Consider the following 72089-nt stretch of genomic DNA (forward strand, 5'->3'; position numbering starts at 1 on the left):
AGGCCCACAGCAGCAGGTGAGTGTTGGCACGACCAGTTTCTGTTGTGCTGGAGCAGGCTAACAGTCGTAAATCACTGGAACATGTTGCCCAGGGAGGTGGTAGATGCCCCATCCCTGGAAACATTTAAGGTCAGGCTGGACGGGGTTCTGAACAACCTGAACTAGACCTGAAGATTCCCTGCTTATTGCAGGGGGGTTGGACTAGATGACCTTTAAAGGTCCCTTCCAACCCAAACTATTCTACGATCTTGCTGCAGAAAGCAGCTCAAAGTCCTGTGCAGGAAATCTATTGCACCAGCTTTTCACAGTGATGTCTTTCAGTATTTGGAATTGCCAAAAAAATGCAACTTCTGATATTTATGCCTGCAGTGCCCCAGAATGCACTGATCTGGTATTATGGAACAGATTTCCTAGGCAGAAATCGATAGTTCTCAGACAGGTGCTTTTATTGCAGGTATTTTGGGCAATGGTGATACAGACCAGGTGCTTTGGATGTGCCTTGCATATAAGCTGATTGCTACTCTAGTCAACAGCTTTCTGATTGCTGTGCTCAGCTGGTGTGCCGTTGTGGTCTGCATGGTGCTGGTGGGACTGTCCAGCTTTAGTAGTAGTGTGGTACAGCAGGGCTGGCTTTGAGGGTCACTTGTATCTGAAAGTCTTTTGCTGGCTTGGTGTTACATAGACAATGTTTGTCTCTCTTCTTGGTGCAGGAAATAGCTTCTGAGCCATATTTACCTTGGTCAGGTTCAGAAAGTGCTGCAGTGGTTTGGGGAAGATTTTTTTTACTCTGATGATGTTATTCTGTGTATTAATATTCTTTTTCATTTGCGGCATGTGTAGTATTTCCAGAGCTGTCCGTTTCTAAGCGGAAATCTGGCTACACTGATGCCAGCCCTACTCTGTCAGTAACCCTCTGAATGTCTTCATGTGAGGGAATGTAATTGTGGATGTTTGTAACTGGGAGCGTGGGGATCTCTGTTAACTGGAGATGCCTTCATTGGGGTCAAAGTGTCACTTCTACCAATGAGGCAGATAAGGAGAACAGAGGTAGCAAGGTGCAAGAGGCCAAATTCAGGCCTTTGAGGAGCTAAAGATTGGTTGGGGTAAATAACTGAGGGGTTCAGATTTTTTACTTCGACATACAAAATCTATTTCTTGCCTTTTCTCACGTGATTTGCAATCCCATTGCCTGGTTTTGTATGGAGTCTGAGGAATTCCTTGCAGTCTCCTCTTTGTCTGGTGCCTTCCACAGTTATTGTTCCTGCTTCATGATTCCTCTCCTCTTTTTTCCCTCCAAATCTTTTTTTTTTTTTTTAATAGCCAAGAGGAGACAGTGAGTCACTTCTGATTGCTTTGTGGCACCTGTTAATTTTCTGCTGTTGCTTAATGGAGCACTTCACAGAAATATGCTCCATTTCATTCTTGCACCACTGTGAAATACTGCCAGGCTGTGTGAGATGATTAGGGCAAAGATGAGGAAAATATGATATCTCTTTCTCTAAGAAATTCATTGCAAAGTAGCAGAGATTCTGTATCTGCCATGAAGCAAAGGTTGTGTAGGGTACCTGGGGAGCACCCTGCTGTCTGATGTTGAGTGACTGCAAGAGCAATGTTTATCCTAGATTCACTGAGGAGGGATTGCCCTTAAACCTGGCAGCTTTGAAAGCAGAGCAAGTCTTCCAATGGCACTTCAAACCCTGTGGCTCCACAGGTTTCTGTAGGAAGTCACCTGCTGAGCCTTTAAAGAAATGTCTTAATATGATTGATTTGATCTGGGTAAGATTTGATTTAGAGAGCTATTCAGGAATTCAGGACATTTACGCACTGAGTAAGTATGGATTTAATAGCTTAATTTAAAGCATCCATGTTTTAAAATGTTAGACTTGGGGTTGTAATGTTTCATATGAATACTCAGAAGTGGTTAAAATCAATCAGGATCTGTCCCTTTGCTCTGCAGGCAGGATGGTAGCTGCTAGCTAGAACACAGCATTGTCCATATGCATGCAAATACTGCATATGGTATTCACCTGTAATCAGAATAGAAAGTAATAACGATAGCTGAGCTATGTCAGCAATGTAGTTCTGGCTGATGCTTTTGACAAGTACATTTCTATGTACAAATCATGGAGGCCTCTCTGAAATGCTTCTACCTCTGGGGAAACACAACTGCAGTTACATTCATGGCAAATGAGGTTGTAGAATCAAAAAATCTTCATCCTAATCTTCTCCACTTGACCAGCTTTATGCATTGTGATCACTATAAAAGAAAGCTTTTAGATGTATGCTTAACCAGATATCTTCAGTGAGTGCGCACTGGAGTTCCTTTCATCAACTCCGCAGTTCTCATAAAAGTGAAAGTATGTAGATATGTATTTGTATGCTTGAGTTTTGAAAGCAAGAGTCTATTATATTTTAATCCTACTTAAACTGTGAGCAGAAAAACCTCCAAGTGGCATGGCTACCCAAGCTCTTACTTGCACTTTTGATGCTTCAGTGACTGCAGATGTACTCAGACCTCCTTCTGTAGCATTTGCAATTGCATATATAAAGAATTTTGACTAATATAGAAACATATAATATATGTTAACTGGGACTTCCTGTGTAGTAGGCATAATATTTAAATGTTTTCAAGAGGAATTTTCACAAGTGACAGTGAATAATGGCCCTGCAGTGCTGTTATTGTGCCTTTCATAAACATGGCTAGGTAAAAATATAATCTCTCATTAAAATATATATATATATACACCCGGTTGGTATTCCTCTTAATTTTGCAGGATTTTATTTAAAGCATTTTAATATACTTTTTCTGCAATATAATGCCAGAACATGGTTAATAACAGTTACACTTAACTGAACCATTCTGAGAAACTAAAATACGCACATTTGCTTTTTGTTGGGCAGGTTTGGAATGATGTGGTTTTGTGAGGTGTTGACGGCTAGGGTTTCTCAAAAGAAGCAGCTATTCACAACAAATCATATTTGCTGTTGATCTCCCTGGGTTGTTTCATGACTGCATTAATAGGAGTTAGTTGTCATTGTTTCAAACATTAATTACCGCTCTTAAGCAAAACTTAAGCTTTACTTACACAGGCAATTTCTTTCAGAGGAAACCCTTCCTACATAAACCAGGCTTCTGTCAGATGACCAAAACTATCCATTAGGTTGTGATGAATCAAATAATTTGATCTAGAGAAATGACACAAAAAAATACCAAGTTTTTAACATTTGGAACTCTGTTTTGACTGTTTTGGAAATAAAACATTAAGTGCAGCTTCAGCAAGAATTGAAAGCTTTCAGTCCTTGGCAAAGCAGCCCAGTTCCTTGCAGGGCTGAGGCTGCAGGTGGTACCACTGTGAGAGCAGACTCAGAGGGGTCTGCAAGAAGCAGATTGCTTTTGTGCTAGCAGCAGAAACGAGTATGGCAGAGTGGTGGATGCTTGTGAGGCGTGTGGCTCTTTATAGCTCTCTCCCCTGTAGCTTTTCTGTTGTCTACTAAGTGCATGTGGTTAAACTCATACATATAGAGCTTCTTCCTCTTTGAGCACTGACTTGGGTCTCTCACCTCCCTCTGGAGCTGTTCCCAACAGCTGCAAGAAAAACTTATCTTTGAGATGTCCATCTTTCTGCCAAATGTAATTAAGTTGGATTAAAAAGTTCAGAAGTTTTGATGGAGGATTATTAGACAGAAACAAAGAGAACATGCCTCCAGTTTCTTTAGGAAAGCACAATATTCCTAACTAGAGAGAATTACTGCCTCTTAAAGCAATCTGGCTCAATAAACATATTGCTGAAATTTGCCTAAAAACTAAGCAATTCATAGAAAATGAGATTCTGCGTTGGCATATGCCAACATATTTCTGATGAGCTTGGCTAACTGACTACCCTTCTGGAGTTATTTATTTAGCCCTTCTCAAATTATTTAGATGTTTAATTAGAAGCTTGGTGGCATTGAGTTTTGGCAACTTGATAGCAGAAGTAACTACATCTTCTTTAAGGAAACAGCTTTCCAATTGACATAACCCTGTGTGAAATGGAGGGGGGAGGAGGTGGGAGCAGCCTTTCCCATAGTATCCCAGGAAGAAAACAACTTCATGGATTAGGAGCTTAATTAGGACTGAAATCCATAGCAATAAGTGGTGAACAAATATAGTTAATTTGATTAAGCCTCAGAGTGAATGAGTTGCACACTGCATTGATTACTTTAAAACAAATAACAAAGGCAAGGCTGTTTACTTTATGGTACTATTACTGCAAATGAAATCAGTATCAGACAGGTTGCTGGGGAGTGTAGCTAAGACAACCCCATAACCTCATCTGCTGATAAATGAATCTTTGGCTAATCAGTAGACTCAGCATGGAGGCTACTCCAGCAGACTGTCAGTGAGTCACAGCAAGGCAGGCACCCTCCTAAACAAGAAGGTTAAGAAATAAACAGGCCCTGGATGTGCAGTAAAGGTCAAGCAGTCTTTGTGTTTGAGAGAATTCTTCAGAAAAATACAAGTGCTATCTCAGGGAGGGCGAGAAGGAATGGTATTGATTATGCCCAATGCAAAACAGCAATTTGTAGGGCTTTTTCAGAGAATTTACTTCAACAAACAGGCACCAGAATAATCTACTTCAAACAAAATCCTAGGAGTTTTACTGCTGACATGAGAAGGGAGATGGTTTCATTGAACCAATGTGGAAGAACAGGAGTGAGCAATCTTTCTGAGGGTTCAACACAGTATCAGTTCTCTCCAACTCACTGTGGTCCTCTGTGGGGCTAGCTGGCTGGAGGTGTCTTGGAGTGCCCATACCTCTGCAGGTGGTGTTACCCAGAAGAGAAAGCAGGGCAGCTCTTCCTCTTCCCCCTCTGCTTCACGTTAATATACTGAGTCTGCACGTATTCAGCAACAGAGAAATCAGCATGCTCAATTGCTTAAAGTTTACATTGATCAAATGCTGTGCTGAGAGTAGTCTGTAGGAAGAGTGAAGGCAGCACTTCTCCTAAGCTCCTTTTGCTGGAGTGGGTACTTCAGTACAGAACGGTGGTCCTTAACACACTGTGTTGGCTTTTAATTAGCACAGAGCAGATCCTAACTGCACAGCATTCCCTGAGGAGGTTAAGTGCTCCCTGCAAAGTTTGTGGGTATGTGCATGTGAACAGTCCCCATAGAGCTTTCTGCACCTGGTATTAGCACAGGAGAAATAGCCGCCCTCCCACCCACTATAGATAATTGTATTGCTCCTGCATGTCTGAAAATATGATAGTTGACTGCTTGAAATTTGGAGACAGGAATTCTTCAAAAGCCCCTGCATCTGTTCTCAGTCCAAGCAAGCACTCTCAAGAGGCCAACTTCCCATAGGCCATCATGCATAATGTGGATGAAACCTCTTGAATTATTGATCTTGCAGAGGCATATAATTGTAGCTTACACAGTGTGTTTACTCTCAGTGCTTTGATTTATCAGATCTTATAATAATGTTCTCACTTTTGGCGCTCGTAAAATGCAACTGGCTTGCAGTTTAATAAATATTGACTTCTAGCCATTTGCTGCTTTGTGATTATTCCTCCTAAAGAACAAACTGATTGCTTCCTTCATTCAGCTCCACTGCAAATGGTGCAGGAATGGAACATTTTTAATATTGCGTTTTCCTACCAGAGGAAGACTGGGCTCAGCAGTACCCTTCCATGCTTCCAAGGTCAGGGTACTGTTTCTCTAACTGATGGGCACCTGAAGGTATTTGACTTCCCCCTAGGGGTCAGCAGGCATGTCTCCTCCCTAGAGAGCCCCTTTTCCCAGCCCTTTTCTTGTGCTGTTCATCACTTTTAACAAATCAAACTGTTCCCTGTTACTCTGATTAGAATGAGGAGAATCCCTGTGCTTTACTTGGTAGATCTTGTGTTCGATGTTCTCATCATCAAATTGTTGGTGTGTGCAGGACAGCGGGCTGGGACTGCCTGGGGAACTCCTGTCAGAGGGGAGGACAGTCTCAGTGGGTATTTGCTTTAAGCACAACCCATAATCCAGCCTTTTTCTGCTGTTGCCATACCAATGCTGGTGACATATCTTGAAGATCACTTTAAGTCATACCTTGTCTCTAACCTGAGCTGCTCATTTTCCAGTTTACATCTATGCAGTTTATCTCTGTTAGGTGTTATCACATAACCACGCTCCTTCTATGACTGACAATAATCATAACATTCAACTGATTACACGGTGGAAATATATAGCAATTGACAGTCATGACACCTTTCCAAGAATGCCAAATACTCAGGTTTTGGATGTAAAACCAAGAGGATAATGAATTTTTATCATTTGAGGGGTTCCTGCTGTCCTAGAGGCTTTTTCCTAGGTTGGAGGCTCTTGGTGTTGGGTGGAATAGAGACACAGTGGGAGCTTGTCAGTCACTCTGTTTGCAGCTCAATAAACTGGAGAACAGGAGTGGAAAAAAGACGCAGATGATATCCTAGGTTCACAGTTTGATTAAATGGCTTTCCCTTGGCTCTTGCAGCAGGTCCACGGCATATCCATACAATGAATCTACATTTCTTGGTTGTCAGTCCCATATTATGACCCACAAGCTCACCCAGTTACGCCTGTCAGCATGGGAGCTGGAATGAAGACTAACATTTTTAGCCAAGCCAGCAGAATCACAAAATGTTATGGGTTGCATTTGCCACGCTGCCAGCACTGAGTTCCCCTGGCCGTCTTCCTGTTAATTGACAGTAATACCAGAACAGTCAGTTCGAGGAAAAATTACTCATTCTGCCCTCTTCGTGGAGCATCCTCTATCTATTTTGTCAGTAGATGCTGCAAGACTGCTCTTTGGATTCGATTATATTTTGAAATTAGTTTTATTTAATTTAATTTATTTAATGAAGAGATATAAATTAGAAAAGATGAAAATAAAACATTAGCTATTTTTTTCTAATTGGATTTATTTTTGTGCTTAATCATGTATTTCCTTTCTCTTTGCCCACTGCTGAAAAGTAGATACATTCATCCCAGAAAATATCAAGCTAGATCCTCTCTTATTAGTGGAGTTTTCATTACACCGGGTCAGGATTTGGCCTATAACCACATAACCCACTTTGTGTTAGCAAATAGCAGCATGTTTCTGTGAGCCTTTAATTCTCATGAATGGTTTGCCAAGCTGTAGCTAGTGAGCACTGGTAGCTGAGTTCTGGTGAGGAAACGTTTCCCTGCAAGCTCTTCTGCCTCTTGCCCTGACAGTTCCCCAGCAGGCACTTGCAGGCAGGGTTGAAGCGCATGGGAGGGATACATGGCAGGAAAACCTAGTGTTACCTCAACCTGTCTTCCAGCTATCTGCTCCAGCTTCTGGCTACATGTGGAAAATGCCAAGGGTGGCCTAAACGCATTTACATTTTCTCTTGGTGTCCTGATTTCCCTTCCTGAGATCTCCTTCTCCTCTTGCTTCCCCCAGGTTAGTGGGAAGAGGATGCTGAGCAGGTGAGAGACAGCCCTAAGTGCTGTGCTCCTGGAGCACTGCCTAGCGCCAGTATGAGAACTGCTTCATTCATCTGGGTCTCCCTCGATGCCGATATACTCTGGGATGATGAAATTGTGACCAGTCCTGAGACTTTTCCCTCCTTTTGCATTCTGGCTGTAAACTTGCCATAATTTAGAACATAAGGTACAGAAGTAGACAGACCTTGAAAAGAGGGAAATGAATGTTTGACCATCACAATGTTTGGAAATCTCCTCTGGTAGCTGTGAAATTGGTGTCAGTTTCTGTTATTGGTATAACAGGGCCAATGTGTTCTCTCGGCAAATGTGGGATCTCCACATCTGCTTTATCCACTAGACGGATGACATAAAGCAGCTTGCTTTACAGTGAATACTTTATGCCATCTTTAATCTGAAGTGTATTTCTGTAGTCTGCCAAAACACTTCGGTGTGAATTTCTTGTTAGGTCAAATGTATGTTTGGAAGCCTTGATCAGTGCTGCAGAGAAAGATTTGTCTCCGCTAGGAAGATTGGTGCAGACAGACATTGATATAATTGTATTAGCAGTCTCATACTTCTCAGCACGTGTGCGCAATGTGTAACTACAGGACAGCTGAGAAACTCGATAGCATGAGGACTGGAGAGGGTAGTTGATTTTATTGTCTGTATCTGTATCTATCATCTGCCTGCCTGCCTGCAGTATTTCCAAGATGTGATATCCAGCCTCTGTAACTGAGACCTTTAGCATCGGCTAATGGATCTGAAAGCTTCCACCCCCAGCGACTTTAATGGGAATGGGGCACTGAGATCTTTTTTAGAATTGCTGCATTTTCCTCTGAGGATTCGCCTGACCGTGTCCATCCACATGGGTGCAATTTCCTTAAGCTGATGCAGTCTTGTAGTTTTATATTGTTAAACATTGCCTCAGGAGAGTCTCTGAAGGTTAGTTCTGTCATCTCTGGGTGAGTAACGTTTTGCAAATATACCATATCAAATTAGAGTAGTCTTTCCATGTGATGGTCCCTGTTCATCAGCAAAATAGTAACCTGGACTACAGTGTTTCTTCCTTCTTTCCTCTGGCTGCAGGGTAGTCACCGCCTTTTTTTTTTTTTCTTCTCTGCCTCGTACTTTTGTAAGAAATACCAGCTGCATATTAGCAGCAAATTCTTCTTCATTGATTTTGAACAGAGATGTCTGCAAGCTCAGAAAATTTTAGTAGCTTTTTGAAGAGTTAGGCAGGATTACATAGGTGACGTTATAAACATGAGCATACTAAGCCTTACGCATCCCTGGGAAGGGTAGGAGGTAGTCTCCTGATCTTATACAGAGGGAAACCGAGGAACAAAGATGTTCATCAGAAGTCATAAAGGATGCCAGTGGCTGGGCTGCCTGGACAGCTTCCTCTTGAATCCTTCCTTCCAACTAAAGCACAAAGACTGCATGCCCTCCCTTCTTTCCTCTGGAAAAAGACGTATAGTGTAGAAATTCATTTCACAGAATTGTATGTCCTTAATAAAATTCAGCTCTAGTTATGACCCTGTGAGATGATTAGTGAATTAGAGTTCTTAATTAGCATTTTGCATAATTCATGGCAATTACAACATTCTCATGGATATGATTGTCAAGGTGCAGATGTGCAAACGTGCAGCTATAATTTTCTCATCTAAATAACTCTTTTGGTGAAACCTCTAATCTTTTACAACTCTATTGTGTAAGGGCTATTATTCCTGTTGTTATTTTTAAGGCATTAGAAAATGGATGTGAATCTCACTTCAGCTTCAATCACTGCAACCAGCGGTTTTTCAGAAGCTTTAAAAACTGTCATAAAAGTTTGCTCCTAGGTGAGAATTAGGCATTTGAATTTTCCGAAGGACCTGTACTACCCAGTTTTTAGCATCCCACAGAGAGTTGTATTTCAGTTTTTCACTTACAATGGTAAAACAAAAGCTAAATCCAGTATGTGTACTAGCCAAGATTTATATGGCGGGACTGTTAATGGAATTGAGCTCCTACTCCTTCTTCAGCTGGAGATAGATTTCAAAGTCCTTTGTGCTATGAAGATCCTTTCCTTTTGCCAGAAATGTATAAAGTATTACGCATCTGAGGTTATTAGGACCAGCTTTTTGGATACAGGAAAATCTGGAGTTACATAGGATGCGTGGCAGCTAAATAGAGGAGGAAGAAGATAGTGGCAGAGTTAGGACCACCTAACTTTCTGTGGTGGTTTGACCTTGGCTAGATGCCAGGTGCCCACCAGGCTGCTTTATCACTCCCCTCCTCAACAGGACAAGGTGGAACAAAATAAGATGAAGAAAATCCTCATGGGTCAAGAGAAAGGCAGTGGAATAAAACAAAAGCAAAGATTGCATGCAGAAGCAAAGGAAAACAAAAGATGATGTTCTCTACTTCCCATCAGCAGGCGATGTTTGGCCGCTTCCTGGGAAGCAGGGCTTCAGTACACATAGCGGTTCCTCCAGAAGACAAACATCATAAATAACAAATGTCTCCTCTTCCCTCCTCTCTCGTAGCTTTTGTATCTGAGCAGATATCATATAGTATGGAATGTTCCTTTGGTCACTTCGGGTCAGCTGTCCTGCCTATGTCCCCTCCCAAGATCTTGCCCACCCCCACCCTACTGGCGAGGCAAGGGGCATGTTGGAGAGCCAGCCTTGATGCTGCCACCCCTGCTCAGCAGTGGCCAGAGCACTGGTGTGTTATCACCACCTTTCCAGCTACCAACACCAGCACAGTGCTGGGAGGGCTGCTATGAGGAAAATTAACTCCATCTCAGCCAAACTCAAACCACTTTCCAAAATACTATCCTTCAGAAATCAAATGCAATAGCACAGAAATCAATGACCCAGGTGATCAAAATACAGTTACACCCAACTCAACACTTCCAGGTACAGCTTGTATTTTAAGAAAATTACTGACAAAAAGTGACAAATTTGAATTTCTAGTACCTTCATTAAGTACCTACACAGACATTATTAAATTTAATTAATTTTACTTTCGTAATTATAATCTAATATGTAAATCCATTTACAGTATTCCATTCTATTAAAGGTACAAATCAAAACAACAATTCCTAAACAAAATTATGAATTTCCTTAAATGAAAGCCATTTGCAATTTCCCACAGGAAATTTTAATCACTTTCGAATTTGTAGTCACGGAACACATAGGAGGTTCATGCAGTCGAGATTTAACAGAGGGAAACTGCAACCCCTATATTCTTATTAGAGGCAAAAAGCACTTGGAGGAACCTGGACATACATGTTTGGATATACATGGTTTTCAGCACCTGATCCCTCTTTCCAGCATCCCCCAAAGGGACCAGCTTGCAGAAGCTTACCAGTCATTTCTAATGGGAGTTCTCCAAATGAGGATTACTCTCCTCTCTGGCTCTCTGCCTGTTGAACTTGAAGGTAAAGCAGTTGTCCTGATCAGCTGGAGATGGATTGCCCCCTTACAGTAGCACTTTCTTACCCCATTTATATTGTCCCCTGGAAATGTATGTCTGTGATTTAGGTCCCTGTCTTTCCATGCTCAAATTCCACAAAGCAGTGGTACAGGAATGAAGAATCAGATCCAAAAAAAGTAATACCTAGCTTTTTCAAAGTGAAATGCTGAAGAAGCTTCTTATCTATTTTTAACACCTTTTTTTTGATGTCTTTGTTGCTTAGAGCACTCTGATATTGCTTAGAGCAGCTTACTCCCTAAATGTCATTAGTACAACTGTTACCTCCAGCAGGTTTATTCCCTTCCTTTCCCTCTGTAACAATTTTCTTAGTCCTAACAATGTGTGAAAGTGCATGGTGCTGTCCACGTATTTATCTGTTTGCTAGTTTGTGAATTCTGAGTGTCCCCACCCAATATATTAGGAAAGGTCTTCATGGATTTTAAGCATGTATCTTAAGTTGTCCCCTACTGCAATCTTGGGGGGGGGGGGGGGGGGGGGGGGGGAGAAAAAAGCCACCAAAACCCCCCAGTGAAATTAAGCACTTTGCTCGCCAGCATAACAGGAAAAATGAGTGTGGATTACTAAACTTGGAGGAGAGTCAGAGGACACAGGAACCCATCTTTTGTCCCAGTGAACATGATGACAGTTTTGCCTCTGGCTAGAAATAAGGAAACATTCAAACAAAACTTCTCTTTTTTTAATGTCTTTTTTTTTTTTTTTTTTCCTGACAGTAATACCTTGTTCATGTTAGCCAAAAGCATTTATGAATTTGGGTCAAATAGTTTCAGCCGAGGGAGGATAAGGTTGATAAGAATTTGGGAAAACCTTGAAATATTTCAGGTTCTCTTATCTGAATGACATTTCACTGAAGTTAATTTCTAAATTTTAAAGGGACGGAAAGACCTTCTCCCACAGAGGAAAGGTCTATTTTCAACCCAGTGAAATATTTTGACAAATCAGGAGTGTATTATACTTTCTCCCAAAATGAGGGGAGGGGAACCAGAAGAAAGGGGAATTGGTTTCTGTTGAAGACAAATGTTACAGTTTTGGTTTTGTCAGCCAGAGAACTATTCCTTGCACTTCAGTACTTACTGCAGGAGTGGGCTAGACATATATAGCCATGGAAAAAGTATTTGAAACACTGAATTATACAGTGATTTGATGCAGTTTCTGTCTGTAACCTTAAAAAATCTTATCACAACCAAACAGTTAAATAAATAAATATGCGATGGTTTCCAACTGAAAAATCTATCACTTCCAACTAAAATCTATCACTCAGGATTGATCAGAGTGGTCCACTGGCTTGCTTCAGCCTCTGTTCAGGTCCTCTCTGAGCCAAAATACACTGGGGGAAATTTTCAATGTCACAGGGGACAGTGCAGTATCTAGTTCACACGTATGGCAAATGGGAGCCTGGGAGCTGAGCTGATCCTCCTTGAAATTAAACTGCTCTTGACCTAGCTCTTCTTCAGTCAGCAGAGTAGCATGGCAAGGTGTTCTTTTGTCTGTATTGCCAGATCCCAAACAGTCCTGGCTTTATCCACAAGAAAGCTCAGGACTGTGGCCCCGACAGCAGGTTCCCCAAGGGAGTGCCTCTCTCCTGTGGCTTTGTGAGATTGTAGGAATCCTGGCCACTCCTAGGATATAATCACGTGGCTGTGAAATATATCTCTTGGACCATCTGACTCATGAAAATAGCACCATCTTTCCCATGCTGAAATAACATGTATCTGAGGACAGTCTGTGTGACAAGTTTTCACCTGATGTATTCCTCAGCTGGAGGAAGAAACTATAGTGCCGTGCTCGCTTTCTTTTTGTTTATAGTATTGCAGATATTGTCTTCTGTGCTGTAAGTGTTTGGTCTGCTATATGTTAGCGGGGTCTTTTGTGGCCACTGGCATGTATGGGTGGCAAAGGTAGCATGGAGCATTTTGGATTTAGCATCTTGTCATAGTTTCTTCCACTGAGATGATGACAGTTTGATGACTTTGGAAGTCCAGTTTAGTGATTCCAAAATTCTGGTTTCCTTCCAAAATTGCCAATATATCAAACTCCTTTTGTCAAATTAATTCCAGAAGCTGCAGTTCAATGAAGGCCGCTCAACTGAGTCATTTGACCTTCCAGATCTGATAAGGATACACCTGGGTTTTTACTATATTTGCCAATGTAGAAAGAGCCAAGAGATTAATCATGAGACCAAGGATTCAGAAGCTATTTAACCCATCTAAGTTTTGAAGGCATTGGCAACCAGTGGCTGTATGCCAGAGTCCCTGTCAATCCCCCCCTGCCAGTCCTCTGGAGATCTTTGCTCAGATGTGTCTCCCTCAAGGCAGAAAATAAAGAGGCAGCTGACAGTGATGAAATGTAGAGAGCGTATATGTATGGAACAGCTGAATGGTAGAGCAAGATACGTGTATGCTGTAATGTAGGATGATGGGAGAGTTAACAAATGGGTAAGGGAGCAGAGCAGGGTGAAGGACAACTTGAACACAGATGGAAGTGTGATAGATGGACATGGCAACAAACCCACGAGCAGAAGGATAGTGGATCTGAAAAGAAATGACAAAGGGCAGAAATGAGCAAGAAGCTACAGAGAGCTAATTTTATGTCTACCAGGAGCTCTTCATAAGCAGTGTAAATTTTATTGACCTGTCCATGAATCTTAAGGCAGCTCTCAATTTTCATACTTTTAAGGCATTGCAATCATTGGGCCCGACCTCTCAGGTGGTACAGACTATTGAATTTTAGCCTTTGATTATTGCATCAAATTTTATACTTTTCTTTCCTAGCTTCAAAAGTAAACTTGTTTTCATAAGCCTCCCCTTAGAGGCAACATGTTCAATTCACCTATCCCCTTTGAACCATCTCCTGTATTGCTTTTCTCTCCATGGGCTTCTTGCAGACAAGACAGAGTGCCAGGGACAAAATCAGAGGCTGGAGGGTGAAACAAAAAATGAAGAGGGTTTAATCAGTGCAAGCCTGTTAATTGGTCAGGCTGCGAGCATGCTTTGGCAGTATAACACATCTACCCTGTACCAGAGTGTGTGGATGTACCAGTGTAGTTACAGCAGGTTTACAGCACAGACAATGTTATTGTGACATTTTGAAGTCAATCTGCTTAGGAAAGACCTTCTGGTTGCAGTAGGCTGAGTGGGTATGTCTGGTTGCAAAGCCAGCATATGAAAGCCTCTCTATGTGTACCTGTCTCGGTCATTCTGATACTGCCAGCATCCCTCCAGGCAAGCAAGATGGTGATCTGCCCAATCACTGCAGATGTGACTGCATAAGGAACAATAAACTATTTTCCGTGGAGAAGAATGTTATAGTGCAGCTCTTAGAAATAAATCTCATTGAAACCTACCTGGTTTATAATCATTTAATGTCATTTGCATGTCTCCAGTAGTATTTAGTGGGTGTGCAGTTGTGATATACTTGATTTATTTCATCTTTTTGGGTGTCTCACAGCAGCAGACAGTGGGAAGGGCTCACATCTGCAAGAATGCACTGACTCCAGTCAGATCCAAAATGCATCTTATGTTAGACCAAAATATAATGGTGAAAATTAAGCTGATGGTGGCATTGCTCATAGAATGAGATGCTACTTCTTGTGGAGACAGCAGGATCTTTGCAGAGGTAATACTTTTACAATGCTTTGAATGGGCAAGATCATTTGACTGCAGTTTCCATCTAGTCTTAATTTAATTTGATTCCACTAGCAGTTCACTGTAAGCAAAGTTGTGCATGTTTTCTGTAACGTAGAAAATAATATTCATGTGAAGTAAAATGTGAGTTATACATCAGCAAGCTTGGAGTATATCCTCAAAATGGTAGGGAAGAAGTTTTAAAAGAAGCTAAGGAAAAATGTATTCTCCATAAAAGGGAAGGCATCTCTGGTTGGAAAAAAAAAATATAAGAAGCTTTAAAGACTGCTTAAAGTGCAAGCAAAGAGAAAGGACGAAAACAGTTTCATAGTCTAGAAATTGAATAATAGAGGACCCTTCAGGCTTTAATTAAATGTAAAGGAAGTGTTCAGTGCTCAAGTTAAAGGCCTGGCAAATATCTTGGAGAAGAGAGGGGTCTGTGTTCTGAAAACAGCACACAAACTTGGAAGGATCTGGTTAGATCAGCAGGCCAGGTGATGTGTATGTTCAGGGATCACTCAAATGAACAAACTTTATTATGGTCAAGATGTTTATCATATTCAGTTACTGAGCAGGAGTGGTGTTTTCAGACCCCCAGTAACAGATTTATGCTCTTCTTACACGTAGAGTGCAACCAGTTGTACACTAAGGGTCTGAGTCTCCAAACACTTAAACGCATGCTTAAGTTTAAGCAGCCACAAAGTTCCACTGAAGCGATGGCCTGTACTTTCAAAGGGGATGGAGCAGTATACATGAAGTCAGCTCTTTTATGAGCAATGTCATATTATTTTGTCCCACAGTCTTGTAACTGGGCTGAAAAAGCTGCCTAAGAAAATGCAGAAAAGCTGAGAATGGGGGCATGTTCCTCCACAGTGCTCTGTGAAAGCATTGCAAGTTCTTCTAAAGGCCTTTTCAGTAACACCTGGTCATCTTCTAAGTTGATGTTGTTCTCGTCTATTAAGTCTGTTGGTGGGTGGGTTCAGTTGGGATTTTTTTTTGTTTTGGGGTTTTTTTTTAAATAATTTATTAAGCTGTATTTATAATTTTGAAAATTAGTTACTTGAGAAGGTGCTTTGGCAGTCCAGACCAAGTCCAGGCCAACCATTCCAGATTATTTTCCTGAAAGATTTACAGAAAATATCCCTGTACACAATCACTTTTCAAAAGCACAGGTTGCCCATCCCTGCACAGGTACTTTGTAAGTATAGGAGGAAATTTTGCAGGAGAATCCCATTGCACAATGTGAGCAGCTCATTCTGGAGCAAAAATGTAGCAGGTCTGATCCTTCCTTTTTGCAAAAGAGCTCCTATTTGCACCTCTGCCTTTATGCCTAGAAATAGAAGTGCTGCTATAAAACCATGAGTGTTACACTGCTGATAGCAAATATGTGCTTGTACTTGAGTTATTACAGCACAAAAAGACATAGATGTTCCCTCTTCCTTTGGAAAAGTAAGCTGTGCAAGCTCTGATGACAGTAATGAGAAAAAAGCCTTCTAGAAAGCAGAATGGTGGTCTGTATACAAACAAGCTTTCAAATATACCTGAGCCATTTTACACACAATATACCTTTCCCAAATAACACTGCTGTGCTTGTATATAAACACTCAGCCCTCTGCAGCCCCTTTGCTGTACTGTCCTTGTAAATCCTTGCACAGATTACCAAAATCCATGGTCCCAGTATACATTGACACATACAGCTCAGTCCTATATAAGATTTGAGGCCCTAATAGATCCGAATATTGTCAGAGCTGAGCATTTTTTTGCAGTGCATTTGTACAATACACACTTGAAAGAGGATCCTGTTGTGTATTTGTAATGTGGACATGACTATTAGATCATGAAGTGCATTTTCACTTTGAAGAAATTGACATATGACAGTCAGAAGTTTTGACTTTATAGTTTTTAAATCTTCTTTACAGTTTACCTACTTGGAAGATTTACAGCACAAGATCCTACTCTCCTTCATGCTTTGGTCATAATTATTTTATTGCTTGCCAGCCTCCAGCCTCATTGATCAGTATGTTAGAGTGAAATTTTCCTCCTCCTCTTCTCAGCAATGAGCCTCAGTGCCCTGACCAGCATTTGTTATTTATTTAATGAATCTGTGTGTCAGGCTGTTCTTTCGGTGCAGGGAAAGGGGCAAAGAGAGCACTGCTAGCAGTGGCAGCAGGTTGATTTAGCAGGAAACTACAGGAGTGACTGAACAGCACTGTATTTTCCACTAGCTGCATGTTCCAAGAGAGCTAAACGCTGTCCTCTTTCTGCATGGCTGCTAATGCATACACCAGGGCTGCTGTCTCTGGCAGCCCTTGAGTGCCACTCAACTTGGCCAGCATGACATCTTTGGCATGTAATTAATTTTGACTGAAAGCTTTGACAAATAGAAACACTGGATTTGTTTGGGTGTCTCTTCAGAGATCTCTCATTTTTTAATGTTCTGAGAGTCAGGTGGGTACCAATTTAATGAAAACACTTGTCAAGTCCAAAAGCTGCTTGGATTTGGAGCACAAAGCATCACTCCTATCCTTCATGCTGAGATACTTAAAGAAACTCAATGTTCTCTTCACTGAGTCATTCCAGCAACCATGATGTTTGGAAACAAGTGTGTGAGGCTAATGTCTTGTAAGGACCCAGGACATCCTTCTGTGCACTGACCACTGGGTGGTCTGAGAACAGAGCTCTTACATGCCATTCCTCTAATGTTAATCATGTTATTAAGTACTCCAGAGACTGTCTGTGTCCAGTGGTCAGCAAACAGTGGGTAGACATCTTATGGTCTGAAACTTATTTCTGAAATACAGGCTTGTACCCAGAGGAGTATGTTCCAAAAAAATCAGGATTGTTTTGCAAACTATGTGCTGTTTCATGGCTGAACATGTGATAGATGGTCACCCAGCCTCACTGACAGTTTGAGTGAAGCTGTTAGAACTAATTAGACCATTGCACCTATGTGCCTTGCTGGAAGATTGCACTGTATCTGGTAGCTGTTAGCTATACTTTTTGCAGGCATAACTGTCCAAATGTTCTCTAGCTACTAGAAGTTTATGCTGCTGTTAATAAAGGGATTCTCCACTAGACAAGCATTTGATCTGAGCCAAGAACATTACAGCATGGCTGCTTTTGGTTTGCTCAGTAAATCAGTGTTTGCTTTTACATCCCACCACTGAACTATTTACACAGACTGTATTCACCGTGGGGCTTTCAGTACAGAAAATTTTCTCTAATACACAACCAGAGCACTTTTGCTAAATTCCACTGGTCTAGGCTATAAAGCCCATACATCTACTGCTAAAAATATGGCTTTGATGTGCCAGATACCCTCTGGCATTCACAAGCCTCCAATGTGTTATTATTATTATTTGGAAGAGAGATGGTGAACTCTAATTATGCTTAATCACAACAACCCAGAAAGATATCAGTGGAGGGGCATGTTTTACCCTAAAGTGCTATTTGAACTCTTTGGAAAATGTTGAATTACCCTTACAGCTATTGCCGATTAACTACTTAATGAAGCATCTGCAACTGCTGGCATGTCCCAGCCATGTCACTGTGATGCTTGAAGGACGATGGAGATTAACTAAAAGATTGATCACGGTGATTTCTTATGTAGCAACCAATCAAATCTAATAAGGGGCACTTGGAATTGAAACGTGCTTTGGAAAAACATTATTTCACTATTATATAAACACCTCTTTTTAGACCTACCCTGTTTATATTGCTTGAAAGGTACCTATTCCTGCTTCAGCAATGTTAGCCCTCACCACATGGACAATCACTTTTTATTTACAGCCACTATTTCTGTCTCTTTTTTCCATTTGCTTCTGTACAAATATAGAGCAACAAGATTTGATGTGTGAATTTATCAGAATTATAGACAGAAATTTCATCAAGATATAAATGCCATATCTGATACATTAACAGAAGTGAATATGAAGCCCCATATGTCTTTATACATGTGCAGTTTATATACATATGTATGCATATGACCATATACAGAAAGGTATGGTTTAGATGTATGCCCACAGATTATACATATAATATTTTAAGGATTTAAAACCTTTAACTTATTTAAAGATGTAGAAGGAAAATATGCATGCATGGATTTATTTTTGTGATGTCTCAAATATTATTTTGCAATAATTCACAGTATTTCCCTGAATATTCACTGTAATTTTAGCATCAAATGCTTTCAATGTAAACCTTATTGCCTCTGGAAACACTAGCGTTTAAATCAAGGCAATCTGTTGTTTCCAGAAGAGCTGTTCTTGTGTTGAAATGGAGCCTGGCTCATGTAGCAGCTGGACTTTCTGATACAGAGTGAGCTTAAGATTATATTGGGCATGGCATTCACCTAGCAAGAGCAAGGGTGTGCTCCCTTCAAACGTTGCTACGGGTCTCTGCTCAGGGAGAAGAGGTTGACGCATTTTCTGCTGTGAGGTTTTCTGCCCCGCCAAGTTTTACTGTAGGATTAAAGATCCTGGTTTGTTCTCAAATGAGTGGGAACGGACAATCACAAAGATGCATTTATAACATCCTGTGATCACCTAGGGCTCATGTGGCCTTCAGGGGATCTGGTTTATTCTGAGCTCAGCTCCACCTGGTTGAACAGCACTCCCACAGTTTCCTGTTATGGATATTCTCTGACCTCCACTGTGAAGAGAACTGTGTGGAGTATTAACGTGGTGAAAATAGCCAGGGTTTTTTTTTGCTTAGATTATAAACCAGTATTCCTCCTTTTGGCTGATGTAGTATATCCTGTGGTAATAATGCATCAGTGACTTAATCTCCCATCAAAATTTCCTGGTCTTCTACAGCACCTGTGCTTCTCTGGCAGCAATCATATTCTCTGTAGCTTTGGCTGGACGTATTGGGGGTACCTGGGAGATTCTGTTGGTCTCAGGCTGTAGGAAGGAGCTGAGAGCTTCTCCAGCTATGAGTCACACTTGAAGCTTAAGAGAGCAATCAGGGCCATTGAGGCTGGGCAGAGATGATCAAAGGTTTTTAGGGAAGAACATGTCTCATGTGAATCTCATCTGGGGCTTGCTCTCCCTTGAGGAAAGCAGGATTTCTGTCTTTTACTCACCTATTATGGTCTCAGCTGGACCAGGCAGGATTTGCTTTTGCTTGGAAGAGTGCAAGGTACTGCAAGTGCTTAGGCAGAAGAGTAGTCTCCTCATGGATGCTGCTGGAGTGACTAGTTGAGGGAGAGGCAGAAATGACAAGACCTAGGTTTTTAGGAAGCCAGCCCTGTAGGTATGTGGTGACACAGCTGGACATCAGTGGATTTCTTAGGGAAAGGTTGGAAAGCAAGTCCTGGACTGGATATTTTTACGCACATTAGAAGAGTGTTTTCTGAGCACCATAATTTTATTGCTATAGACAGCACTGGCTGCAGTTGCAGTCAGATATATGTTTTATGGTATCTCAGGTTGGCTTGCTTTTCATATCTGAGATGAGAAGTTCAAAAAGCCTTGAAAAAATGCAGTGTTTCTGTAACAAGCTATAGTCTGCTCTGTAGAACAACAGAGCTGTCTTTGTTTCATAAAAAAATCACCAAAACACCTGTTCAGAGAAGACTTCCCATGATTTATCATGCTTCTGCTCCCTGCTGCTCACTAAAGATTTGCATGATTTATACACAGTCATCATAGAATGTTTTTAATTCCAAGAATCGTGTTTTAACTTTGTGTATTTGGGGAAAAAAAAACCAACCTGAAATGTTAATGTTTGTGTTGGTTGCCCTTGATCTCTGGTTAAGACAAGAATAAGAAAGATTCCCATACTACAAAAATCTAAATATGCCCTTCCTAGCCAAGTCACAGTGATGTCAGTGCTCTCGTCTTCCCTGGAAGATGGCTGACCTTGGGGCCAACCCAGCTTCCCTTTCATGCATTAAAGCAGCGTTGCTCTTCAAACAGGGTTCAATCTTTCACCACAGATGCACTGTTCCTAGTCAGTCACTGTGGGCGCAGACTGAGACTGCCTTTTGTCTTTCCTCCTGGTGTGAAATCAAGTTGCTCAGAACTGTTTGTTCAGGACCTACACAGTGAGTCCTCATCTCAAGGAAGGCTCTAGGTACAGTTTAGTTTGGGAATGATTGCTGGAGATAGTGACAGAGAGCTGGGGAAAAGGCAAATTAAGCAAGATGCACATGGCAGTAGAGCTAATGCAGGCAATATTGCCTTAGCCTTGAAACTTCAGCAGTGATTACAGAAAATAGCATGTATCTTGGGGCATGCATGAGGATCTGCATCTTCACCCAGGTGAGAGAGATGAAGTGGCAGAGCAGATCTCCAGTATCACCCTCCTTGATGCTGCTGCTTGAGGAACTGACACTGAGCCAGGTTTGCTCCTACTGGCTGCACCATACTGCTTTCTTGCCTGGCCCCAGTCTGTGCTATCTCTGCCCAGACATCCTTGCTGCTTGGGGAAGAAACCATGCAGGTAGAGGGGTCGGCCAAGCCATTGGGGTGGGAGTGAGAGGCCTGGAAGCTAGCCGATACCTGCTTTGGTGCAGCTGTAGCCAATATTGGCAAGGAAAAGAAAGAGCAAATTTTCCTTCCTCTCTCCAGTCACCTGTTTTCTGTGCATTGGTCAAGATCACACAATGCTTACCACATTTCTATACCCTCTCATATTTGTACCTTTTGCCACGCTAGCTCCCAAGCATAGTGACTCCATTTGTTCTCACAAAGGTTGCTGGCTCAAGTGTCATGAGGCTTTTGGCTTCTTCCATTTTCTGAGTGTCAGGCAATGAGAATACACAACTCCTGACAGATCTGGGATGTAGCTGTCTTTTTGGTACCTTTACCTGTTACAAATGGACATGATTTTTTAAGAAACCCACAACACTGAGATATCAAACAGATCCCACTTCCCCTTCAGGCACAGTGGAATCTTCATGTTTAAATCCCCCAAGCTACTGAAAATTCAAGTCTAAATCCCCCACGCTGCTGAATTAGCTCACCTTCATTATTCCCTGTGTAGTATTTTTATTACATTCTTTTTTGCTATGCCACATGGTCACAAGAATGTTTTACCTGTCTGTCCTCTCTCATTGTGTCACTGTCTTACTGTTCATTTCATTCATAAAGGTGAATGAGCAGCCTCCCCAGGCTGCTGTGAAGTCAAGATTTCGGTACCTGGAGGCTGTATAGATGCAAACAGCTCTGAATCAATTTCCTTCATCCTCACCTGCTTCTTGTGGTTTGTCATAAGTAGACACAGCTTTGTGTAATAATAATATGCTTTTATCCACCACAAACAGTTACCAGTGCCCTCACAGGAAGCATAGACTTTCAGAAAACCATTCTAGGAACATCTCCGTTTGTCTGTTATTACAGGTTTTATTTCTCTGTCAATTCACCTGGCTCAGGTCACAGCTTTTAATTTCTACGATATTCACATTTTCAGAGCAGAAAAATAAATGCTGTTCGGTAACAGGCTGAACAAAGGTCTAAACCTTCTCAAAATTGATTAAATGCTCCTCAGCAGGTGATCGATGTATAGGCACAGCCATCTAAAATTAGATGGTATCCAGTGAAAAACAGGCAATGATCACAAAAGGAAGCAAACAGGCTGAAACATATTTAAAACATATTTAAATAATAGCAGGAGCTCCTGCCTTAGTTCACTGAGCACTTAAGTTTGTGGCTGACTGTAAACACATGAAGTAGAGAAATAATATCTCTGGTATACAACTGGGAAGCAAAGCCTAGACCACAGCTCTTATTTTACTTATTTGTGAGAGAAGACAGAGCACCTCTGAGAGTTGCACCTCTGCTGCATCTCCAGGCAGTTCTTCCTCAGGAAAGGGGAGTTATACTTAAATTAGATTCTAGGTTTTCAGCTCTTGGCCGAAAGCTCCCCAGAAACTAGACTTTGAGAAGAGGAAGAAAATAGTATAATTTACTTCAGTCTCAGGGGTTTGGTGGAATATTTGGTCTTGGGCAGAAGGGACCTTGGTACCTGTGAAGTAATATCGTTAGTACCTGCACACTCATATTAAAAAACTTGCGTCTGTGTCTGCAGATCCCTTTGGGACTCCAGAGCCCACTCAAAAAATGGGAACTGAGCTCATGTTTGTGGCCGGTGTTTGCCTGCTGCTGACTGTATGAAGGTGGTGGCTGAGGCCTCCCTGGTTCCTTCCCATTGCCTTGTGTGAGGAGGTTAAACAAAAACATAATAAAACTCTGGGCCAGGCATTTTTCACTGTAGCTCAGACAGACATTTTATTCATAGTAATTTCTTTATTTGTGTCATAAATCCTTCTTCCCTTTGTGCTCCTCAAGGAGATTAAAATTAAGGGCATCACCTCTGCCATCAAGGCCTAGACCCCCGAGGCCAAGCAATGGTTTCACTGCTTCTGCGTGCTCTCTCGCCAACCTCTTCTTTGATGTCTGATCTTTCTAGTGCATAGGTTGTCTTTACCTTTTCCATTTTGTACGATGGCTTAAAGGCTGCAGCCTTAGCCTGCAACTACAAATAATAATACCCTTTTCCTGTTCTCCTGGTAATGGCTAGCAGATAGTATGTGCAGGGCAAGGAAGGAGAAAGGCGCAATAGGCACAGTAATAACAGCAGAAAGGCAACAATAATGCATAAAGTCTTCATAAATTTTGATGTTGTTTCTCAGAGCATGGCACGGTCTGGTGCACTCCTTACTATGCCAGCTCCTGCGAACTGAGGACTGTGGAAGTGTCAGGCTTTTTTAAAAAATTATTTGTTTGATTGTTTTTGTTCACTTTATTTGTTGATTGATTTATGTAATGATTTATTTATTTTAGCCAGCAAAGCTGCATAGCAATTTGTTTCTTAAAGACTTAAAACCAGAAGGTAAATAAAAAACAAATTGGATCCTTTTTATTAAAATCTTATGTAGGTTTTAACCAGTCATAGGATTTTAGAGGGAAAGGGAAGCTGTTTATTTTCATTCTCAGATGCGCTGTACTTCTCAGAATGAGGGATTGCAGGCATACATCAACAGAAGAGAGCATTAATAAATTACATCCTCTCCCTGCAGTTATGTTTATGAGATTTTAGGAAATGGGTACGGTTTCTAGGAAAACACTTGCTTGTGCAACCGATTATCTAGACTGTCAGATTCTTCTCGATAATTTTAGTTCTTTTCCTTCACAGAACTCTCATGCCTGAAAAAGGACAGTGTAAAAAGTAAGCAGAGAAAGTGACGTGCTAGATGTCATGGCTTTTTGGGAGTCCTGGTTACCCCTGCATGACATCTTCACTGTGTCATGCTGCCCAAGTGGTGCTGAGTGGGTGTCCTTCCAAACACGTGGACCAAACAGGTGTCCACCAAAAAGGTGGAATCCTTCTAAACTTGTCCAAATCAAGGATGTAAGGAGAATATGCCAGGCAATTGAAGATGCATGCTTACCAGCCCCATTGTTTCTCTCCCTGGACAAGGAGGGTGTGCAGAATTATCCTAATTATCCTTTGCTGACCAGTCACCTGTAGAGAGTTGTTTATTTCAGATCAGAGCCATGCCCTTCCCAGTTGATCTCAGACTTGTACTGGCCCACCCTAGCTCAAAACAGGCTTTTCTTCCTTCTCCACTTGCTTTTGCATTGCTGTTCAGATGAGGAGTGAGTGCTTTCCAGCCTACCAGTCTGTATGTGCACTGCTGCAGTGCGTTTTTGCTCATCTTGTGATGGTCCCCTCTCTTTGGCTCCCAGACTAGGGAAGGCTGGGAATCGGGAATTGTGTTCTCCCTCTGGTCCCCTGGTCTTGCTTCACACCCGTTCCCGCTGCAGTGTTACCAGTGGTCTTCATTCCCTTAAATCTGGTACAGGAGGTCAGAGAAAGGCGTGCTGAGAACAGTAGCAGTACAGGAATGCCTTTGTGTCCCATTCCTTTCCCTCTCCTCCCTGAATATCCACATGTATATCTATTTGCCTCCATGTTCCCAGACTTTTCTAATCTGTCTTTGTCACACACACACTCTCTCCTGTGATATATCCGCTGTCTGGGTAGCGGTTGTTTTTGTACAAGTCTACAAAGCCAGCAAGCAAGGGACCAAGTGAAAGGGTTGCTTTTTCCATAATAACTTTTAGTGACTGTTGAGTCATTCTGGCCTCTTGGCTTCTAGAGGGTCTTTTGTGGCTGAGGACGGAGGCTTCTTGGAAGCCCATCCGTGCTCCCGCTCTCAGGCTCCAGCTGCACAAAGAGCCCTGCCTGCACGCAGAGATGCCCGGGGTAGCAGAGGTGTCTGCTGTCAGGGAGTCCGACACCCTCCCAGCCAGGCTGCCATTCCCAGGGGCCCCCAGCGCATAGATATGAGCCGAAGGGCAAAGCCACTTGGAAACCATCTTTTCTTGTTCTGCTGCCCATCTGTTTGGGAAGGTGATTGACAGCCAAAGGGTGAAGGGCCAGAGTCTGTGCTAATTGCCTGAGGCCCCTGCTCAAACACGGCTGGAGAGAGAGGGGATCCCCACAGGCAAAGGAAGAATGGGAACCTTTGTGAGGCCTGACACAGTAAATGCCACCTTTGTGAAGATTTAGACTTGCTGAGGTCAGTTTTTAATAATTTGGGATGCTCCAGTCTTTTCCTCTTTCCTTTATCTGCAAAGGCTCCTCTTCCTCCTTTATTTCTGCTTCATCAACAAGCATTGTTTCAGTCAGGCTTGAATCCCCTTTCAGTGGCTTAGCCAAAGAAAAGACATCCCACCCTCCTAAACAAGATTCTTTTTGGGGCTGCTATTTTTTTTTATTTTCCTCTTCCTTGTCTCGCACACTGTAAAGAATGCCTCTTAGTATTCTCAGAGGAATGGGAACATTTGCATATTAATTTAATTGTGTGTGTTCATGCAAAACTACTCCACTCACAGCAAACTAGCCACAGTTATTAAATTTAATTTCCAAAGGAAGGGCGCTATTGTTTTTCAAGACAAGAGTTGTCAAAGCTTACGTGTTTCTGTGTGCTGAAAGCACCTTCCTAGTTGCTTACTGCCCTTATTGGCTTTAGAGAATAGCTGGAGAACATAACAAAGTTCTTCGGGGGAAGTGGTGAGCAGAGAAAGCTTTACGAAGGCAAGAGCTGGGGGAAAGCCTCAGTGTATTTCAGTTGTTCCCAGAGCAGGATTTCCCCTCCGTGACTCATCCCTCCCTGGTACATGCTGAGAGGAGAAAAACAGTCCCTACTGCCTTTAACAGTGCAGATAAACCCAGCTCAGCTCCAGCAGCATGTTTCCATGAAGCTGCTTCTAGCGCTCTCGGATATATTTCCATCTGGCTTGGGCATGTCTCTCAAAAGAAACCTGTGTAAAGCTTTTTTGCTTGGGATTGGTATGTTCACAAGCCCAGACGCTGTAAGTAACGCATGTGTGTGTGCGCATATACGTACAAGTGGGACAGCAAAACACAGGTCATCCGCAGAAGGAATGCTAGGCTGTGGCTGAAAAGGCTGCTGTCTCCCTCTGACTAGTGTAGCATTTTGTGATCTGCAATGAGAAAATTTTCTCAAGCCCTCATGATGTCGTTCACTGGAAATACAGTGTTAGATAGGAGGAACCTTGCACCATTTCTCTACATATTGGATTATACCCACTTTCTTCTATTTTTGCCTTCCCTTTCTCATGCCTTTCAAGAGTAAACTATATATTTTTAAGGTCTGTCACGATCAGCTAGAAGTCAGTGTATGTTGTTATTCAATATGTGCAAGACTAAATCCTAAATCCTTTCCCATGCTTATACTCGTTGGCACTTTATAATTATAAATAAAATTTCAGACTTGGCTACCAGCACATAGATACGTGCACAAAGCAGCAGAAGGTTTTCTGGAAATTTTGACAGTTCCATACATAATCCATGGATGTGACACGACCCGCGTCTGGTCTTAAAACATATCATCAGAACTATCAGTGCCACAATATCCAAAGTAATTTAGCTTCAGACCATGCACAGAAGCATAACACATAGGTGCTTTTGCCACATTGCTTTTGCACAATTTTCTCCTGTGTCACTGACAATAAAACTGTCGGAGTGACCTTGGGGAGGTAATAACTGCTCATTGATTTGGATTTAAAGCTTCCACAGTGTTTTTCCCACTGTGTAACATTTGTTAAAGGAAAAAAAAATAAATAAACCAAAACACCACAGAAATGAAGCTTATTTCCACAATCTCCTTTAAAAGACATAGAGAGGGGGTTATAGAGATGCAGCATGTTTACCGGCTGCATGGCCCTCTGGAAACTCTGAAAAACTTTGAATTTCCTGGTCCAGGGAACAACATGTGAGAGGGGAACTCAAGAGCTACGTAGCCAGAAAATCCTGGTCTCTGTTGTAGCCAGCCCAACAAAGTGCAGGGTGCTGAGCCAGTTTCAACGAAATTTTGTTTACTAGGGTGAGATCATGAAAACTGTGTCTTTTCAACAAAACATTTTGGTTTTAGCAAATATCCAGATCCTTTGGATTGCATCTGTCCTCTTGAGAATTAATTTTAGCTGCAAGTTCTGGATGCTTAAAGATAAGCCTTGTTAAGTTGGCTGCTTGACACTCTGGAAAATCTATTTACCAATTTACAAATATTAACCTAGAGTTAAAAGGGGGATGCTGGCTTTGACTGTCAGGGCATGCATGGCTTGTCTCCAGCCTCGTACACATCATGCCTCTGACCGTCTGGGAAATCTGGTGGATAATCCTGAACAGTGCCCACGCTTAAGGAAGTCTCAGCTGTTCTGAACCAGAAGTTTTGATGTCATACCTCATTGCAAAGGATGTAACAGTATAGTTTGTGTTCGCTTCAGCAGCAATTTTTTGGTGGAGAATATAAAAAAAAGTTTTGATAGCCTAGGGTATAAGGACCTAGAGGTTTTAAGGGGAAAGGATGGGCAGTGGGAGTAACTGTGATCTAAAGCAACTGTGCTGTGGGATGGGAGATCTCAACTGTGCTGAGAGCTCTTGCTGAGAACAAGGCTCAGCATGATGCTATTAGCTCTTATCTCTCGATTATGAAATACAAGCATCATTCCAACAGTTTAGCTTGTAGATAGGGTTCTTGGGTTAGCAGGAAAGGCACATTTTAAGCCACACTATTCATGCTTGCAGCTGTTTTATGTTTAGACACTGCTACATTATTTTTAAATTGTGCGTTGAAAAAAATACTTTTTTCAAACTGGCAAGTTTTAAGTTCTGCTTCCCCATCCCTGTAGCTACAGATTTTCTTTGATGAGATTTTTTTCCAGTCATGTGTGCTTTTCTTCATACCTAAAAGAAAAGAGCCATGTTCGTTTTTTAATTGATTTGCAAAACACAGTGGCTTATATTAATTGCTTAGGGTATTTCAGCTGAAATTTAGCACACAAAGACACATGACTCTAAAACCATGTAGAAAATACAATTTTCTATGTCCTTCCCTGGCTTTAAATCTCTTACATAAAGTTATATGAAACCTCTCCTATGCAGACAGGCTGAGAGAGCTGGGGTTGTTCAGCCTGGAGAAGGCTCTGGTGAGACCTTATAGCAGCCTTCCAGTACCTAAAGGGGGTCCACAAGAAAGCTGGAGAGGGACTTTTAAAAAGGGCATGGAGTGATAGGACAAGGAGGAATGTCATTAAACTGAAAGAGGGTGGATTTAGATTAGATAACAGGAAGAAATTCTTTACTGTGAGGGTGGTGAGGCAGGTTGCCCAGAGAAGTTGTGGATGCCCCATCCCTGGCAGTGTTCAGGGCCAGGCTGTATGGGGCTTTGAGCAACTTGGTCTAGTGGAAGGTGTCCCTGCCCATGGCAGGGGGGTTGGATCTAGACAGTCTTTAAGGTCCCTTCCAACCCAAACCATTCTATGATTCTATGAAAATATAATTCTGTTTCTTATTTCTAGTCTGCTGCATACTGCAGTCAAGAGTCAATCATAGTTGAGTTAATTAATTTGAATTAACTACAGAGATCCTTTCCATTGATTTCAGTGGAGTGTGAATCATGCTGGCATATAATACCAATTGCTGCTTCTTAATTAACCCCTCTACTCTTATCTGATCTCTTCAAGTTACTCACCAGGTGTGTGGGAGAATAGGGATTGAAACCTTGGTCTTGTGTATCAATGAATGTCATCAACAGTGGGTTATCCAGTTGGGTTTTCTGTTGCCCTCCAGGCAAATTGGTGCTTTTTTGGTTTGTGGGGTTTTCTTTGTTGTTGTTTTTTAATGCTAGTGGAAGACTGCAAAAGAAAAAGAAATAATTTGTTCTGTAAAAGCAGGTAACTGACACAAAGGGGAAGCCCAGGACAGACTCATGGCACAGGAACTTGGTTTGGAATCTGTTAGTCTTCTCAGGGCAAGTCTCCACCAGCTTCCCCCAAGTTTACTTTTCTTCTCATTTTTAGCAAACTGTAACATTTTATGTTTAACCAGGTAGCATCTGGGGACCTAGAATAACAGTGAACAGGGCTAAGTGCTGTGCAAGGAGAGAGCCCCAGTAGGTCTGAATGAGGAAAGGTGGTCGCCTTTGACCACAATACACAAGATGCCTGATAGAGGTAGAGAATCTCAGAGGTGTTTTGGAGGTGAAATTGAAGATGCAGAAGACATTGACTATGCAAACTTGGAACACTCTTAACATGAACAGTTTGTCTTCGCAATGCTTCCTTTTGCTCTGATAAATTCTTTGTTCATTTTACCAGACCAGAAATATATCGTGTGCAATAGGGCAGTAAAATACTGATATGACATCAGACCCCAGCTGTTGCCACTGCTATCCATGACAAGGAGGCTACAGACCAAATTGTCCAAAGTCCTATATCCCAGTGGTTTGCAGAACATATTTTCTGCAGTTACTAAGAAATTTTGGATCCTCAGTGTGCCATTTTTAGAGTTATCATGGGTTTAGATACTCATAGATGTCTTACTTGCATGGATCTCAGGGTACACTGAGGCTGTAGGTTCCTGTGGAATCTATTGAATGTCCAGGTGTTGTTGCTCAGCTAGAGCTGAGCTAGATGGCACTCTTGCAGTTTAATTCTTTTGATCCTGAAGCACCTGTCTACCTACTTCACCTCTGAAAATGATATTTAGGTTCCTAAATTGCATGGACACACTGAAAATGCTCCCATTCATATCTCATGATGTCAACACAGAAATGGCAAAAGTTCTCCTTCATATGTAGGGGTACGTACTGCAGGTTGGTTGCTTCTTTGTGTCATGGGAGATTGGGCCAATCTCCCCAAGATAATGCACAGTAGGCACAAGAGCAAAAATGCTTACTTGCAAGAAAAAAAAATATCTCAAAAAGTATATTTAGCCTGCCTTGCAATAAGGAACCACAGTAAATTACTGTAGCCATTTACCTGTGTACTTTTGCATCCATTCCTTTAAAACAAATGATACATTATTGATAAGCCCATTTCAGAGAAAAAATTGATGTCATGCTCTTTTGTCAATTTTCTTTTTAATTAATGGTGCCTTTGAAAATGGTATTTTAGAAACTGCTGCATGCTTTCAAAGCTGTCTTCTGTACATTGCTTCCCCGTGATCTAGGAGTCACCAAGTGTAATTATCAGTAAGACATCAGACTGGGTGATCATAGAAGTATCTTCCAGCCTTGATGTCATCTTTGTGGGGCTAAATTATGCATCTTCTTTTAGAGACAGCATTATGGAGGCATGTCATCCACTGAGTAAATTGACATCCTGGGCTGGATAGCAATGTAGCCCAGTGAAGGATCTGACCTGTGGGTTATCAGACTGGCAGAGACCAGTTTCGTCATGTGCCATTCTCATGCACAGTGGTACCACTTATGCACCTCTTAGTTTCATGCCATGAATGAAGAAAGGAAAAGAAGGACAGAAGGATAATTGAAGGAGGAACAATGGCATTTCTAACGAGAATACAAGTCCCATTACGCTCTAATGGGGCTACCTGGGCTGGCTCACAGTTTGTCCAAATACACAGACTCCCAGGAACTGCCAGACTGGATCAAATCCAAAGCCATCTGGTTTCCAGCAGTGGGAAGAACCAGTAATAGCAGTGGAAGAGTTAAGACCTGTGCTGTAAACAGATGTTAAAAATTATCATTTTCTCCCAAATAAGTCTTCTGCTGAGTTGTAATCGGAACAACTTATGTCCCAGAGCAAAAAGTTTGTTGTTTCAAGGTGTTTTCTGTTGTTGATATTAGCTTTGGATAGTCTTGGTATGCAGATAAATGCCTCATCTTATGAGGAATTATATGAAGAAGAGACTTAACATGATATACATTCATTGTAATTCCACTAGCCAGGGAGGTTGCTGTATATGAGTAGCATGCCTGGAATAAATAAAGTGGGAGGGTAAAGATGGGCCACCAAGCACTGTGTGTTCAGAAGGCCACCTCCTAAAGAACATTTTTTTCAAGAAGGCAGTGCTAAGTATTGCTGCTTCGCTAGTGACAATGAATGGATATTGTTGGAAGAGAATATATGGAAAATTTACAGTATGTACAGGGATATATGTATGCCTTGCACTACAGATGTTGGGTACTGTCTTACAGTTTAAATGAGTATGTGCCTTTGTGTTTATTTGCAAGCTATTTATTTCATACCACAGTGAAAAGGAAACAATTTAACTGTTCAAAATACTGTGCTAGTCATTCAAAACCCAAGAAAATGCTGCTTGGTGAGCTGGTTCTTTTTCTGCTTTGGAAAGGGGCTCATTTCTGTGAAGAGCAGGGATTAGGTCAGCTCTTCAGGCTTTGAATCTGTTATTTCCACACACTGGAGGCACAAGGTGGGAAGGGTAGGAGACAAAACTGCTTTTTATTGTCAGAGCTGAACACTAAACAAATGTAGAACTCTTCCAAGGAAAATGTGCACCAAAGAAGTCTGAAAACATACGTGATATGACAAAAAAACAGCCCAAAACCCAACACTGTAAAAAGAATTTATCACTGTAACTGTTTACAAACAAGTATAACTTAATGTATTACACTTGATGTGAAGCTGGATAAGAAGTATTTACCTTAAGTGCCATCAACTTTCACACGGAGGAGAGAATGCGCAGTACAGTCGGAGATTTCCAGCATGTTTTCTATTGCAGTATTGGGAAGGAGAACAACATAAGCAAATTGTCAGCTCTCATCATTCTCCCATGCAGAAAATACACTCTATTCAGTAGCATATTTTACTTAAGCTGAAAAAAGTGACACTCTTATCTTGATACTATTAAAAATCTGGGAACTATTGAAAAGACAGAACCACCTATAGATTGATCTAATTCTGTGACTGTAACTGAAAAGACAAAATAATATTATATGTGGAAGCCTGCACTTTTCATAAGGCCATAAAATGTTAAAAGATCAAGATTATTAAAAACCTGAAGAAATGACAGCCAAGGAGAAAGAGGCAAAACTGTTCTGCATAGTACTGAGTTCAGGACATACATTTTAGCAGTGTCGTGCTAGATGATTCAAGAGCTAAACTAGTAAATGTTAATATAATATTAGGAAATTATAATGATGAATATAGCTGGATACCATCTGGTATTAACTCAGTTCCCAGGGCATTTAAAATTCCGATTGCATAGTTCTTTGTAGGATTACTGGGTTGGAAAGCTGTAGTGAGGAATGTTGTAATTTGTCTGGTGCTAGGATTACTGAAAAGTCAGCTGGTGCTGAGTTTTGATGGAAAATATCTTCTTGGAGGTTTTTTTGTGGTTTTGGGTTTTTTTTCTTAAATAAATAACATTTCAGAGAAAAAGTGTATTTTCAGAAATTCTGGTGATTTTTTTTTCTTTTTTAATGATGATGCAGCTCTGAAGCCTCAGTCTCCTTTATAATCGAAATTGTTCTCAAGAAGCCAGGCTGAGTTTGCTGTGCTGCACCCTCCTCAGACCCTGCATTGCAATGGGTTTTCATCCCTCAGAGACAATGCTGTGCTGGATCACTGAGACATGGTCTCACCAGATCCATGTGGGAGACTCTCCATATGAGAAATGTAAACTGGATCTCTCAATCTGCTGTTTCCAACTGGACAGCCTTCAGTTTTAGGGACATATATATATATATATATATATATATATTTGCTTTTCATACTCCAAATAAACCTTTTTCCAAAGGGAAATAAAACTCTTTTTCAATCATAAATGCTCTTTAACTTTAAAGAGCCTGATGAAAAGCATTGGCTGTTGTAGGCCAGGGACAGGATAGGTGAAAATTGTTACTCCTTTAGTTAACATGAGTAGCGAAAGCTTAAGTTAACTGAGTTTGTTAGGTTACGCAGCAATAGCAGATACAGAAAATATTGGGGATGCAAGAAACGTGTTAGATTTTCTCTGGGTAGAAAGTCAGTAGAAAATAGCTTCAATGCCTCGGTGCTCCATGTATATTATACCTTATTAAGATAAAATAAGATTGTTTACTTGTAAAAACATCTGCTAACAATGCAAAATTGAAGACAATAAGAGAGGTATCTGATAGCTTGAGTACAATCCTTCATCTCCGAGTCTGTTTAGTAGAGATTCCCATCTGCAGGTATTGAAATTCTCTTTGATATTAAATTATTGTACTTACATAATGTATGTTTCCCCCCTAATCAGTAACTTTGTGAGTGTTTTTTGGGGAATATACCTTGCTTTTGATTGCTTACATTTGCCTTTCCTTTACATTGTTTTTTATTTGTATGCTGTATCTCTTAAACCATAATCTTCACATATTTCCTGCCCGTTACTGCCACACGCGACTTTTCTGTTATGTCAGTGTTGCGCTGGTCTTTATTTACTTACAGCACTGAGTGAATCAGCTGTGAAATAGAAATTGTGTTGTCCATCCTCAGCCCTTTGGGATTCTTGGAGAACTTGTGATTTCATTGTTAATGTCGGGGGGTGGGGGGTGGGGGCTGCGCCTTAATATTAGACATTGGTTTACCGGGAATTGCTGATATGAAGACAACAGGGTGGCTACAATGCAGAACAGCTCTATCTCCTGATGGTATAAATGGCCACTGGAGTCTCAGCTGTCTTAATTAAGCCAGGTTGTGTAGTTCAGAGGGCTGGTAAGTACTCCCATGATCCTCTTCTCAGCAGTTACCTTGAGGCAAAATGAAGGTGCATCTCCGCTTCATTCTGATAAAACATAAAGCTGGGAGTTCTAGAAGCTGGTAGTGGTTTGGAGTGCCTCTCTTCTCAGGCACCTGTCTAAATGCATCATTGGGAGAGCTTGAAATTTGGAAGAAGAGACTGAAAAAAGAAATTGTGAATGTTTTTTTTATGAAGTCCTCATTCTCCTTCATTACTCCCTGTACATAGAGATTTTCTGCTTGTGTCCTTAAAGAACCTTTCATTAGCTCTCTTTGTGTATGCTTTTAAAAAATGCAGAGCAAAGAAAAGAGAATTCAGGGTGTGTGCATCACCAGTGGGGCAAATGTTAAAGAAGCGTTCCTCTGGGATATATATTTGAGTAAAAGGCTCAGGTGATCAAACCGCTCAACTTCCTCCAAGCTGTTGCTTCAAGATCTTTCTGTTCTGTGCCTCTTGCAGGACACAGTCCAGCTCTTGCATTGGCCGTCCTTCATAATTTATTTCTTACCCCAGGTAAGAGAGTCGGTGATCAGTCCAGTGCAGGCACTCGGTTATTTTCTGCCTTCCCTGAGGCAGCCACCCTGGCTGAGTATGTTGTCTGAATGTGTTATTTGCTAGCAGGTCAGACGTTGAAACGCCATAGCCCAAGTTATCTCCTCGCTTATGCGTTTGCTGAGTTGTTGCCACCACCATGGCAATGAGGCTAAGCCAGGGTGCCGACAGGCTTTCCTGTACTGAGTCCACTTGCAAGGCTCTGCCTGCCCTGTCCCCCAGGACCCAGGCATGTTAGTCAGCTTCTCTGTGGCTGCCACTCAACAGAAAGGCTTTTTGGCCACCTCTTTTGCATGGTCTTGCCTGCTATGGCAGATGTTCTCACTTTTTATCCTAGGCAGATCCTTCTTTGCTGTGTAGCTTTAGAGACAAGGGGTTACTCAGCTATTTGATAAATTTCAGCATTTGTTTTTAATCCATTGCACTCAATGTCTAGGGTTTCTTTCCTGAGACACTGGCTTTCAAGGGCATTCAGGCACTTGTCTCTATTGCTGGTGGTTTTTTCTGTACCTTTTAGTGGAGCTAAAGTGATGGTGATTCCCTCTCCCTTCCTTCCTTCCTTCTCCCCCGAATCCTCCCCAATCCTAATGCTTTTGCTTTCCTACAGAAGAGTGATAAATGGCCCAGAGTGGAGTTTGATGAGGTCAGATGTTACTGTTGGCCATAAATCCTTCCTGCTTGTTGGTTCAGCAGCAGTCTCTGGCCTTGGACTTTTATGGCTCTCCCAGTGGAGGAGGGACAGCAGTGGTATTGCTGTCAGCACACCACAGTGATTTGCAGAAGGGTTTTATTTGAAAGCTTCACGCACCTAGAGACACTCCTCCAAGTCCCAGGAACAGAAAGTAATCAGCTCTTTGTTCCTATAGCTAGAGCTCTCCTTACTTACATAGCGCAGGCCTGCCTGTTACTTGTGGGGCACGAAGTTAAGCAGTGCACGAGGATTAGATGATCTCCCAACACAGACAACTGAGATACAGATGTAGATATATGGAGATACTGGCTGTGTTAACAACTGTAGCTGTGTCTGTCTGAATCAGCGATATATTTACTTTGGTTGACATCCAAGCACAAGCAAGGTGAATGTGCATTACTTTTTGGTACTAAATGTGATAGCCCAGTAGATGCTGCAGACAACAAAGTGTTTGGAGACTGGCGACTTGTAAATCCAGGGTAGCTGGTGGCTACCGAAAGCTCTGCTCTCCCTGTGTTGATTCCCGCAGAAGTGCCAAAAGATACAGGTATAGCGCTGGGGGAATGGCAAAGGATGGCTACGTGGGCTTACTCTCAAGTGCCTGTGCCACTGCTGTACACAACAGAGCAGATAGGAAGAAATTAATGAATACTTAAAAATGTAGCTTGACCTGTGTCCTGAGAAGGTTTCACTGGCTTAGTCAGCCTGCCATTCTGCATGGATAAGAGGATGCAGATATGGATGGCAAGGGAAAATGCTTTCCTAAAACCCAGCAAAATTGGTGTTGCCATTAGCTCTGCATATAGTCAATGCCACTCATTCTCCCCAGACATCATTAGCAACAAATATGTCAAAAATTTATGTAACTAGTTAGTCAACACTTGAACAGAAAATGAAGCACATCCATTAGTGGGTGGGGCATAAACATCTCCTCTGGCAGAAATTTGTTTAAGATTTGGCAGAAGAGCAGAAAAAATGTTTTTAGTGGGTTGTGGTTTGGGTTTTTTTTTGTGAGAAAAATCAAGACATCAGATGAAGAATGATTGCTCAGAAACAGTTTTATTCTGAAATCAGCCAATTTGAAGAGAACAAATTTATGGTGCCACAATAGAGAAGCTGTTCACAATGCACCATTGCTCTCCATGTCTCGTGCATTTTAGCTTTGATTGTTTAAATACCATTTGGTTAAAATCAAAAGTCTTCTGGCTGGTTTTCTGTGTTTTGTGATATTCTTAATATTCAAGAGGAGAGTCATTAGAAGATTGACATCGAAAGTGGCGTTTGTTTATTTGGATTGCTGGAAGGTGTTGATGTCTTCTACCTTCTCTGCCTTGTCTCTTTAAACCTGCTGGATCATACAAAAGAACATGAATAGAAGAATTTGCCTCCAGAACTCTTCATTATTAATGATGCTCTATGACTAAATTGGAAATCTGCTACTGTACCCCAAGGGGGTGATTAATTTAGCAGACTAGGAGTTTTGATTAAAAGGGAATGAAATGTCTGACACATAGTCTATTTATCAGTTATTATGATATTAAAACACTCTAATCATTGTGGTGCCTAAATTAAGGCTTCACAGCCTAAATGTCACTTCATAGTGCTCTTTTAGATCTGGCTGTGTGATACAAGTTTATTTATCAGTGGGCGCATGAGAATATGAGCGTACATAGTGGTCTTGGTAAGAACAAAGCAGTTTAGTAAGAGCTCTGCTCCTTACCCTTTCCCATTTGAAGAGGAGATGAGGGAAGATTTTAAGATGTGATCTGTGCATGCAGGACAAGATGCAGCTCTCCCTGATGTCCCCAGGAGTTATGTCACAAACTCTGTCAGAATGGACTGAGCCTAAAGTACATCAAACAAATCTCAGATCTTAGCCTAAGGATCCAAGTCAAAATTAGTTCCTTCTAGAGACCAGCGCTGAGATGATACATTCTCTGAGAGCTGAAATCGTAACCATTCGGCGTCCTTAAGTTAAAGGTTAGGGCACAAATTGGCAGCAATCAATCAAGAAAGGTAATAAGCAGTTGGTGTTACAAGAGTGTCATTTAAGCAGGCTGCAGAGAAGTAGGAAACGAAAGCAATAGGTCATGCGTTTCTGTGTAAATGCCTAAGAAATAGCTGTAAGCCACAGTATGGACATAGCAGGCCTACGGCAAGCTTCAGAGAGGGAAGGGGGGGGTCAAGAGCACTGTACGACCGAGGAGCACAGCGTTCATGGAAGAGAGTCAAGCACAGGTGGAGGAGCGGTGCCTTGTGTTAGTGAGGGCTTGGAATTAAATCAGATCAGTAAAATAGTCATGTCGGCAACTCAGATACGTTTCAGGTCTCAATAAGAAAAATACTATATTAGGACTAAATTATCCATTGACTGACCAGGACGGTGATGGTGACTGTGACATTTTGTGAGAGAACAGGCTGCATTTGAGGGCAGCAAACACAATAAAGTTGAACAATTTGTGACCCCTTTGCAGTATGGCTAAATGCCATATCAGGGTATAGTGTCGAGTCTGCTCTTGTAGACCCCCTCAGCGACTCCACGGCTCAGGGAGCAGCCAGTCAAGGAAGCCACAAGAGAGGAAGCAACTCCTGAAAGCCAGGCCAGCGGACTGCACATCGTTCCTCATATTATTGTCAAAGGCCCACCCTGCCACGGGGGACACAATGCATTAGATCAAGTGTTCCTGAAGAAGCAAGAAAAGCTAAAGCATCCACTGCTGTCATACTTTTTTTCAAAACTGTTTCCTGAGAGAATCCCTGAGCTCCACTGTAGTAAGCCTGATTATCTACAAGAAATACATTGATAGAATCTATAGTAAAAACAGAATAATAGCAGAATGAGTGGGAGCATCAATAAATACCATAGTGACAAAGAGCCAGCCAGGGTTTCGTGATGAAAACATCATGATTTACTAATCTGTTGGGTGGCACTGGAGGAGTCAATGTGTGGGTGGGGCCGCTCTTGTACCTCTCTCCTTAGGTTGGTCTGGGCATATATCCAGGAGCTGCACTTGCTTTGATCTCCAACCTGTGCTGCACTGCATAGATATGTCTCCCAGTCTGAAGAGAGGTTCAGAAGTGAGTACCTGACTTAAAAAAGACACAGAAACATAAATAGATGGCAGCTGGAACTGCCTGGAGATTAGGATGTGTTTTTAAGGGAATCAGGATGTGAAATAGGAAAGGAAAACTTCAGGGGATAAACCCAAACGTTAAAAGACATATTATTAGAGACAACAGCACTTTGCAAACAATGCTTGTAAAGATGTGAGGGAGCAAGGGGAACGTGCCCTCTGAATTAGTGGCAGATACAGGAAAAGGAACTCTTATCAGTCACCACTTTCTGGATTAATTCTTCCCCTAGGAAAAAAAAAATAACCCCAAACAAACAAGAACTGTGGGCGTAAGAGATCTTCACCAGAGGTTTTGTTTGTAAATAAAACAAATAGAAAACTGCCAGAAGATAAACACTTCCTTAAAAAAGAAATGTAAACCAACCCCCAGAAAATCACCCAGCACTCAGGTAACATTTTCCTCCCCTCTCCAAGTGCAGGCTGGCTGGCTGCCTGCTGCTGGAGCTGCTGCAGGTGAAGATGAATGAGAGGCTGCCTGGATGCTCTGCTCCCTCCCTCCCGGTCCCCCGGGTCCCCTGCAGCTGCTTGCTGCTGCATGAGACTAACGAGGACATTGCTCTGTATGTGACACCGCCTCAGTAGGGTCTTTAGGAAAGCTCTCTGCAGCAATTCTCCCGGGTCCTGCAATAATCTGCAGCCTGAGCAGGGCAGTGCTGGTGGGCTCAGCACTTTCCTTTCTTTTATTTGCTTGTTGAGGGAAAACACTGCTGTTACCTCCATGGTTCCTTTTAAAATGATGGAAAGCAATAACATATCGAAAGGAGCGGCTAACGTTCCCTGCCAGGATAAGGTGGGGCAGTTATGCAGAGAGAGGGTAGCTTTACATCACCCGGTCCTGCTTAGGTATACCAAAGCACAAACACATCACTGGATTGTGCCCCGCAGAGGATTCCTGGTGGGAATATTGCCAGCCCAGAAGCCAGGTCATTGGGCAGTGGTCCATATGTGCTCTCAGTTCCAGGTGGGACAGTTTAAAATACCCTGTGACCACAGCTGTCATCCCTGCCCCTCTGCTGGGGCTTGTATAGAGGAATTTGACTGGTGATGTCTCAGCCATTGGACTTGCAGCCTTAATGGTAACTTACACAGGCAGGAAGTGTGATGTTGAGTCTCTGAACGCAGGAGACTGGGTCTTTTCCCCTGTGCATAACACAGGTATTCCTAAGTGATAATCTTTTCTCTGTAGCCTCCTGGAAATCTGATCAGAGGATTTGGGTGGTCCCATCTGGTGATAAAATTAATGCACTTTATCTTACATGCTGAGTTTCCATTATTTTCAGTGGGATTTAGCACAGGAAACTGAACAAGCGTGTGAGTGAGGCAGAAAACTGCTTGGCCTGATGGATGCCTGGGATTAACCAAGACATGGAAGTGGAAGGAGCTTCTGCATTTCTGTGAGAACACTGAATTTTGTGTGAACTTTTCCAATATCTTTAATTCATTGTACTGGATGTTGTTTTAGTGACCCAGAGCTTGCCAAGGTGGAAATTGTTAGAGAGAAAAAGCCCATCCACGAGTTAGTGATAGAAATATTGCTAGCCTTTTATCTGCTTTCCTGCTTTGATTTCTCTAGAGCTTACCTGAGCTGTCTGTTGTCCAAAGGACATTTTTATACCTGTGCCAATAAGTGGTGAAGTGCTCATGAAGGGCATAGCACGTTGGCAGTCTGTGAGGGATGCAGTGAAAGGCTTTCTTTAACACCACTGTACATGGCAAACCCAATTTTTAGCTGTATACGTCAGCATGGCAAGTCTTCTTGTTCCCAGTCAGCGTGCTACAGGGTAATTGAGAATACAGCTTATTGCAGGCTTTTGTTTCTCTTCCAAGATTTGTTCCTTTTCATCCCTTTCTGTGCCAAGTATAATAAAAAGAACAGGAGCTGAAGACAGTTTGGCTGGGGAAACAAGATTCAATAATTAAAAAAAAAAAATCACAACCCCACAGAAAACAAAACAAAACAAAAAAGCTGGTCACTAAAGAGGCAGAAAGACACCTTTGTTGACAGAGGAAAAGGGTAAGTAGAAGAAAGAAAGGAAACATCTAAGCTGTTTCTGCTGTCCTTCTCAACCAGCCTGAATGGAGGTTGTGAATAATCAAACACAGAGATGTCACTATTTCCTACTCAGGCAGGCCGTGCTTTTTCAGTGCTCCCTTATTACTGTCACCCCTGTTAAAATCCGAATGGCTGACAGCAGAGGGTTTCTTGATATCCTTCCTCACGAGGAGTGAGGACAGTGGCTAGGTGGGATGTTAGAGTGCAAGGGGAATGCTCTGGTCTTAGGTGTCCTTATGAAAATCAGTATTGGCATTTGGCCTTTAATATCTTAAGCAGCCTGGGAAGAGATCTAGAAAGCTGGGAGTGTGCTGGGGAGAAAATGAAAAAAAAAAGAGCAAGGAAATGAAAGAAAGGCACACTAGTTCTGCTTTCTTCGTGTACTATAAGCTTTTGTGTACATAGAAATGCAGATCTACGAGATCTTAAAAATGCTGCACTTCTATCAATTCCTTCCCTAGTGTAGAGCATGAAGAAGCTAATAACTGCCAGGTACTCTTGTTGACATGGGGAGGATCATCATCTGGATTTAATCCAAACACTAACTACTACAGATGAGCCTATGGCATTGCTATAGTGACGAATGATCCTGCTTCTCCTTACAGTGATATTCTTGTCTTTCCTTTTCTGGACACTCTGAAACAAGAAGGTGGCATAGATGAACCTTCAGCAATTCCTGTGTTTCCATGTTTTACCTGGACTACTGCTACCCAATATGGGTCAGGCTACCTGGAAAGGTTTAAATAGCATTTGGTGCCCAGCTAGGGACCCAGCTCTGCTCCCCAGTACCTGCTGCCAGTTTCCCATGGGCACCCGGACATTGTGGCACAACTGAGTAGTCAGACACGGAGTGCTGAAGGGTTCCTGCCAGGCAAGTCAGTTGTGATAATCTGTTGCCTGTGACCTCATTAAAACAGCCTGATTGGGGCTGCTAATCACATAAATAAAAAATTAAATCATAGCATTAACCTTCTACAGGGAAACCTGCCCTGGCAACACTGACAAAATTAGATCTATTAATTATTTACAGGGTCATTTGATAGAAATGTATATAGATGGCAGATTATGAGCACTTGAAGCAATAAGTTAACCATAAATTAATGCTCTGATAAGATTCTTTTAATATTTCCCTCTTAATGTCCCGAATTAAAAGCCACCTTGCCTTTAACTCTGTGAGACAGTAGCATCACACATCATTTATGATAGGTACATCAAACAGAAATACTATGCCCCAAAATCAAGGATTTTTTGCGCTTCTTTTGGCTCTTGAGGTTCCTTGTTTTGTTATAAATTCCTCCTGTGTGAAGAGTTTCCATAGGCAAATTCAGGGCCAATTGCTCACCTTCTATAAGGCTTGGAGCTTCCTTGGTGGCCAAGGTATTCAGAAGACCTAAGTACGTTCCTTTGCCACCACTGAATGAAAAGTCAGTGCACAGGAAATCTGTCTCACAGGTGCTGCAAAGCATTAAGATGCTTCCTGCAGTGGTTCTCTACTGTTACCCACGGAGGTATTCAGTTCCATAAAATGCCTTGCAGATTTTCCCTTCTGTCTCAGAATTGCTTGGGGAAAATGCTCTTGATTCGGATGGGATGATGAGTTCATTGTTTTACTGATTCTACTGGGCTTGCAAGAATGACAATGGTACTAGATAAGCTTGTTTGCTGACCAGAATTTGAATGTGTATCTGCAGAGAGAACACAAAAGACTTGGGCATGTGGAGTGGAGGAGGGTGGGGAGACTGGAGAGAAATCTGTCATTATTTATGGAAATATCCAGTATTCATCGAGCCATCTGCTGTGAATGATTCAAGTCTGAGAAGTGTCATAAAATGAGAAAGCATAATGGAAAAAAAAAAAACCCACAACCAAAAAACCCCCACCAAATCTGCATCACTCAGAAACCTGAACCAGTGAATATATAAGATCAGAATTTCTCTTTTTAAAGATGCTTTGTAAATTTTCTGCCAGATTGAGAGATAAAGATGGATGACATTTCTCAGGTTCCTTTCCTCACCCTTCTTGGAACAATTAATTCCATTTGTTCATTTCCAGCCCTTTAATTATTGATCACATCTTTTCCTTTTCTCTTTCTTACTATTTTGGGCTTTAAGGCAAGGAAGGGAGTTAAAAAAAGGTGTTTAGGAGACTGCTTAGACCTTGAAGCAACGAGAAGAGAAGGTCTTTACTGTAGCCGCAGTTTTCTCTTTGATAAAGAAGCATCAATTTATTTGCCAGAATTTTATCCATATTAAAAAATTTTATTAATGTTAAGGGTGGGACTCTCATAGCACTCCTCTGAAGCAAGTCTCAGTCAGAGACCGGCCTGCTCTCCTGTGCTGTGCTCTCTCAGGCAGTTCAGATACTTCATGTATTGATTTGGTCACGATATTCCTTACACAGTGAATCTAGACAGATACTGGTGAAACTGAGGCAAAAAAAAGAGGCAATGATTTGCACAGCCATGAAGCAAGCCGCTGACAAAATTGGGAATAGACTGTCTTTCTTGATTATCTCCCTGGGAGCAGAGGCCTGCTCGAAGTCCTTTCCTTGGGAGCAGCTGGGAGTCCCTTTGAAACGTTTTTTGTCTTTCCTGCTTCCATGTATTTTGGTTACATTTTCAGTGGCACAGAACATTACTGGCAGGTGCTGTTGTAAGGCTGGGTGTGTTTGTCTTGCCACACCTCCTTTTTTCTCTACCACCTTACTCTCTGTCTATCCATCACACCTTGCTGAAAAAAGAAGCTGACTTAGCAGAACAATGGCATGTTAGAGCAGAAATTTATCTTCAGCCTTATTTCATCTCCTACAGTGCTGCAGTCCAGTGCTATGCATTTAAAAATCTTCTTACTATTGCATTGGCTTTTAAAAATACTTCCTTGCTTTTAATTTATTCAGTCATTCACATAGGGTTGCCTTGACATCCTGCAATGTGTCTGTTCACCGTGCAGGGCTGCCTTTCTTCTTCCAGTGTTCCAACTTCATGCCTTAAAAATTGCGTGTCTAGCCCAGCAAAGCACATAAGGATGTGCTTAAGTACCACAGATTTCAGTTGATGTGATTAAGCATGCTCTTAAGTGCTTGCTTTCTTTGCCCCTTTCTTCCTACTTTTAGCAAACACCTTTCTTCATGAGAAAGCCTACCGAGCAGTGGTGCGGATGCATACCCACCGCTTCTTTCTCAGCAAAGTGATTCCCGTTCTCTCTGGATGTGAGAGTTGTGATTTCCTGGGGCCAAGGCTTTACCAGTGCAATACTAGACTATCATAACAATAGAAAAAAGGATGGGAAGGTACTTTAAGAGATCATCTATAGTGTCTTCTTGTTCCTCAAGGCAGGATCAGCTCTACCTTTTTCTTGTCCAACATGTTTGTCTAGCCTTGAAAAACGAGCCACAGTAGAAATGCAGCAATTACTCTCTGGCATTCAAAGCATGTCTAATCTAAGTCTCCCTCAGCCATGACTATTTGATCTGTTTCCTATGCATATAGGAATAGTCTGCCTTTCATTTCTGCCTTTTGAAAACCTGCACATTGTTAATTAGTCAGCTCTCTGCCTTCTCTTCTGCAGACTTATTTTAGTTCTTGAGGAGCTTGGGCTTAGCCCAACTAACGCTCTTAGAGGTAGGTTTCACACCTTTGAAGAAAGATGCCTTAGCTCCTGCTTCAGGAGACAGCAGTTTTTCCCCAGTATCTCCTTAGATCTAGAAACAACTCCTTCCCTTTTAGCCTTCAGCTGTGGGGTTTTTTTCCTATAGCAGAAACAAACTGAAGCAAGACGACGTGGCTATGAATTACAGTGCTATGGGATAGTCACCATAAGTTTTTGGACAGGTCATTTGTTCCTTTCTTAAATTGTATAGGACTTCTTCTAGCTACACTCATGCTGAGTAGCACCTCATTCAGTCAGCAGCCCCTCTGTAATCAATGTCTGCAGGGGAGGGAATACTGTGTGCCAGGTAAGGGAACTTTCACTTCCCACCGCAGCCCACTCTTCTCTCTCAGCACTATCAAAAGTCATGTTTAGGCCAGTAGTGAAAAGCTGATCGCACGAAGACATCTGTGAAGTACACAATTGTGCTGTCTGCAGTGCACTGGAGAAAACCGTCCTTTGTTTGCTTGGGACACCAAATCCATTGCAAAAAGCAATATTTGCAGCTAATCACCACAGTGATTTGAATTTGCATTTAGCCATTGTGCTAACAGAGGCAGCTGGAAAAAGAAAAAAAAAAAAAATCAGCACAAATAAACACAGCCATAAGTACTGTCAGTTTTCAGCACCAGGAGCTGCTGGAAGTAATGCTGATGCCTCCAACCCAAGAAATCTTTTTAATGCGAAATGATATATATGAGGCCAAAAGAGGAACACATTTTGTCTTGTTTGCTGAAACTCCAGAATGGATCTCTGGGTCTCTGGATGTAATGATTGCTTAGGCAAGTCAAACATTGTATATCACCTGCTGAGCATCTGATTCATTGACTGAGTGGATTGAAGCCAATTTAACCAGCTGGAATCTGTAATATTGACTTCAATGGTGTGATACTGATCTATATCACCCAGAGGATTTGGCCCAGAGACAAAGCGAGGCAGTGTTTCCTTTGGGCGACATCTTTTCTGCAAGCCAAGGTGGAAGCAAGCATCTGTCTTGCACAGCCTGGTTGTCCGAGAAGTTGTGTGTATTGCTCATTCGGTGCTACAGCAAGGTTTTATCACTGTGTGGATCTTTTGGACAGGGGATGGCAATCAGGGACAATAGCTTCTTTCTCCTGGCTCTGTTCTTTTACTTCGCAGCTGGTATCATCTTACAGCAGTTCTGGGTTCTCAGAATTCTCCGAGCGTACTGATTCCCATTGCGCAGATTTCTGCCGGCGCTTTTGCTGCTGGGTAGCATTAGTGTGGGAGAAGGGAGGCGGCTTAACCTGGCTCTGGTTTTCCCTTCCACCTTGCTAAGGAGATCAACCAGGCATACCACCTGCCTCGCTTCGCAGAGAGGCCCAGCAGTACAACACATAGGCATGAACAGCAGCAGAGGACAGGCACGGCAGGACCTAGCTCTGTGAGTGCTGTGGCAGCCCTGGTGCTCAGTGCTGTGGACATTAGAGTTATGATACTACAGCGCTGTTGCTCATCATTATTTTCTAGCTAAGTGACTTCATTTCACTAAATCTCTACAGCTTTCCATATCTCCATAAGCAAGAAACTGGAGGGACAAAAGGCTAAGCAGAATTTATTCTTGCTCTTTATTATTATCACATCTTTTGCCTCCTTTTTAGGATTTATGAACCTCTATTCAATTAAATCATCAGAAGCTTGAAAAAGCTAATTGTGGGTTCATACATTTCCATAGGCATGGGCTCATTCCTACACCAGATGTCAATAATACCTGATCCGTGCAAATGGAGCTGGTTTTGCGGCAGCCTGCTGTCTGATCTAATTAATGTTGTGACTCCAGTCCACCCTGAGTAGGAATGGAGTTTGGTTTTTGCATAACTGTAAGGCTAAGGTGGGCACAATTAGAAACAGGGATCTGGACTCCAGTGTCTCAAAGGCTGAAATCCGAAATGTCAACCCTCCATTCCCAGATATAGGAAAGCAACACAAGAGGCTGGCTCTTTACACAGAAGAGAGCCCAGGAGAACCTGCAGTGCACTGCCCAGCCCTAGCGACTGTTTGCAAAGGCCGAAGGGGCTTGATAACTTGAACTCAGGTTCATGTTGGGTCTCTCTTTTGTTTTCTTTGATCTTTCTAACACAGTTTTCCCCCCTGGGTCCAGACAGTATCAGACTGCCCGCCGCAGAGCACTGATTTCACATGCTGGTGTTTCTAGGGCGGTATCAGGACTTTGGTGGCTTGTGGAAGTGATGTTTGTTGGGTAAGCCCACAGGGCCAGGACGATGTGCGTCATCACCTCATCCAGGCAGGCAGACTCTACTTTTCTTGGGGAAGCTTTTTTCAGGCCTGGCTGAGATTTTGTGTTTTCCTAAGCAGGTCTCAGCCAAGCACGGCTTGCTTTTATTTTTGTTGTTCCTAGCATTATTATCACACAGCTTGTTTTCAAAGACAACAATGTGGAAAAACAATAGCATCTTGCCAAACTCCTTCAGTGTACTGTTTGCAGGTTGTGCTATTGTATCGGTGTCCTCCTATGCACACTGGAATGCTTTGTTTAGCTCTGACCTGTGAGCTACAAAGGGAATGAAAATATTGAAATAAATCCCTCTCTCCCCTACCAAACAGACCTACCTTCTCCTGGTAGTTTTCCTTTTCTATCTTTCTGCTGCATTGTAGGGATCTTGTTTAGCATTTAAAAAGCTACTGCTGCACTCTATTATCAAAGACATATTTGTTAAAACATGCATATGAAAGGATTTGTAATTGAAGTACAGCTTTGATATATTTAATAGGATGTAAAACTGCCATCCCTTTTTAATAGGAGATGCTTTATGTGCATTAGAAATCATACAATAATGCCTCTCCACTGAGCTTTACCCATTAGCAGACTTTTTGCTCCCTTTCTTTTAGTTAATCTTAAAACTTTAATGTAATCTAAACACATTAGCATCTTTTTTTCTCCCCTTTCTGTACATGGAAGTGCTTTGAACTGAACTTTGTTTCAAGTAAGAGATAGCTACAAACATGGCATCAATATGCAATGCCCCAGCGCTGCCTGACAGATGGTCCATACACAGGCAGATCTCCTTGCCTTGGAAATGTTAGCAGTAATGGGAGCGTGGCTGTACGTGGGAGCGTGCAGCACGCGTGAGAATAACCTTGTGAACAATGAACCATGGATGTGAATAAGGGCACGTGCTTTTCTATATTCATGTCTCAAATGGAACCAAATACCAGATCAGCAGAAACAGAAAACGACAGTCAAAACAAAAATAGTAATAATAGCCTCTTTAACAGCCATTTCCTTGTTTCAGTCTCGGAGTGCTCTACAAGGAATCATTGTTACAATTCAGGAAATAAGGAGGTAAGATGGTAAAGAGGAAGCATGCTATATCTGACTGGTGATTTGGGTTTCTTGCAGTTTGGTGTCTCACCTTACACGGAGCTGTTCTCTATTCCTTTCAGAACTCAGGGTCATGGACTATTTTGCAAGCTGGCTAATTAGTTGCTCTAGAAAATCCTGGATGTGTCCCCAGACCTTGTTAGAGGAACCCAGGTAAGAGCTCACTTCTGATTTCTAGTCTAGTGCCCCGCCAGCATCCAGCAGTACATATTAATCATAGTTGTTGTGAGAATATTCACAAAATGCCTCAGACATTGTTGCTTCATTCAAAAATTGAGAGCTTTCAAGAAGAAAATATCTCCCCCTTGAATCAGACACACTGCTGTACTGGGCAAGATCAAATTTCCAATTCCAACTATGCAAGCGTTCTTCCTGCTTTTCCTGAGTATCTTTTGATTAGTTCATTCGCTAGCGTCCATGAAAACGTTGTGCTAGTGCTTTACAGAAGTTGGATAGCTGTGAGCCATGGATGTAGTCCTTTGCAGAATAACTTTTCCAGTTACTACCCACTACATGTGTTCATGTTTTAGCAGCAAGGGCTAAGCACTGGCCTGGCACACATGTGAGGACACGTGTCAAGCCCATGCCTTGATGACTGTAGGTATGCTGCTGTCACCCAGGTCTGCTTGTAGGAGGGGGTTGCAAAGCTGGGACTCTGTTTCCCACTGAATTTTTTGAAGAATGACTGTTCCTCTAGGCTGAAAAAGTAACAGCGATGGCATAACTGGTCTGTCATCCCTCAAGTGACTCAGCCTGAGCTTTGTTTACAAGAGTTGTCAGATTCCCAGCTTGGGACTCTAGTTGCCCAGTGCTGCTACTGCTTTTTCTTCAGCAGCATTTTTAGCCTGGATTGCCTGGCCCACACTGGAGCCCACAAATAGTCATGTGAGCAAGGGGACACATTTATTCAAACAATACAGGTATCTGAAAGACCTGTAAAGTTGCGTATGTAAATATTAATGACAGAATGTATTCTACTAGCATAAACTGATGTTTCACAAATAGAAACTCTATTTCATATAGAGAATAACGATACATTCTTTTTGTAAGGAGAGGTAGTGCGATTCAGGCAATTTGCATTTGGATATTGCCATTGCTCAATGAAGTGGTGTGTGTTTGGGTGCATACAAAGTGCAAGAATCACACGAGGTAGTTTCAGTGTTTTCTAAAACTGGTTCTCTTTTGCTGATGTAAATCCAGCTCCCGTTTCTACCAGTATCTAAATTCTAAAAAAAATAGGTGTATTCATTGTATCCAGCATAAGACAAAACACAGCCTTTTTGGTGACAAAGCTGATCTGCAATTTAGACTGATGTAAGGTAGGCTTAAATAGAAATTTTAAAAAGCATATATCAAGCCACAGTTCAGGGATATTGTCACTATTTTCAGTGTCAGCACACAAATTCAGTAGGCACAGTTTAAATGCCAAGTCAATTGGTTGCTATGAAATCCTCAGGATTAAGTTAACTTGGGCGAAGTGCTGACCAGCTATGTTAGGTTAGCCAGATGAAACATTTTAAAAAAAAGCAACAAACCCCAAAAAACCAGAATGGGATTCAGAACAAGTTGGTGGAAGAAATGAAGAGGTATTACTGCAGTCAATGTGTCATAAAAATTCTAGTCCTTTTTTTCCCCCCCTTTATAAAAAACAAACAAAAAACCAAGCCAAGCTGGCAGGAGAGGTCAAGTGAAGTCTGGGACAAAGCTAACTGCCCTGTCGTGTGAGCTTTGTGTGAGAAGTGGGCTCATCACACACCTAGCCAGACTCTGCTGTAGAAAATTAGCAAAAATTACCTCTTACCTTGTCCTTGCATAACAAAGCCATTAACCTGGAGCAGATCACTAAACAGAAACAGAAAATGAATCACTGTTGTCTGTTGGATGTAGAAGGGCTGTCACCAGGACTATGTCCAGCGATCCTCATAGCTCTCCAGGACACCTGACACAGGTAAATGATGCAGTTCTGAGTTTTGCTTACATTTGGTTCTGTACTCAAGTAGCTAAATTTTCAGAAGAGCCATCCCCACAAGGCAAACCTATTCTCAGTTGGGGATATTAAGTGTAAGTCACTACAGGTGACCCCTGTATTTGTATATTTGAAGTTTTTCAGTCCTTTGTAAGAGCTGGGACAAATACTCCATAGAGTTTTAATTCTAGCCCAGATGTTTAGGTTTTCTGTTCTCTTCTCATTACATAGCAAGTGCGTGAGGAAACTGTTTGGGCAGAGTTAAGTACAAATATGTATTCTAATAACAGTAATAATATGTCTTCTCTACAGGTAAAGCTCATGAAGGACTGAAAGTAATACTGCATTATTCCAATATGCTTTAGTGGTTTATTTCAGGATGAGAAAACGAACAGGATTTACTTGACAGAGTACTCTTAGAAAACAAAATAGTCGAAGCTAAACATTCACAAATATGTGTATGAACTACAAGGGATTTGATAATAGACTAACTTGATTTAAAAGAGGAACAAGAGATCTACTTAAAGCAACTCCCTATGGCCTGGTCTACTAAATGACACGGAGAGTCTACCTTCCCAGCTTTCTATAGGGTCTGGGCTTTGTTATCAAAGAGAATACATTTATAGAGCATCATGCCTTAAGTGTGCTTCAAAGAACAACTAAATGCCATGTGTCGGCCAAATACATAGGAGTGGGTTCCTTAAGAGACCTTTCAGTCGCCGGGGGAAGACTCAACTTACCATGAAGAGGCACACACACAGAAGCAGAAAGGGCACGTGTAGCTTTATCTGAGACGCATTCAATTCAGCTACTTTAAATCTTCCCACAACACAACAGAAATCATGTGCAGTTTAATATCGATAACTTCTGTCCACAGGAACTTTTGCACTAGCCAAGATGAAGAGCTGCATTTGAGAGCACTACCTTTGCAGGAGTGAAGGGGAAAATACGGATTCAATGTCAGTTCTTTGCTGAAGCGCAGTGTGGAGCTCACCTGAAGAACCCATGAGTATTAGTTACACCCACAGAGCAGAGGTATGGCATTTCCAAAATTAGCGCTTCCCTTCACACAGAATTAGTCTTCTGGGGATTCATTTCTTTGCTTGCTCCCTGGCATGCACAACAAATATTTTAACCTTGAAATACCTTTCTGTCTTTCCTAAGTTTCACTGAAAATAAACCTAGGAGTCCTAGCCTCATCTGTGAGGCTGAGGAGGTAGTGGTTACGTACTCTGCTTCCACAGGGTACTTCCACGAGGCCTGACTTAAGCCCTGGATGTGCAGGAACAGAGTAGCCAGTCTCCCCTGAGAAGTGATACAGGTTCAAACTGCCCCTCTTGTGTAAGGTATTACTTACATTATTTATTTTTTTTTTAACCGTAAAAGTTTGTGAACTCTTGCGTCTCTTCACAGACAACCAACGACACAACCCTTCTTCACGCTGTGTCGGCCACGTGAAGATTTCTAGATGCCCCGGTTTTGGTCTGTGGAAAACGAATACAAAAGGATGCAAGAGAGGATGAACAAAGGTACGTGATGAAACAGCACAGGTCCGTTATGACAGACCAGGGACCCAGCACTCTCTGAGGAGGGGCAGTTTCTTAAGGCCCTTATAGAGTCCCCAAGGCATTGCCTTTAAGAGCAGCAGTGGGTGTTGGGGGCAGACGGGTCTGGCCCTGACGCCCACTGCTGCTCTTAAAGGTGATGCCCTGGGGACTCTAAGGCTCACTTAGGCTGCAAGGCTTGCTGCTCTTACAAGTACCTTGGTGCTGCTGCTGGTCCCCAGAAGCGGCTCTTTTAGCTCTTTTCAGGATGGCGCTGGCAAGGTGACATAAGTTCAGCTTCTCACCCAGGCAGTGGGGAGAAGGTGGCTCCTCAGCCGCTGCGTGCTCAGGTCCCTCAGGGTAAGGTGGGGGCTGGGTGCAAGTCCAGGCCCTCTCGATGACTTTCTGCTATCGCCTCTGCAGTGCGGTGTGTCCTACAAATAAAACAAACCGCACGTGTGTTCGTTTTGCAAACCTGTCCGTTGGTGTGGAGATCTGCCCCCACTGTGTGCCAATGCAGAGGCTAGGCAGCAGGGCGGGTTGGATTTGGGGGAAAAGTCCGTTGCTGCTCACATGCATGATGGAAGCAGAGGCCGCTTGGAAACCCCAACATTTATGTGGGTCGTTAAACGGGAGCTGTGGGTCACTCATAGGAAATGCGGTGCCGCGGGTAGTGCCTGGAGAGTAATGAGAGCCAGGTAATGGCATCCAGACAATTGCAGTTCTTACGCTGGCGTTGTCTAAAATGGAAAAACCAACAGTCTAAAAGGCTATAACACTGATTCTGTAGAACATTAAACTATTATTTTATGCTGATGATATCCTACTGTTAATTAAGGACTCGCATGCTTCCCCTCCTGCTTATAATGAGTATTGCTCTCCGAGTACAAAGTTATCATTGCACAAAATTAATGACTCTGAGACTGCGGTGATGCAGCTTTCTGGAGTTTGCCCTTCAGCCGTGCTCACCTCATGGAATCTTAAGTGAGCACCCAAAAATACAGTATAAATACTTAGGGGCTGATATTAACAAAGCCTCACACAATGTAATTAAAGATCATTTAAATCCAATTATCAAGCAGGTAGGAAGAGATCTGGAGGAATAACCAGAGCCAAATAAAAGCAAACTTGCGTGATTCAGTAGGCCGGATTCTGCCCGCATTTACTGTCCCATCAGGTTGTTAAAGTAGAAATAAGGACATGGTGTAAGTCAGCACCCTCAGAGTCACTGTCATAAATGATCTCATGACAATATTTCCCACTGGCGGCAACAGCTGTGCGTGTGTAGAGCTTACTTTGAGTATAAATGTATACAAATAGCTATGAATACAATGAGAAATTCTAACAATTACAAATAATTATATTATCAGCCCACACCTGGGGGGTGGGTGGGGTGGTGGGGTGAAAAAAAGACATGCAGATAGGAATACTTCACCTACTACTGGAAGTCAGCTGGTTTTTTTAAGAGTACATGGGTGGATCACACAAGTATTGTATTCAGGACCACAGAATTTAAACAAAGCCTAATCTGTACTACCAAGTTCGTGTTTGCCCATAGCCCAGGCTGCTGATGCTATAAAATAGCAAGCTTCCTTATAAGTCACATAAAACTTCCTGAATAGCTACAACAAATACAGTACATCTCAGGTGACAGAAACCTCAGGATGTGAGCATGAATTAAAGATACCACAGGAAACACTTGAAAAATACTTATAGCTCTCAGGATGAGAAATGTTAATATTCCCCCTAAATGTCATACAATTGGCCCAATTTCACGCACCAAAATCATGCAGATGTTAATGGGGTTTTTATTCCTAAAAGGGATAATTTTGAATTAAAATGGCTGTATTTCAGGTAAGCTTGTCTTTTTTCTTCCTGCCATATACTGTAAACTAATACTGTTGTTAAGCGAAGGTTCCATTTCAGCAGTGGCTTGAATGGAAATATCTTCCTGGAAAGCACATGAAATCCTTTGTGATGAAAGGAATTATATAAATATAAATCAATTATTTTTGGAGTGGCTTGAAAAATTAAATCATGACAGACAGTCTTATTCAAACACTTTTCTAAAACTGCATGATTTTTGGCCATTCAGAATGTTCTGTGGAATTAATTTTATCTCTGGAAAAAGGCAGACAAGATCCATTCCAACAAATGCGCTCGGATTTTTTCAGTCTATTGTGGGATTAGCCAGGTGGGGGAAGATAGCAGAAATGATCTTGCTGAGGAAATGGTCGACATTGAGCATGACATCCACCAAAACAGAAAGCCCATATGTGCTAGAGAAAGCAATGATACATATTTACGATAGGACAGAGGGTTGCAAATAAAAGGTGTCAATGAAGCCGTTGCTGGTACAAGAGCGTGATCCATACTGTACATTAATGACTACGAAAAGGGTATCATCCTGCTATAAAACAGCTTTCATAACAGCTCTACAGCAAACACATGGGAGATAGCACTGTAAATACATAACAAAGTTTGCAGAAAACGCTCAGCACATGGGAGCTCCTCTTTAGAACTGCAGCCTGAGAGGTGTGCTTTTCCCCTTCCCAGATACCCACATTCACCAAGTTACATTCTTAGCAAATTTCTGCACGGGACATTGCCAGCTTTCTGCACATACATTCAATTTCTACTGACTGTACACCCAGAGTTAAATTCTAAATATCTAAATTGGCAGACACCTACAATAATCAAAGATCTCATGAAGATGTTATTGTTACTGTTTAAGGACTATGGAACAACTTAAAGATCCTCAAGGACATTGTAGTCCCTCTTTCTGATCCATATTTGGTTGTAACAAACAAAAGGTCTTCTCACAGATCACTGATTAAAGTAACAGAGAAAAGAAGCAGGAATGAATAGAGGCAGGTTAGTGCTACAGTTCCTTGAGAGCTGATTTGGGGCAAACTGGTTCAGCTTCTTGGCAAGAGGTTGTGCAGAACAAGGTAACAGAGTCTGCTTATGTTCCTAAATTATTCAAGGTTTTTAAACAAAAAATTAACTGTAAATAGTTGCAGAAAGATCTGTCAGAAACTGCCAGATAAAATTACAGATGAAGGTCAGGGTCAATAAATGCAAAGTAACACATTTATAAAAAAATAGTACTGACCGTACATGCTCAGTGGTACGCTCTAAATCAGTGAAACTTCCTGAAGAGAGACACACATCAGCATTGGTCTAAGTCAATAAATTAGAGGAAAGGAAAAAAGAACAGAACAGGAGACATCACTGTACTGTTGCATAATTCTAATATGTGCCTGCACCCTAAACAACACCTGCAGTTCTGGTCTCAGCAAGGATCCAAGAGTAACTGGAAAGGGTTTGGAGATGGATTATGAGAACAATGAAAGGAATTGGGCAGCTTCCTGTCCAAGGCAGCTGATAGACTAGGCTCTGGTACTGCAGCAAAGAGATGACCGAGTGGGTGGGAAAAAGGTCGCAGCTGGCAAAGTCAGGGAATAAAATGGTTACTGCCTGGTGTCTCTCAGAATACTAGAACCAGAGGCTACCACATTAAACGTTCAGCATGCAGATTTGAAACAACAGACCAGCACTTCTACACACACTGCATAATTAAACCAAAGAACTACTTGCCACGGGATGTTCAAAGAACACAGCGTGCTCCACAGTACCTCAAGAATGCACATGGGTGCAAAGCGCAATTGCACAAACTCACACAGGACAATAGATCAAGGGCTATGAAAGAAAGATTCCACAGTTAGCTCAGGAAACCTCCGAGATGGGGATCACTAGAAATTGCAAGGATATTGCTGTACACCTGCCCTATCCTTACTCTCTTCTTTGTCTGAGTGTTGACTGCGTGAAAGCGAGCTCTGGTCTGACCCAATGCAGCTGCTGTCTTGGCAAATGAGGTACTCGGGTACAGTTACCCAAGATGAGCAGAAGTGCTTCTGCAGTATACATTTAATACCAGAGCTCTTGGAGCATTACTGTCTGCATCGGTGCTCATAGCATGACCAGCTAAAAACGACAGCAGAAAGTTGACCAGAGCACTGCCATACACCCTTTAGGCTGAAAAAGTTGATTAGAAAACCAGATCTAACAGAAGGCAGTAAGTTTAAGGGGACAGGAACAGATGGACACCCATTTTTGACACACGGTTTGAAACTGTATTGAGAGTACAGCAGAGTGGGAGTGTTAATCCACATGTGAAAACAACCAGCCTACGTAGGTGCTGTGCTGGATACTAACTGAAGACAGAGCCGGGAGAGAGCTGTTTGGAAGAGAAGAAAAACAGGAGCACGCAGTCTGCGTTTCTGCTCTGCTAAGGAAGCGATGTGGTGAAACACTGTCTAAACTGACAGAACCGAAAAATCCGGGACTAGTTTTTCATCTCAAATAAATCAGGGTGGCAGCAGCAAAGCCAGAGAATCGGCTATCTGACAGATCTTCACCAAAGTCAATACCCTTTAACGCTGATAGACCTGAATTGCCTAGTGTTACAGAAATCAGTGTAGCCCGGATAGGTCTTACCTATCCCAGTCAGTCTGCCCGGGTTTGTTTTCTTTCACCAAAAAAACCCGCAGCCAACCACCCTGCAAATTGTCTCTAAATAGCCTCATCAGAAATTTGAGCTTTGTTTGTTGCTCTAGTTGTTTATGACATTGACAGTAAATAAAGTTGCCGAAGATCAGGCTACTGTGTTTTATCTTAGAGTACGGAGTAGAGGATCACCAAATTTCTGGGCTGGAGCTTTCTTTGGTAGCCACAATAGCATGAAGCCATGGCCTTTCAGCAACAGAAGAGGCAAAGGGACCTCTTACCTCTATTTCTTGATCTACCTTCAACTTTTTTCACAGGTTTTGGAAGCTAAACTCTCGCTCTCTAATTTTTGTCCCATCATCTGGTTGTTGGCTTCAATTGCAAGTTCTCTGGGGCAGGGCTCATTTGTCTCCACACCAGCACCTGCAGTGTTAGTCTGGGTCTCTAGGTACTACCATACTACAAACGACATATAATGATAATTTTGTATTTGATCAGCTGCCTTGTAATGGCTTTTTTTCTTCTGGGCTTTAAACTTCTTTATTTGATTGCATCCTTGCCCTAATTTCAAAGATGGAAAATAATAGATTTTCTAGAGAACGATCCCAAATGTCATATCTACAGCTGATCTGCAATTCAATATAATGATTCTCCTTTTTGATGATTTTTTTTTCTTTCAGATTTGAATAATATCGTTTGTGTGATGTTACTCAATCTCTCCGTTTTAATTTGAAATCCTATTTTTAATCAATTAGGAAAAAATGACCTAATTAAGGAGTAATTTAGGCCAGCAACTTAAACATTGTTTTATAAAGTAGCTGCATTTAATTGGAAATGTGCCCAACTACTGCATTACATTAGCAAGCAATTTGGAAGAATTAGCCAATGGGATCCTCCGACTGCTAGTTCAGAAATGATAGCGACAAAGCTGATGTCCAAAGCAGTCTGATGAACTTGGGTTTCATTAATGGCTTTGCTATGAGCCTTCAGATCCGAGCAACTACAGCCTCTCATTATGCTAGACACAAACACACAGCAAGGGACTGCTGGCTACTGGGAGTCAGTGCCGAATGGTTCTGAAATGACATGATGGATAAAAAGCTCAAGAAACAAGAACACAGAGAGGGGGTCAGACTTGCTCACCCAGCATCACCCGCTCAGTCACTGGCAAAGTTAGCAACAGCCTTTGGCTGCCAGAGCACGCCCATCCAGAGAACCAGGCTGTCACTGGGTAACGCGTGTGCTAATAAAAATTCCTAAAAATTCCACAACACCTTTTTGTCCCTGTATTTCCTGTTAGCTGGTGGAGATCCTAGCACAAGACTTGTCAGAACTTTGCCTAAAAATGCCCACATGCCACAAAAGGCAGAAAGCTGTCTGAAAAGCTCACTAGCAGTTTTTAGCAAAGACCTTCAGCCCTGGTACCCAGAGGATACGTTGCAGTTTACACCTCTGCACCAGCTGCCATTAGCATCAGTACAGCGCTCTCCCTTATAGCTGGCCTCATCACACCACTGTTGCTTTTCACTGGAGCAGCACCGCCATACAGATGGTTTTAGCATCAGAAGGAGGGATGTGCACACCTGTCTGACATTTTTGTGCTGTCTGTGCCATGTTACATTCTCATTTATTATTGTTACTTTTAGCACCATGTACTTACAGTAGCAGAGTGGAAGAAACAATTATGACTGCTCTGGGCATCAACACATCCTTGAGGGGCCACCAATTTCCAGCTGACCACCTAAGGTTGCTTTACTGCAGAGTAGGTATTGCTGGACAAACTTACCAGTGCATTATTTATTCATGCCGGCTCAGAGTTTTTCCTTAGATAACAGCTCTCAGGGAAACACTTACAAAAGCCTTCCATACTAACAGAGCCCTTGCAGCATGTTACTGTTTCATGACTGGAGGCAACAGCACTGTATTCCATTAAAAAAAACAAAACCAAACACCAAAGAATGCTTGCAGGCTCAGATCACTTCAGTTTTACACTAATATTTTTTGTCATTGAATGTCATGTTGTGCCATTATTCTCTGAATCCCTTGGGTGAAATCTGAGCTACAGAAGGAAGAGATGTTGCCATCCACTTGGTATCTAAGTGGCTGTAACACCAAGGAAGCCCCAGGGGTCTGAGAGCTGTGCCCATGGCCCTAGCAGCAACACGTGCACCTCTCTGATGCTGCAGAGGGGACACTTCCATGGAGGGGACAGAAATTTGGTGTTTGGACAATTTAGTCCACGGTTACTATTGCCTTACTTCAGGCAGCAACCAGTCTCACTTGGCCAAGTGAAGCATAGAGCAGCATTGATGTAAAACTCATTGAAGTTGAGCTGTACAGCAAGGCCGGTGCTCTGCATATCAACTCTAAAAATCAAGTGTACCTGGATAAAAGAACTCACAGCTTTTGTAGTCAAATATTGAGTTCCCTGGGAGATCTATGTGAGGAAAGCACGTCTCCTGCTCCTTCCTTTAAGTCAATAGTAGCAGTAAGTTATCAGATTGCCTATTTTCCCAGATACATTAAATCTAGTTTGACAAAGGTGAAAGTGTTAGCTGTTTGCAGCCTGACACAGAGCTGGCAAAATCCTGGGCCCTTCAAAAGTATCAGCTTTGATTTTAAATTGTGTCATACTTCAGGAGAGAGGATATGCAGTCACCTAACCTGGTGGGCTACTTAAGTGACAGCTTCATTGCAGCCTTCAGGCAGCAGGAGCTCTGGCAACAGTGGCGCAGAATCCCAATCTTGCCGAGTTGTATTCACATATGAAACCCACCCTTACCAGCAGGATCTCTAGATTTTCAAAGGGATTCAGCGCAAGACACATCGCACATTAATCCATATATTTTACATGAATGGGCTAAATCGACCTTCCGGATGTGTCAGCCTCCCCACCTTGGTTACCGAGGGAGAAGAGACATCTATTCCAGCACGCTCTGACATTTTACATAACTAAATCTTGGCCATCCAAATTCTATCAAAAGAGCTTGTAGCTGTTTGATGCATAAAGTATACAAAGCAAAGCATAATCAATATGTTTGCCATCAACCCAAACACAAACACATGAAACAGTCTGACCTGCACAGTCCACAAGTTGTTTCGTACCACACCAACACTGCCAGTAACAACCAGTAACACCATAAGACTTTGCAACATAGCTGAGCAGAAACGTCAGTCTTGCACGGAACCGCAAAGAGGGGAAAGGGAGAGACTCGGATCCCCAAAATAAGACGAACAATGCTGGGAGATGAGATTCCCATCTCTTCTCTTTTTGGGGAATGCTGAGGAGCATAACAAAGATGAAGGAGAGGAATGAGGCAAAAGATGGAAGAAAAACCAGCTTCCCTCCTGGAAGAGCTCTTGAACCTGATTACGAGGACCTCAGCCACTGAAACCATCAATACCTGTAGCCATCAGTGTTAGCTACACAGCATCAGCCTCATTCACACTTGCAGCTAATTTAGAGTAAGATTGTCATAGACCAATTGTTTGAATAAGTAGTGTTAATGATTAATAATGATTAAGTGCTAACCATTGGCAATGTGCATTTGCTAATGAATGTCAATCTAGAAAAGTGCTGTTTTGAAGTTTGGGATTCACCTGATTTATCAGATGTTTTGAACACTCCCATCGTAGCAATTGCCAGTTCCCTAACTGAAATACGTATATGATGCATGTGTGTATGATTCATTTACAAGAAGCTGTTACATTCCAAATGACCCACAGAGAATTCAGTACACAAAACCACTGAAATTTAAGAAGAATTTCAAGCCCAAATCTCTCCACAGTTCATCCAAACACATAAAAAGTGAGCATTACTGCTCCTTCAGCAAGCCTGGCAACCTTCAGACTGTGTGATCAACTAAACCCCCCATAATTTGGTGCATGGATTAAAGATCCAGTTGGATCCCTCTGCCACAAGACGGAGCCTCAGAACCAGAATTTCTTCCACCAGCTTTAGAGGCCAAGGTTTTTGATGAAGTGTACGGAGGGAGAGCTCTACCTCAGCAGGGTGACTCCCAGTGCTGGATGATCCACTTTGGAGGCACCCAATTCTGTCTTGCAGCAGGAAGAATCTATGTCTGACTAATCCTGTGCTAAAGGAAAGGTTTTCTAACAAAGGAGAAACCCAATCAAAATGACATTATCCCAGCTGTGTAATGACTGTCACATTATGGTACAATGGCTTCTGTACAGTGGAAGTCTTCTGACACAGAGTAGGAATGGGCTCATGTCTCTATTTCATAAGAATCTCCATCAAGAGGACTGGGTTACCAGTAAAGAAAGATGTAATATGAAACAACATCTGGATGTTGAAGACAGAAAATATCTGTTTAGAAAACAGGGATTTTTATTTTTTTAAACCAAGGATAATTAACCACTTGGCAAAACCAGAAAGAGAAGTAGCAAATTAGAAAAATACAATGGTTCATGATTAATGGAGTAGGAAAAGCAAATCAATTGTCCCTTCTGCCCCTGAAGTCAATAACTTATCCAAACTCTCTGCAGGTCGGAGAGAGGGTTGGGGGTTTTGTTTGTTTGTTTGTTTGTTTTTTCTTTTAAAAGTAAAAGCAACCACTGTTGACTGGACTAGACATTTAAGAAGGTCCACAACCACAACCTGTAAGCACTTCACAATGAATTGCAGTCTTGACTGAGCGTAATGACGTTTTACAGAATAAAACCTACGTACTTAGTACATAGTGTGATAGTCTGGCTGGGCTTTGTTTGCTTTACATCTGGAAGGGAAGACTGATTTTTACGCACCAGCACTGACTTTAAAGTTAATCTGAAACCACTTATTTTCAACCAGTGACATCTAAATTGTGTCAAAGGTGATTTTTCATTTGTTCAAATGAAAAACCTTAATGCTGCTTCATTTTATTCCTACTTGTAACACAAAAGCTGCTTATAAACTGTACATAACATGAAACCTTAACAATTAAAAATCCCTTGTATAAGTTTAAACCAATCAGAAAGTACAGGAAGAAACAGAAAGAAAGTCTGCATTTGAGCCAGAAGTAAAATGAGCTTGGCAGATGAGCAGCTTTCCCTCCTGTGACAGAGAGGCACTGCTTCTACCTACCTGTGCTAAGGCCGGCAGTAGTCATGGGCACTGATCAGAAAGCCTGAGCTGTGTGCAGGAGGAGACATTACAGGTGTCAGGCCAAGTCAGAGAAATGTGCTCTGAATGGCTGATGCCAGAACGCGCTGAATTAGGAGGTAAAACAAAACCAACAGGAAATAAACCCAAATGAAAAAGGATTAGATGGCAGCCAAGATTATCCTGTAAATAGGCCCTCACTTTTGCTTCCCGGGGCCAAGGAGACCCATGTTTCCAGTGCTAATGGGCGTAGTTGAAGGCATTAAGACATTTTGTAAAGAATGAGAGTCTTAGAGATTAGGAGTTATGGGAATTCACTGAGCGTTTGTCAATTAGCATCAAAGGATGTCTGACTCCACAGAAAGTTTGAAAAGCAGAGGTAAATGGAGATACCATTATAGAAGCAAAATAGCATGAACATTTTTCTAGTTAAAAACAATGTTGTTATTATTTAAATATAGCTCATTATACATATATGTTAATTTCTCTGCTGAACTTTAAGATATAGAGCAGGCTGAGAATTTCTATTCACTTGCTTATCATGGAAGCACAGGGGATATTAACTTTGGTAAGAGGATTAGCAGGTGCTTAGGGTCTGAGTCTAGAGTGGGACTTCACGGCGTGACTGCAGCCTCCACAGCCCATACAAATACTAGATGCTGCAGCTGTGTGTGCTAAAGAAAGGCAGATGACAAAAATAACCCCACAACTTGTTTTCAGGAAAAATGTCTAAGAAAAGCAGGCCTGTTAGAAGAATAGCACTGTACTAAGTGCAAACAGCTACATAGGGGTAGGACTGTGTGGCTGAAAAGCTCCGTGTCCACTAGGTCCAATTGGCACAATATCCTAGTGTGCATAAAAATGCTGAAAGCAGTTCCTGAACCCATGCGTCTGTATGTGTCCACTGCAAACAACAGCTCACGCTCCCTCCTGCACTGATGGTCCCTGACTTGGGAACACTGGAAACCAAACCCCAAACCAGTCCTTATTGCCGCAGGCAGATGTAGCAGTCCCAGGAAACAAATTAAAGTGTGGTAAATAGTGAAAAATGGTTCTCTAGCTGCAGCTCACCATCTTTCAAGTTACTGAGGTTATTCACGGTCCTTCAGCTGTTGCACACTAACAACCAGTAGATGAAAAGCTTTACCAAGTTGCATACAGCCTCATCCTTCAGACTGTAGTAGCAGCATTTGAATCATCCAGTCACCGAACCAGGCACTCACTGGGGGGGGGTGGGGGGTGTGGGGAGTAAAAAAAGAGAGTTGGGACTGACTCCAAAGGGCCTTCCAGTTTCTGCTTCCAAGTTTTAGTCAGAGAGGACTCTATTACCATTAGTGTAAGGAGAATGGGACCTTTTATTGACAGAGCTCAAGGCCTCTGCAGAATGAGGCAGATGACAGTGAGCTTGGATGAAGTGCAGTCCTGCGGTCGATTCTAGTAATCTTTTAGCTTTAGCCCATAAAAAGAAAGCCCTATTGGATTTGCCCACCGGTGCAAACAGCCGACTGCTGCCATTTACCACCAGCCTTCCGCTCACCTGTGTGACCGGTTGCAGACAGAAGCTGCTGGCCTCCCGGCTGCGCTGTGCGCATCTCCGCAGCCGAGCCCTCCTGCGCGGCCGGTCGGACGGCGGCTCACGCACCCGGGCACCCCGCCGCAGGCTGGCTGTCCCGCCGGGCACCCCGCCGTGGAGCCGCAGGGCCCCGTGCGGCGGCACTGCTGCGCCCCGCTCCTGAGGAGCCGCCGGCCCAGTCTCAGCGGCGGGGCCCGGGGCAGGCGCGGCGCCCACAGCGGGCTGCCCGGGAGGGGGGACTGCCGCCCGCCGAGCCCTCCCCGGGGAAGGGGCAGCGCCTGGGGCCAGCGCCGGGCCCGCTCTGCAGGGAGGGTGCGCCCACCCCAGCGCCGGAGCGAGGGCACGGGGGCTGCGGGCGCCCCCTTTCCCCGAACGGGCCTGGGAGGGGGCAGGACCGGGGCCGCAGCCCGTGGCGCTGGGGGCAGAACCGGGAGGCGGGCGAGCGCGGGCGGGGGCCACGGCGGCAGCTGCCGGGTGTCAGCGGGCTCCCGCGCCTCAAGCCGCGCCGCACCGCACCGCACCGCCCCGCACCGCCCAGCGCCGCCCGCGGCCCCCGGCTGAGGGGTCTGGGGCTCAGCCCTGGCGCCGGGCTGAGGGCTCCGGGGCCCAGGAGCCGACGCGGGCGGGCGGTGCTGGCGCTCGGGCTGCCCCTGGGGCCTGGAAACAGACAAACCCCTGCGGGTTTGGGGCTGCGGAACTGGCTCCTGGGGCTGGGCTGTGGAACTGGGGCTGAGTTCTGTGTGTCTGGGCTCAGAAACAGACCGAGTCGTCGGTTCATGTGCAGGGGGCGGGAGGGCACTGGGTGCCGAGCAGGGCACACAGACCCCCGCTGAAGGTTGGTCCCCGCAGCTTGGGGGTCCAGCGTGCACCAGGCCGGACTCAATGTCTGAGAGAGTCTCTGGGGCAAGAGGCACTTTTCACACCATCTTCATGTGTCTGGCTCTTAATCTGAAGTGTGTACAACAGCTGAAATGGGCATTAACTCATTAGTCCGTATTTAGACAATGTACAATGATGACAGTTCATGCTCTTATGACAGTGACTGATTTATGACCTTGTGGAAGCCCACACTGCTATAATGAGCAGAAGCTGTAATTAGCGTAAGGAGGGGCAGGGCTGTTCCCAGCCAGGAGCAGGGCAGGCAGCAGCAACAGCCTCAGCCGCCGGCAGCCCAGCTTCTTCCTCGGGGAGCAATAAACGCAGGGCAGGTCTCTCCCCACCTGCTTTCGAGGGCAGAAATGACGTGTCCCAGCGCACGCGTGGCTCCTGCTCGGCAATCGGAGGGGGCAGCGCCACCAGCCCGGTCACCCTCACTCGCCACAGATGAACCCAGGACTGAACCGGCTCCTCCATCCCTGGGGAGAAAGGCATCTTCCAGCAAGAAAACAGCCAAACAGCATCTTTGATTTCACATTACATTCTACAATACTTTCTGTATTTATAAACTAATTACTAGGTGTTCAATAATCAGACAATATTTGTAAACTAATAATTACATAAATACTTGTAAATTGATTATTCAACACATGCTCAATATTAAGCTATGATACTTACAATCAAGTGACGGCAGCGATTTATTTACAACCGTGTCAAGAGCCCCCCTGGCACCACAGCAAGCAGACGCTGCACTCCCACCCCCACAGAGGTGACGGGCGCAGGCAGCACCTCAGCAGTCGCCCAGCTCAGGCCTTTCCCCTCGGCATCGGGCAGGGGGTGGCCTCAGGGGAGGGGGAGCAGCTGGGGGCTCATCCCCAAGGAGGCAAGTCAGGTCAGCCGGCCCTGGCTTGTGCCAGCAGCCGTGCCACAGCCGAGTGCCGCGCACCACCCCTGCGGGTCGCCCTGCAGGCAGCTCCCCAGTGAAGAGCCCATGACGGAGCAGAGTCTGGCGAGGCAGTGGGGCAGCAGCGGGGCACGGTTTTACCTGCCTGTGGGGCCAGGATGAAGCCACCCGTGTGGTCAGGACCTACCTCAAAGGTCCTCTGGGCTCAGCACTGGGTGGGAGGTGCTGAGGTGGCCTTCAGCAAGCGTGAAGAGGGTTTCATTGATGGAGAGTGAGGCCCTGAGTGCTGCTTCAGTGCACCTGTGGGTCTGGGTCCTGGGTCTCACTCCAGCTCAGCCTGGTGCCTGGTTTTCCTGCAGGCAGTTTCCATCGTGAGCAAAACTTTACTATGAGGGTGGTGAGACACTGGAGTAAGTTTCCCAGAGCCGCTGTGGATGCCTCATCCCTGGAAGTGTTCAGGGCCAGGCTGGATGGGGCTTTGAGTAACCTGGTCTGGTGGAAGGTGTCCCTGGTCATTGCAGGGGGGCTGGACTAGATGATCTTCAAAGGTCCCTTCCAACTCAAACTATTCTATGATCTTATGATTATTAAAAATCTGACACTGTGCACCAGGAACAAGCAAATCACAGGAGATGAGGTGATGTAAATGCTACAGATCTGTCTGGAATAAAATATTACCAGTGGGTTTGATCACTAAAATCCATGACACAGTAAAAGCATTAAGAAAAGTGAATAATATGACTGATGAACAGATAAAACTTTGAAACACACTGTGTAAGTGTGTATCTGCCACAACAAATACTGGTCAAGTGGGGTAAACAAATACATCAAGTTTTGTGGGGATTTCTGTTCTCCACAGGCAAGTCACAGTTGTGAGATCACTGTAACCAAGAGGAGATGAGGGGCTCCTGCACGCACTTTGTGGGCACCGGATTTCAGGAGCCTCGCAGATGGCTTTGGGAATAGGGTCAGTGTGGTTCAACTTCCCCTCCTGAATTTCATAAAAATCTGGGTAAGTCCAGTTTTGCACTGTCATATACCTTGATTCTTGACTGATGAACTTGGTGTTTTAAGGACCCAAATGAGGATGTTCCTTGCCTGCTCTGTGGAGCAAACTGCCTTGGGGACTCGGTCATGGGAGCAGGCCGTACTGTGGGGAAGAGAGTCTGCTGTAAATATCAATGCTCAATAATCAAATCATACTTCTATCAACAACTATATGTGATATATTACATTTTTACATGTGCATACGTCATCCATTCACCACTAAATCTGAAAAAAAGAAGAGGGGAAAGGCAAAACCCTCCCACCCCAGGCCAGGCACATACTGCAAATACAGGTGAAATACCAAAGCATCAATGCTTTCTTCTTTTTCCTTTTCCTTTCTATTCCTCCTCCCCCACCCCCCCCCCACCCCCCTTCTTTTGTTCCCCCCCCCAGCAACTATGTGAAAGCAAAAGAAGATCCTGAGCTACTGGAAAAGGAATTGCAATAGGATGCATCCATCATGTGCTGCATAAGGAAAAGTAAAGATGGGGATGCACAGGTAAAGGACATTATCGTAACACTTTATATAAACTTTGTCGTCTGTGATGTGGTGAGACGTTCCAGCTAACCCCGTAGGCAGACTGCGGACAGAGGGTAGGAATGTCTCCCCTGTTCTGCACCCAGCCAAGCAGTGGGCTGCTCCTCCAGAAAAACATTTGTCTTCTGCAGGTTGTATTTCCCACTGCCAGCCCTGTGACATTAGGCATTTCATTTTAGACAAAATGAAAATCTAAACTATTTCTAGGTGCAGCCCTAGTGCAGGGCACACACAGAATTAGGAGGCAACTCATTTGCAGTTGTCCAGCTGTGTTGTTTACCCTTCTTTTGCAAAAACCAACTGACCATACTCTCCTATTGAAGAATCCAAGTCAGGATCTGTATTTAACTCCTTTCCCATGTGTACATACAAAGGCATTCCCTGTTTATCATGTAATTAGGTAGGTCATCTAACTTGTCTATGCCAGTTATTTTTTCTCCTGGTTTTGTGCATCACTTTAAAATTCTTTCTTGATTTTGCTGTATGAGATGTGACATGGAAGAAATTTGTCACGCGTTGCTCTTTCTAGTGGGATGCCTGTGCTGCTTCTGGTTCACGTAGGCAACTGTTTTCTGGTGTGCAAGAACTGAACGTGATGTTGAGTTCTGATGACAGGCTGCTGCAACTAGGGTGTCAAAGCAGTTTAATTCTTAAAGTTGAGGCATGTGGGTTCTATGGACTTGCTGCCAAAGACATGGCGTCATAGTCTCAAAAGCGCTTACACATTACCAGTAGGAATTTTTTCTCCTAATGAATTATGATTTAAGTGCTTAATTCCATATTTGAGGTGACTTGGGCCAGAGTTGGTGAAGTATTTGGAACCCAGAGTTACAAAGTAGCTCAGTAGAAGGATTATCAGAACAGCTCATAAATGCTTCCAGATCTGCACCATGGGACCCTCTTGGAGAAATGCATTTGCCAACGCCTTTGAGTTCTCTTTAGTTTTCAAAAATTCAGGAGTTTCTGAGTGAATATGAAGTTAATTTCAAAACACTGAATTTTTTAAAATGCAAGCTTCCTCCAGAAGCAGCAGAATATGGTTGTGATTTCAAAAGATGAAGGGGAAGGAGGTTTGTTTTTTACAAAAATATTAAAACTTTAATGCAAAATATAAATGAATCTCTTTGCAATAGATAATCCAGTTTCTATTCCTCACTTCTCTTCCCGTGGACTCTTGGGGGGGAAATGACTGACACAGCTAGGCAGGGAGCAATCGCCCCTGAGGGCTGGGTGGCCAAGGAGGCAGGATGGCCTCCAAAACCAGGCGGCATGCGACCATGGCATGTTATTGCTCAGACCAGACCCAGAGCAAACATCCCTGCAGATTCTGGACCTGTGATAGACCCCACCTCCCCATGAGAATGAGACAGCCCGGCCAGGGACTGATTAGCTGTCTTAGCCTGGGGTTGTGTGACAGCATGACCCTCCTGTGACATTTAATGTTCCCTGCATTGTGTGCTTCACCAGTACCACCACATGCAAACATTTGGACATGAGTTCTATTCCTTTACTCTCACCTCAGTTTCTCATTACAGAAAGCCATGCTGGCAGCAATGCTTCCTCCCTGTCCTTCCCTTTCTAAGCCTCTGACTAGCTAGTGCATAATTTTCGTTTTCTCCTGCTCCGTATCTACAGGCTGATGGGGTGGTGGAAAGACAGACACCACTATCCACGCCAACAGAAGGAGGTAAAACCAGAAAGTATACAGAGCAACTTTAATTCTCCCTATTTACAGACAATTTTTCTTCTTGTCGATCCTTGGCAGCTGTTAGTTAACTAGTTAACTACATTAATGGTTGGACTTGATCTCAATGGTCTTTTCCAACCTAAATGATTCTATGATTGCTGGAAATGGATATCCTTCCTCTCAAAAGCAGGTGAAAGCTGTGTGCCTCCCTACCTAACAGTACAGGGGAGGGAAGTAACAGTGCTGTGTCTCTGTGCTGCCTCTGTCTTTAGCAGTCTGCTTTTAGCCACTGCCAAACACAGAAGGGTGCTGCTTTACGATGTTTCCAGACCATAAACTACCTGTCTTTTTGGCAGACAACTACTTTGTCATGGCTTACCTTTGTTAACATCCCCTCCATGGGGTACTATTGGTACCAGCTACCTGTTACTGTAGAGATGTTTAACTGCTTGCAGAGCTCACGAAAGGGGTGCTCCCACTCATTTAGCTTTGGAATCTGCTGCTCCTGCTGCAGACCGCAGAAAGGCAACCCTTCATGCCCAAAGGCATGGCTGCTTTTTTCCAAATAGTAACTGGCTTGGCTTACAGAAGACAGGAGTTAAAGCTGCATGTCTAACTTTGAATAGTTAGGCTCTTTACATACTCTATATACACTCTTTAAATGCTCTATACAAGCCTTATATACAGGACACTCATTATAACAGGAGATCCCTTGGCAATCTGACATGGACACACTTCAAGAATGACACAGCTTACCTAAATAAAATAAACGCATCCTATACTAGCTTAATGCACGTACAAGACCGACTTGCACAACAGTAAATTTAAATCATCATAGCTTTATAGCATTTACTTGTTTGGTGCTTTTTAAAATATAGTGATGCAGTCAGTAATCTTCAGCTTTTGTTTGTTAGTACACAAAGGATGACATCAAAGATGCTAACAAGTACGTAAGAGTTAAGTGGATGATGGTAAAAGCTATACACTGGAGCGTGTGAGAAACTAAATATGTTTTTGTGGTCTTTCTATGAATCATATGGATAGCAAAATGAGAAAAAAAATACATGTGCCTTATCACACTGCAGGGATTATCAGTTCTCTGTGAGGCCACCTCTGCCTGTCATGTACTAAAACATTATTATAGCCACATGGTAGTGATACAGTTTTGTACCTTCTTAAAAGCCATCCCCTTCTTAACCTGCCTATTTCACATGCTGGAAATGAGCACTGTTGCCAGCACACACCAAGCGCATCAGCATTAGCCATGTTGGGAATAAAGAGCTTTCCCCAGCAGGACAGCCAGCGCAGAAGCTCTTTCCTGGCCAAAACAAACCACTGAGAAAGGTGTATGTCTGCACCAGAGGGAGCGACTTGCAGAAATGGGCTTTGATACCTGGCAGGGCTGGGCACGCTCTGCTATCTGGCATGGCCACCCTTGCCAGGAAGTTGCTTCAGCATTTCTTCTGTCTAGACATACCATCATTTTGCCTGCGCAAAGCTGCCAAGCCATCTCCTGCCCACCAATCCCCCAAGAGGCCTTCACCAGACATGCTGGGAAGCTGCTGTATGTACACACAGTGCTTTTGACAGCGCCCTTCAGAGGAAGGAGTTTTAGCAACTCCTTGCATAACAGAAAAAAAAAAATAAAGGGGGGGGGGAGGGGAGGGGGAAGAGACACTTACATCACTTGTGCAGGGTCCCAGGGGAGTATGGGGCAAAAGCTAGCTGATTTCCCAGGCGAAAATAAAAGCTGAGGGTACGCAGGAGCCAGGATAAAATCACAGAAGTGCCAACTAGGTGACAAACCATTTACAGGGCTCCTGGTGCACAAGGGCTTGCTATCCTGCCCCCTCTTCTGCAGGGCGAGTGAGATTCAGTTTCAAACACAGCAAATTTAGATTCAAATACATCTCTGTTCCTCCTCCCCTGCCTTTGGCGTGATAAGAAGAGAAGCTGCTGAGCACGAAGCAGAGCTTCCCATGTTTTGATCTGACTCTACATCCATGTATCTGATGCTGTTTCTTCTGACTCTTTCTGCATACCAGGTTTCCTCCTCAGGAACTGAGGCCGACAGACCTATTTAATCTTTTATATTGGCTGTAGTGATAACTTCTTATTAAATATTTCATATTGTTGTACTGATAAAGAACATAAGATAAAGCATGGTCCAGAGAAGCATCTGCTTAAAAATAAAACACTCAGGAGAGTGTGGATGAAAATAAGTAGCCATGTGGCTGGAAACAAAAACAACTTTAAGGTAAGCAGGCCAAGCCTATAATGAAGCACTTGTAAACAAAGAAAATCCAAACATTGCTACTAATCATCAGCTCCAGTTATTTCACAAGTGCCTCCTCAATATATATATATATGCTTAGTGGTTTGCTTTCTGAATCTATATTCTGTCATCTTTTTTTTTTTAAGAAAGCATATGGCTTCAGAGGGCTGAAATGTAGACAAATGCAAGTATTAATGTAGCAGCCCAGCCAGCCAAGGCACAGCTGCATTGGGTGATAGCTGCTGTCATTTGCAATGTGTGCCATGGTGGCAGAGTAGAAGTTGGGAGCAATGTGCTGCCATTACCAAGCGTGTGCCCTCATTTAGCAAGACAGGTGTAGACATGTGACCTCTGTGGATCCAGTGTTAACGGGAATCCAACATGCAAACAGCTGCCCCACGGCAAGGGGGACACACAGCTGAGCTAAAGCAAAGCTTTGAACACACAAACCTATTGCTGCAGCTTGTTGCTGCCATCCTGTTTCACAGGGGGATTGCCTGTGAACTAAATCCAGGGACTCGCATTCAGCAGCCCCATTCTCAGACACTCCATGGTAACATCCAAGGCTACAGCCATCCTGAGCCTTTATGATTTATCCCAGCCCCCAGGCCTGCCCAGGCACAGACTTGGTGCTTTCAACACGGCCCCACCACATTACCTTGCCCCTTGCGGGCTCTGGCTCTCAGGGGGGTAAGCCTGGGAGCGTACCCCAAAGCACCGCTGGCTCACAGCCTTACATGGCCAGCCCTGCCGGCCCGCTCTACTGGATGCTTCCTCCACAGCTCAATACCACAGGCTTCAGATCCCTCAGCGCAGAAACCCCCACTGTTGCCAAGTTAAAAAAAAAAAAAAACAAAACCAAGAAAAAAAAAAAAAGAAAAGAAAAAGTCAGAGAGAAAGCTTAAAGACCTCATATTCACTGGCAGAGACCGAAAGCAAAGAAAAAGCAACCGCTAAGCAATTAATTGAAAAATTATTGGCAGGCCAGGCCAGAGTGTTGCTGGTGCCTTTAATGATAAATGATAATAGGACCAGTCAATGCTATACAGCAAGATAATACAAACACACCCTCTAGAGTGAAAGCACAAAATGAGACATACTATTATCATAAATAGATTAATTAACTAGAAAGAGAACATTAAAGAACAAGGGGTTATTAGTGTGCAGCCAATACCCTATTCCAAGTGTGAAGTTGATGAATACAGGTAGCCAGAAATGCAGAGCACAAACATGGAGGATAGCAGAAAAATGTTTTGGAAGCGACACGGCAATTATCTCCTCCTGATTATCTCCTCCCATGGCTCCTCGCTGTGGCCGCAGGGGAGCTGCTGGCCCTGGGGAGCTGGGGGGGCTGGGAGCTTTCTGTTTGCATGCAGCTGAAGGTCAAAGGCAGAACTTAGCCAAACTACGGCAAGACTGTTCCACCTGCCCACAAAACACAACTGCCTGGTAGGAAGCTTCACAGTTCGTGCTAAGGAATGACTTGCGATATGTAGCAGAAAGTTATTAAAGTTTCAGAAAGAAACATTTTGAAAAATGAGTAAATGTCATAGTTTATTTCTATTAAGAGTTTTCCTGATGAAAATAATGCTGCTTTTCCCTACAGCAGTTTGTCAATTGTACATTTACCATCAAGAAAAATGTCTGCTGTTTAGAAATATCAAAAAAAACTCCATGCTAGATACAGGTAACAAATAACACATATAAATATGGAATTTACTCAAAGAAATCTCAGTCATGTTGTGTTCACAGCTGACATGACAGAAATACCTATAAATATACAAGTTTAGGAGGGTTACCTATCCTTCTCCCCCAGTCCTCTACAGATCCCTGGGGTGCTCTACACTAGGGAAAGGTGGATCTGTTTTCTTCTGCAGAGAACAGAAAAAACTTGCATTTCATTTGCAGAAGGAACAAGGTTTGGGAAAACTCTCAAGATGCAGAGGTTGTCCCCGAAATGTCTTATCATCTTCATGCTAACACCGTGGCAAATTGGGAATAGGATCATGGACCTCCAGTCTTATCATAGCTGGGACAAAGCAGAATTTAACCCCAAACGCTCCATCTCCAGCACAGCCAGATGGGAAGGGAATGAGCCATCTGAGAGTATGGCCTTGGCAAGGTCCATGCAAGTTTTTGCTGATTTAGGAGGAGTCACACCAATGCAGGGTACTCCTGAGGCTCCTGTGTGGTCCTGCAGAAACCAGGGACTTTATTCTATGAATAAATGCAGTATAGCAGCCATGATCCCTGTTAACAGCAGAATGATGTAGTTATAATGCTGGGAATAATGTTAATATTTGTCCTGGAGTACAGCAGCATTTCTGACAGGCTCTTTGGGACTTCACTTCTATTAATGGAGCTCGGGCAGTTTCTTTCCATCATCTTTTCTCACCTGACACTTATTGCTAACTGTGAATACGGGCTCAGCATCCTTTCATGCCAGAACCGGACTCTGCAATGCAGAGCCAGAGAGAAAAAATGCATTGCATTTCCTTCAAACGTAAGGAAAAAAAGACTTCCAGTCCCCATAGAGCTGTCTTATTTCCTAAAGCAGATTCAGTTCAGAATGAAGTAAAAACATATTCACATGAAACACACGCTTTAAAAACAGTATGCTGCCATAGCCTATCATTATTATTATTACACCAGTTCTAGCAGAAATCAGGACCCTTCTTGACGACAGACAGCCTGCATGGCCTTTATGGAGATATATAGACACACACATACTTTTTAATATAGATGTAACTTGTAACATAGAAGGCACAGCATAAATACCTAGAGACTTTACCACATGCCAGAGAAATACATCACCCAGGCTGTTTTAATCTCATTTCTAATTCTCTTTTTACCTTCCACAGAATTTATGAAAAGATTGCAGAGATCCACAGCATCTCATCAGATATTTATTTATTCATTTAAAATATTAATATGGGAGAATCCCATTTCATTATTGCCAAGCAGGAAGCACCAGACAGAAGCAGAAATGTACTGCAAACTGGTAAACGCGGCTGTACATAACACCACCCTAACATGTTTCTAGGTTTTATTTCCCCACTTCTTTGAAGCCAGCTGT

Source organism: Falco peregrinus, chromosome 2 (assembly GCF_023634155.1).
Source record: "Falco peregrinus isolate bFalPer1 chromosome 2, bFalPer1.pri, whole genome shotgun sequence".
NCBI classification, from domain to species: Eukaryota; Metazoa; Chordata; class Aves; order Falconiformes; family Falconidae; genus Falco; species Falco peregrinus.